The sequence below is a fragment of the Diospyros lotus genome, chromosome 15, assembly GCF_014633365.1.
Source record: "Diospyros lotus cultivar Yz01 chromosome 15, ASM1463336v1, whole genome shotgun sequence".
Lineage (NCBI taxonomy): Eukaryota > Viridiplantae > Streptophyta > Magnoliopsida > Ericales > Ebenaceae > Diospyros > Diospyros lotus.
In genome coordinates, this window is record NC_068352.1 from 6,170,111 (window position 1) to 6,242,199 (window position 72,089).

Genomic DNA, 72,089 nt, shown 5'->3' on the forward strand with positions numbered 1-72,089 from the left:
TTGCCATGAATCGTCGAGGGGTGAAAACTTGGGGGGGTTTTGAGTGACTCGAGAGGTTACTAGAGATTTGACTAGATGATTGGACAGATGCCGAGAAAGGTCACTTGTAGGTGCTCTTGGAGGAAGAGCATAAGGCATGGTACATGGCATAGTGAGGCACGCGACATGGCATGTAGGTGTGTTGGCTAAAAGGAGTGCAGAATGTGGTATGTAGCATGGCCGCATAGGCACAGAAGGCTAGACGTATAAGTGCAGCAGGTTGGCACAGATAGATGCATAAACACAACAGGCTGGCTGCAAAAGCTAGTGTCATATGGGCATTGGAGCTAGTGTCATATAGGCATTGGAGGTTGCTAAAGGCATGGCCGCTCATAAGAGCAAGAGAGTCATCCTCATGAAAGTGGCACGTGTTGGAGGCATGTGCGACAAGGCTGCAAGAAACTCTCTAGCAGGGGGCCCGCACCCACTGGCGCGCGACCGACTTTACTATAGGAACCACGCATGGCAGGCTTGATTGGGTGGTAAGAGGCATCAGGGTGAAGGGCTTACACCTCTTCATGCATCCAAAAAGCCCTCGAGCAAGGCTACCTCTCCTATTTATAAGGCTGGGCCTTGCTTGCTGATTGCAAAGCTTTTCCTATTTCTCTTTTTTCTTAATTTTTATTTTAATTTTGATTTGGTCTTGCTTTTGGCTTTGGAAGGCCTTGTAATGTTCGGGTCGAACACTTGTTCGACAACAAACATGTTCCTTGAGAATCATCTCGAGAACTTTTCTTATAGGAATTGCCCTAAAGGCTAGGCTACAACTATAATATATTTCGCATCTTATAATATTATATTATATTTATATTATGATATTACAGTATAAATATTTTGATTTACAATATTATGATTTTGACTATATTATAATTATTTTAAATTTTTTAAATTAAAATAATGCTAGATAGACAACTCCATTAGACAACTTCTTTGACAACTCATGTCAAAATTACACGTATACCCCCAAATTGTAATTACATCTACTATTCATGCCTTCTTTCTCATTCTGTCTATCATTCATACAAAATATAAAATTTTATGTATTTTGTAATTATCTTACGTATAAATAGTTATATATATTTTTATGTTATTATTTATTTATATTACTAAAATTAAAAAGTTAAAAATTATATATAATATTATACAAAATCATAATATCATATTTCACAAGAGTCAAAATTTATATGTAAAATTATAGAAAATCATAGTATTATATTTCAAAAATTATACGTAAAATTATACAAAATCATAATATCATATTTTACAAAAATAAAAAATTGTATGTAAAATTATACAAAATCATATTATTATATTTTTTTCAACACTAGTTCTCCTTACTCTTCCGTTGGCATTTGACAATATACTTTGCTACATATCAAACTTTATTCATCAGATACCTTAATCCCACTAAGCTATAAGCACTCTAGCTCATCACAAATTATACCCAACCAAAATAAATCACATAGAAAATGGAAAGATAAATCCCTAACATGGGTATTCTTTATCAATCTTGTGTAATTTGATTTTTATGTAATGTTTTCTGGTTCACATTCACCCACATGCCACTTAATAAGATTCAGATGTGGAACTACCAATACCCCAGTAAGGTATTTCTCACAAAGAAAACATAGGCCTCATATGCATTTAGATCTTTAAATCCAGTGTGCAACTTTTCATTGAAAAAAATTAAAAAATCAAGCATATGAAACATCAAAGCAACAAATCTTCTTTGCACACATTATACTTCAACTAAATGCCAAATATCGAGCAGAGAAAGGAGAGACAATCAGCGGTGGCGGGTGTAATGTAATTTCTGTGAGATCGGTGTTGACGGAGGCGACGACAGTGCGAGAGACGGTGGTGGGCAACGGCAGTGCGAGCAGCAGTGGGTGGCTGACTGCACTTTCACCCTGCAATTAAAACACAATAAAAACACATTAAAACTTTTATATTTTTTTCTTTATTTTGGTGAGAGGTTTATACTCATCAGTGTACGAGTGCAGTTGTAGTCCAAATTTAAATTTATATTTTCTGGATGAGTCCAGGTCGTCCACTGAGAGATTTATTTATGGCAAAAGAAAAAGAATATCACACACACGCACACGCATTTAGATGGATTGGTAACAAGATTGTTTTATGGTTTTTTTTTAAACAACAGATATTAGGAAATAAAGCAAGACAAAGGTAGAAATAAATACTGGACGTGAGAGTATAAAATTGGATAGCACTTGAGTTAAGACAATTTCAGTACCAACCCGTTGATTCTCAAATTTTAGCAGACAAGGTTAGTAACATTAATTTAATTTCAGATATGAGGGTTTATTACTAAATGCAATTAGAGATGATGATAGTTCTAGTTTAAACAATCCCCATACATGATATGTGATATTCTAATTTAAGCAACTACCATAAATCCAATTACAATTAATATACAAAACAACTAAATTAATCATCCGGATTTGGGTATGATAGCGTTTCCAGTTCTAGTAACTCTCATTCGTGACATGAAAGTTCTAAGTTAGGCTTACGCTCCAATCCAAATCTAGTGATTTTCCAATAATTAAAACACACTCATACTAAAATTTAAATTAATGTTACTCATTTAAAGCGCAATTTTCTTTGGTAATCATTGGCGTTGGACACTGTCCTTGCCTTAATCCAAGATTAGATTTAGCTACTCATTTCCATTTAAAAGTTAATTAACAAGAATTTAAATGGCGTAATTTAAATAACATAATTTAAATGACAAGAATTAAAATAGTATAAATTAACCGGCCATTTAGGCCGTGGATAATTAAAAGACAAGAATTAAAATTGCAGAAATTTAAAGGCAGAAATTAACCGACCATTTAGGCGGTGGATAATAAAGTAATAATAAATGACATAAGAATTTAAAAGAAGAAAGGAAGGAAGTAAGATTACGAGAGAAAACAAGAGAGAGAATAAGAACAATTCTCTAAGAGAAACTCTAAGAACAAAACTAAACTTTGATTCAAGTAATAACCATATTCTCACAAATGCACCCAAGTGAGCTATTTATAGCCCACAAGATGTAATACAAACCACACAATTATTCAACTAAACATAATTATATCTAATGGGCACTCACAAAATATTCACCTAACTAATGGAAGAAAATTAGGTAAAACATAAAAAATACCAAAGACTTTAGGTGGTGGACTACTCATAAGAATACAAAAGACTTTAGGTGGTAAATCACTTATAAAAAAAATACAAAACAAAGAAAAGTCTTCTACAAATTGGGCTTTGTTGGGCCTTTGGTTGGTCTTGGGCCTTTGGTTGGATTCCATTTGATAGTTGGGCCAAGTGTACTTGAAACATCTTCTAGACTCCATAATTGGCCTTTGAATTTGAGCAATAAAAAATGGGTAATCCAATGTCTTCGATTATGCCCTAATTAATTGTAGAAGCCAACTTCCTTGCTTCATCCTGAAATAATATGTAATACGAATAATTATTTACTTTAAGCATAAATATAAAGCCAAAATAGGGATATAATTTATTAGGATATATGAAATATTGACCCTTATCAGTGGCGGGGGGCTTGCGGGTAATGGCAATCAAATGAGGGGCGACTGTGGTGTGATGTAAGGGCCGACAACAATTTGTGGCCAGTGGTGGGTGCTATTAAGTCTAGGGGTAAGGTTTGCTCACGACAGTATGAGAGGCAACAGTGGTTTGTGGTCGATAGAGGGGGCAAAGTAGTAAGATGCTTGCAATGGTGGGGGGCAATAGCGGTGCTTGTGGCGATGGTGGGGTGAGGCGGCCGCGGCTGGTTTGAGAGAGAGTGCGTGTGGGAGAGATAGTGAAAAAATGAGAGAGAATAAAATAATTTGACTTTTTGGGTTTAATTTATCGTGATATTTTAATATCAAAATATCACAATAAATTATGTTATCAAATAAGTTGTTTAAGAGAATTGTTCATCTAGTATTGTCCATTAAATTATAAGTTATAGAATTTTGTATAATTTAAAGATATAAAATAATAAAAAATTTAACTATTAATGTGAGTGTGACAGCTAATAGTTAGATGAATATTATATTCCATGGTACCTAAAGTTACATAGAATTTTCCTAAACGTAAAAGACGAATCATACGGAAAGTGTTTGGACACGTGCCAGAAGGTGCAGGAGTGCACGAAGGGGCATGAAACAGCTCCACATATATTCATTTAATTACCCCTAATCCCCTTAACTATTACCTTTTTAATTTGACATCGTTTAACTTCTCAAAATATCATTTAATGGAAATATAAAAGGAATAAAAAATTAAAAAAATTACAAACAACTCTTATTATTTAGTAATTACAAACATCATTGCCAATTTGTGTTTTATAAGATATATATCTAGTTAATGCATTTCAAATAATCAGGTAAAGGCATGTAATTGACTCATCAATTAAATATATCTTAATTATATATCGAAACTTATTAATTGAAGTACATTTATACATAGAAAGCGTATAAGTTATAAATGTCCAATAAAATATGCGCATAAGTGGCTCTACAAATTGATACATATCTTTGAACTGTACAAAATCATTCGTTTAACGTGGTAGTTTTCTAACGTCTTTTCAACTCTTTTTCTCTCTCCAACAACATCTATTCAACTCAATCTCTCTCCACAACATTTTATCAATTATTTTTTTTGCCCCCTCTCTCTCCAACTACGTCTTATTCGACTACTTCTCTACTTCTTTTCTTCGATGACGTCTCATTAGCTTGCTTACTCTCTCTCTCCAACAGTGTCTTCTCAGCTCTCTTTATCTTTTTTTCTCTTCTTGACGGTGTCTTCTCAACTTCCTATCTCTATCCAATGAAGTTACATAGCTCTTAGTCACACAACTAGAATAACTAATAGTAGAAAAAAATAATTTGAAAAGGAAGATGACAAAGGAAAAGGTAAAGCCAAAGTGGTCGGACTCTATACATGGTTGATTATGAAGAATTATTTTTTTTTTCTCATCCTGAAAATCAAGCGACGATGAAAAGATAAAAGGAATTGAGGAGATGCTGTCGAATAGAGAGAGGGAGACCAGAGACATTGCCAAATTTAAGATGACACAATTGGAGAAAGAGAGCTGTGATGAAACATCAAAGAGAAATGAGTGACACAGCCATAGGAAACGCCTAAGAGAGAGAAGATGCAACCAGAAAGAAAAAGAGTTGATGAGAAGTCATAGAGATAGGGATAGTAAATGAGATGTCCCTGAAAATAGAGAAAGAATTGAGAAGATGCCAAATAAAGAGAAAATAAACTAAGAAGACGTTAAAAAATTGTCACGTTAGTATTTATGAGTATTATTTGTTAGGTAGATGTTTACTCGAGTAATTTTACAGAGTTTTAAGACACATTTAAAATTTCAAAAAAATTAAAATTCTACACAAAAAAAAAAAAATTATAAAAGTTTAAAGATAAAAAATCTGCTTTTTGCCAAATGAAAACAAAAGCAAAAAGGAATACAAAAGCCAAATTGCTGAATTGAATCTGCCTTTTTGGCCCATCTATGATCTAACCCTATTCCATCCAAATCATTGTCAGTCACGGACGTGTCTTGCTCGGTGCGATGCTGACCTGGCACGCCGGGAACATATTTTTCATCGATGTGTCTTAAATTAATTATATATTCTTACCTATTTATTATAAAATAAATTTTATAATGATTATTATGTATCCCTAATAAAGATAAATTTATAATTATTAAATTAATCTTTATTTTAAGACTAAATTGCACATAAATAAAAATAAAAAATGATATTTTTTAAAAATATAGAAAATAGAAACGTGAGAAAATACATAAATAAAAAATATAAGACATTTTTTTTGTAAATATATTTTTAATATAAAATATTATAAAAGCTAATTATTTAATTTAAAAATAAATATAAATTCTAGAATACATTCAAATAAAAATAAATACAAGTCTTAAAAATTTTGAGTAACTTCTTCATGGATGAAAAGATGTTTTCAAATAAAAAACAAGCTTGTGATATTTTTATAATATTATGAAATGATTTAAAATATTTTTAAAATTATAGAAATTAGCCAATATATATATATTTTTTTCAGAATCTTGGTACAAAAATATTTCAAAATGACACTTGAGACGTTTTTGTGCAACATAGTTTTAAAAGTATTGTAACATGTAATTAATTTAGGAAAGATTAATTATTTAAAAAATATTTAATTTTACTATAATTTTAATTATTTATACTAAATTTTAATTAGTTATTCATTATTAAATTAATTATATATTTTTAATGTACTAATCATGGTTAATTGAGCCATTCTAAGAAGTAAGAAGGATAGATTGTTTGAATAAGACCATTTCAAATATTATATATATATATTTTATAACTAAAATAAAAAAATCATACAATAATCATGGAAGAATATGTCTCAGGTAACAATATAAGATAAAAAAAAAAATTATCAACATGAAAAGACTATAACGACATTATGGTCGAAGCTAAGATATGTCTCGACTTATATAAAAAAAATAAATTCAAACATAAAACATCATAAATCTAATAATCAAAACGAAAAAGATCATTTTTCGTATCATACACAAAAAAAGGGTATTTATCAAATAAAGCTGTCAAAGGGCTTCAAAGACTTAAAATGTTATATTACTTTCCCAAAATCTCATATTTACTAAATACTATAGGTTGAATTATACATTTGAATAATATAATCAATGATTTTATATCTTATATAAGGCAAATATATATAATATTTAAAACTATTAGTTTTTAATGAATAATTTTAATAAATGATTGACCATAATATAAATTTAAAAATTTGATCTTATTAGTGAAAAATGAAAAACTTAATACATTATTAAAAACATAATAAATATTTTATCAATAATTAACCCATTTGGAAATTACCGACTCCGCAAGGCATAAAATACTATTTTTTTCCCACGCTCTGACCTCCTTTGCCACTCACACACACACACGTATATATATATATATATATGCATCTGTATATGGTCTTTCTCTGAACAGCTTTCAGATTTTCAAAACGGCCCGTCTCGCTCTCTCTCTCTCTCCTGGTGATCTTCTCGCCTTCTCGATTTTCACAGAAACCCGGCATAATTGTTGCTTTGATTTCTCCCGCAAAAGTTTATCGGGAAAATCATAGTTTTCTTACGGGTCAATCGAGTCGGGAACTGTACCAGAGCCTGGGCCTGTTTCTTGATGGTGTTCTGTGCTGGGTTTTAAGAGATTCGGAAGGCGGTGTTTTTGACTTCCGAAAGAGTATGAAGATCGGCGAGGAAGATCAAGAATTGTCAGTTCTGTCGACGAATTCATGCCTTTTGAGCGGCTCTTTTCGGGCTTTTTGAAATATGATGATGATTTCTAGGGTTTTTGAGTAAGCCATCATGAGCTCCGCACTTTTGTTTCTTTCCTGACTTTTTCAGTCTCTTTTGCTTTCTTTTCTCTTTCTCTGGTCCCTCTTCAAATGGGCGGTCACTTATATTTGGTTGCTTTCGACTTGTGCCCCCCCCCCCTCTCCCCCTCTTTTCCCTTTTTTTTTTTTTTCATTAGAATTATGCTGGTATCTGAAATAATAAACTACCTTAATTTTTTGATGTGATGAGAAATTAAGTTTTGCTTATTGGTTCAACTAAGGTAATGATCTGATTTTTTTTCATGTCAGTAGAATTGGAACTAGCATCTCTGAACTGGTATTTGAACTCTAGGAAGTGTAATTTTATTCAAATTTCGAAGGGAGGAATTCTCGGGGTTAATCAGGTATATACTGCCCTGTCTTGTTCTTTGATGAAAGTAATTAATGTTCATTAATGTTGAAACTTGTTCTAGAAGATACAGGGTATATAGTCTTTTTTCTGAGTTGCCAACAATGGAAAGAAATGAATTATCCAGCCATTTATATTTTTCTTCATCATTTTGCACAATAGATAGCTCACGCAAGTGCCTCATTCACATCATTCTGGAATAAAATCTTTTTCCTATTCCAAAACCGCATAAATATTGTCCAAGGTAGCTTGTAGCTGTTCAATTTTTCTTCTTGTTCGTATTATTGGTGTACCAGTGAAAGTTTATACATTGCTTTTTCATCTCCAGTTCATTGAAATGTATCTTGATTAGTTTGCTTTGGTCTTTTGGGAAAGGCCGTTATTGTTAAGCAACACAAACAGAGACATGGTCATGGCATGGGACATATGAATTAGGAAACTACGAGGATATGAATCATTGGATGCTGAAACGACTTATATACGACTTATATTCTCATCTTACATTTATGTTTGTTTGCACGGTATTCACAAAGCACACAAAGTCTTGAAAGGATAACACCAATTCTGCGTAAAATAGGGTTTGATTCATGATTTAGTCATAAAAAAGTTAATGCTATTTTGTCAGTGTGCATTTCGTTAGTTAATTGGGCATCCATAAAAAATTGAAGAAGTTACAAAACAATGATTATCATAGAGTAGATCATTACTATCTTAAAGTTAACCAATCGACTTCCAATTTCCATCATAAGATACAAAGTAGAGAGAGAGTTTGAATTTCCAACTTCTGCAAAAGAAAAAGATTTAGCAGTTCCTAACTTCCAACTTTCTAGTTTTTCCAAATTTCAGTTGACTTGTCATTGTTTGATACGTCATGTGGCTTCAATAGCACACTTTATGTGGGTGTGACATCCAACTTTCAATAGTATACACTTGGTGACCTATCCTCTACAACATTCTAGATGGGATTTAGAAATCTTTGTGTTGTATGTTTAGCATGGTACCCATTCTAAGTAGGTAGTTATTTTTCCATTAGAATATTAGGCATGCAATAAAATTCAGAAGATGGCAAAAAGAAAATGATGTGGAGGTTTTATGTTGTTGGAAATCTTGATATGTGTCTTTTGTCCAAAGAAATATAAAACATCCTTCATGTTTCTTTTTTGTGATATTGGTTTAATTTTGAGGTTGTGAAGTTAAGTGTGGTTCTTGTAAAGTAGTGACTTTTTGGGAATCAAATGATCAGCCACAAGGGAAAAATCTGGAGAAAAAAGTAAAGTTCTAGAAAATAAGGAAAAAGGTTTCGAAATAATTTTTGACTCTGTAAAATCAACTTGTAACTTAAAAAAATTTGAAATTGAGATTATAAAGTTGACAGTGCATCAGAACTTCACCCTTCCCAAAAGAATATTCTTTTGATTTTATTATGAGTTAAAATTCAACAAGGATGCTTTTCCATTGGGAGATAGAAAATCATTAAGTTCCCTAAAAGTATATCCAAAAGATTATTCTTCAATCAAAGCAAGTAGCTAGTATTAAATAAAAGAATTGTATAAGAAACTTTCTCAAATCAGTAGAACAAATCTTAATGACAATACAATTCTTATGTTTAAATCATCTACTTATTAATACTAGAATTCCTATGTTTAAACCATCTACATATTAAATGAAAGACAAACACTTGTAGTTAGACATGCGTATTAGAGACTTATGAATTTAAATTAGTAGATGAAGCAACAGAGGTTGACCTTTGGTAGCAATGGCAAGGTTTTTCATCTGTAACCATTAGATTATGGGTTCAAGTTATGGAAAGAGTCCCTTAGCCGAAAAAAAAGAGAGGGAAAAATCTGTGCGCAAATACAATCATTAGGGAGCCTTCTGCATTGGAAATGCCCTTGCAAAATTTTATATCTGAAATAAATATAGGGAAGTTGTTGAACAAGTTGAGATTCACTTAAAAGCAAATAATAGGAGTATGATCTTGATAACAATTTTCTAAACAAATAAACTAGTTGTTATGAACAATACAACTAGACCTTCAATCACCCAAATTTACAAGCGTAGTACTAAGTCCAAAACTGAATAGGATTATTTCTTTTCCTATATTGAGTTAGTTTCTTATTTCCTAATATTGTTGGGTCTTTTCTTATTTTGATTAGGAGATTTGTTTCCCTATTTTGAGTCAGTTTCTTATTTCCTAATATTGTTGGGTCTTTTTTTTATTTTGATTAGGAGATTATTTTCCTATTTCGAGTCTAATATTATTAGGTCTTTTTCCCATTTTGATTTGGAGATTTGCAATTCGTTTCCCATTAAGAGTCTCTAAGGTTATGTTATAAATATTCCATTGTAGTTGATTAGAAGGTGTCAACAGATATGTTCTAGATTTGGTGCCAATGATTGATTATGATTGATTCCTAAATCAATCAATGATTTCTTGATTTATTTCCTATTCTTGTTGTATATCTTTTATTGTCATTCTTTCCATAGTTGTTGTATCTTACATATTTGTATTCTTTCCTATTTGTATTCTTTCCTTATTCTAGGATTAGAATCTTGCTAGCATTTAGAAACTTCCTAATTAGTAGAGGAAGTTCTGTGTGTATATATTACTCCCACAAGGGAGAGTTAATCAAGTGATTCACATTTTCAATAGGGACTTTTTTGACATGGTATTAGAGCTAGCTACCTTTTGTTCTCTTCGTAGCTGAGTTTTTTCCTTCTCGCTATCTCCGGAAAGTTGTTGCTTCATTCACAACCTTTCTTTCCAATATGTCAATCACTCTGTATTCGACAGTAACCCTAGAGTTGACTGCTACTAGCAGCACAATAGATACTCCATTTGTTGGTTCTGGAATTATAGGATCAGGAGGAGAATTGCAAAATCTCCAAGCGGCCTATAGGTTGAATGGAAAAAATTACCTAAAATGGTCCCAACTCATCCGCACGTTTCTCAAGGGGAAAGGGAAACTTAGCCACTTGCTGGGAACTGGTCCGAAGGAAGGAGATCCTATGTTCTCGGCTTGGGATGAAGAAGACGCCTTGATTATGTCATGGTTGTGGAACTCCATGGTACCCAAAATAAGTGATACTGTGATGTTTCTACCCACAACCAAGGATATTTGGGAAGCTGTTAACCTCACTTATTCAAAGGTTAAGGATGTTGCCCAGATATACGAAATAAGGACCAAGGTGGCAGCAACTAAGCAAGGGGGGAAATCCATTACCGAGTATGCTAACATCTTGCAAACCTTATGGCAAGAGTTAGATCATTATCAAAGTCTCAAGATGAAATGCAGTGAAGATACTGCACTACAAAGAAGATTTGTAGAAAAGGAGAGGATATATGATTTTTTGGCTGGTCTCAACATGGAATTTGACCTGGTAAGAGTAGTTCAAATACTAGGAAAAGATGATTTATCTTCCCTTAGTGAGGTAATTTCTCTAATTCGTGCTAAAGAAGGAAGGAGAGTAGTAATGTTAGACATTCCTCAACTTGAAAATTCTGCCCTAATCTCTCTAAAGACTCCCAGTAAAGAGCCTGGAGATGACAGGAAGGTGGTAGACAGAAATACTCTATGGTGTACTTTTTGCAAAAAACCAAGGCACACCATAGACAAGTGTTGGAGATTGCATGGAAAACCAGCTACCAAGGGAGGACAACCGAGGGGCCAAGGACATGGTCAAGCCTATATGGCCAGTAGTTCTCAAGAAAGTGAGCAAAAGAAACCAGAACCAGAAGATGAACTTAATAAAGCTGAAATTGAAAGGCTAAAAGGTTTGTTGGAATCTCTTGACAAAAGGACTGAAAAAAGGTACTTGTTCCCTTGCACTTTCAGGTATTTCATCTCAATCTCTCTCTTTTCATGCTTCGGGAATTACTCAACCTAATAAATGGATCCTAGACTTCGGGGCAACTGATCATATGACTCCTTTTTCCAATCTGTTCATCACCTACAGCCCATGTCCAAGCTCAAAAAAGATAGCCATGGCAGATGGATCCTTGACCACTGTTGCTGGTCAAGGACATATCATTCTCAATGAAAATCTTATTCTTAAAGATGTTATCCATGTTCCAAAACTGTTCACTAACTTGATTTCTATCCAAAAGTTAATTTTGGACAGTAGTTGCAATGTTAACTTTTCTTCTAATATCTGTAAAATTTAGGGACAGGAGCCGAGGAGGATGATTGGGCTTGCTAGGGCAAAGGCTGGTTTATACTATCTAGATGGACCAAATGGGAAGGAGACAAAGGAGGAGGTTCACCGTATGTCATGTTTAGTTCTTTCCAATAAAGATAAGATTTTGTTCTACCACTCTCGATTTGGTCATCCTTCTTTTTCTACTATTCGAGTCATGTTTCCAGTTTTATTTAGGGATCTTGATATTAAAGATTTCCAATGTTCTGTTTGTGAATTCGCCAAACATAAAAGGGTACCTTATCCTTCATCAAATAAGAGGACTTCCCTTCCATTTTCTCTAATCTATAGCGATGTTTGGGGCCCTTGCAACTGTCCCCAATATTTCTGGGGCACGGTGGTTTATTGTGTTTGTGGATGATTGTACTCGAGTTGTTTGGCTTTTTCTCATGAAAAATAAATCTGAAGTTAGTACAATTTTTCTTTGCTTTTACAACATGATTAGTACTCAATTTGGAGTAGAAATCAAGAGATTGAGGTCTGATAATGCTAAAGATTACTTCAATCAATCCCTTATAGCTTTTTTTCAGCAAAAGGGAATCATTCATGAGTCCTCTTGTCCCTACACCCCCCAACAAAATGGGGTGGCAGAAAGGAAAAATGGGCACTTACTAGCTATCATAAGAGCACTTCTCTTCCATCACAATGTCCCTAAGCATTATTGAGGAGAAGCTGCCCTAACAGCTACATTTCTTATAAATCGGTTGCCTTCTAAAATTCTTGATTTCCATAGTCCAATTCAACTCTTGACAAGATTTTTTCCTGATCTTCATATTCTTAGGGGCTGGAAACCTAAAGTCTTTGGTTGTGTTGCATTTGTTCATATCCATGGTCCACATCGGAGTAAGTTAGATCCTCGAGCTCTAAAATGCATCTTTGTTGGGTATTCTTCTACTCAAAAAGGTTATAGATGTTATCATCCTCCTACTAACCCGTTGGGCCCTTATGGGTCGGGACCTTATGGGCTGAGCCCATGAAGCCCTTATGGGCCTGACCTGTTGGGACCTTTTATTATCCTCAATATTCCTTGCTCATTTATTTCTTTAACTATGTTATTTTTTATTAATTATTGATATTGAATGCTAAAAAATTTACATTTCGCAATATATATAAATAATAAATATTCTCCTTTTTATGTGCATTATTTTTCATATCAATTCACAAGAAAATTTACAAGGTATATAGAATTTTGAAATATAAAATGATGAAATAATATTTAAAACTTAAGATAGAAAATTGTTTAAAAAGAAAAAAAATTGATTTTTATATATGTATTATTTTGATATTTATATATGTATTACTTTTTTAAAAAAATTATTTAAAAAAAAAAAGGGTCGGGCTCGATGGGCCCGGCTTACCAAGGCCTGTGGGCTAGGCCCTATGGGCTAAGGCCCACGAGCCTAGCGGCCCGACCTGACCCCCTACAAGGGGGTCGTGGGCGGGCCCTACCCATAGCAAAAAGGGCCGGATTGGGCCCAGTCCTTTTAGTAAACAAGCCGGTCCAGCCCGTTTAAAAAGCTTGTGGGCCGACTTGGGCTGGGCCGGCCTGGCCTTTTGACATCTCTACTTGCACCTGCTGTCAATCCTCAATCTATTACAAATGATGACATTGCCAGCCCTTCTAACTCTAGATCAGGTAACTCTTATATTCCTGAGCTTATGGATTCTGTTTGTGAACCTCCAAATGACCTTGATTGGCCCATTGCCCTTAGGAAAGGCACAAGAGCATGTACCAAACACCCTTTACACTTGTTCTTGTCCTATTCCAAGTTATCTTTTCCACATAAAGCCTTTTTAACCAGCCTTCACAACATTCCCATTCCTAAACATTTTTTTGAAGCTTTGAAGGATGAGAATTGGAGAAATGCTATGGACGTTGAGATGGCAGCCCTAGAAAAGAGCAATACTTGGGACTTAGTTCCATTGCCCAAGGGTAAACACCCGGTTGGATGTAAGTGGGTTTACACCTTAAAGTACAAATCAGATGGATCTCTTGATCGGTACAAAGCACGCCTTGTGGCCAAGGGCTATACTTATGGGGTGGATTATCTAGATACATTTGCTCCGGTTGCTAAGCTCAATACTATAAGAGTGCTTCTGTCTGTACCTGCAAATTTAGGCCGGTCACTTCACCAATTTGATTAAAAAATGTTTTTTTTTGCATGGAGATCTAGAAGAAGAGGTGTACATGGATTTGCCACCAGGGTATAGTCCAAACACTCAGGGGAATATGGTATGCAAGTTGAACAAAGCTTTGTATGGCCTTAAACAGTCTCCTAGGGCTTTGTTTGGCCGGTTTGCACAAGTTATGTTAAATCTCGGATATAAACCAAGTCAAGGGGACCATACTCTTTTTATCCATCACTCGGCCATAGGGGGAGTGACGGTGCTAATTGTTTATGTTGATGACATTGTAGTCACGGGAAATGATGAGGAAGGAAGGAGAAAACTCAGAGAGTGCTTAATTCATGAATTTGACATCAAAGAGTTGGGGCGGTTAAAATACTTCTTAGGTATAGAAGTTGTCCATTCTAGGGCATGTATTTTTATTTCCCAACAAAAGTATATTGTGGATCTTCTAAAGGAGACGGGATTGTTAGGTTGCAAGGTAGCTGCAACTCCAATCGAGCCTAATCACAAGTTGGGTGAGTTCTTAGAGGAGAAGGCAGTTGACAAAGGGTCCTACCAACGACTAGTAGGTAAGTTGATTTATTTAGCCCATACTCGGCTAGATATTGCCTATGCAGTAGGAGTAGTAAGCCAGTTCATGCATGAGCCTAAAGAGACCCATCTAAGAGCTGTTTATAGAATATTACATTATTTGAAAAGAACACTGGGGAAGGGAATTATGTTTAAAAAGGTCAAGGTATGAGTATTGAGACCTATACAAATGCAGATTATGCTGGCTCAATGGTGGATCGGAGGTCTACTTCGAGTTATTGTACTTTCCTAGGAGGCAACCTTGTGACCTGGAGGAGCAAAAAACATGTTGTAGCTCGGTCTAGTGCAGAGGCGGAGTTTAGATCAATGGCTCTAGGTGTCTGTGAACTACTTTGGTTGAAAATTCTTTTAGATGATCTGAAAATTGAAGTGACATATCCTATGAGACTTTATTGTGACAATAAATCAACCATAAGTATTGCTCACAATTCAGTTCAACATGACAAAACTAAACATGTTGAAGTAGACAGGCACTTCATCAAGGAAAAGTTGGATAGCGGCTTAATTTGTACTCCGTATATACCTTCTTGTGATCAGCTAGCAGATATTCTCACCAAAGGACTACCTGCAACCGTATGCCAAAAAACTATCAGTAAGTTTGGAATGGATGATATCCACTCTCAAGCTTGAGGAGGAGTGTCAACAGATATGTTCTAGATTTGGTGCCAATGATTGATTCCTAAATCAATCAATGATTTTTTGATTTATTTCCTATTTTTGTTGTATATCTTTTATTGTCATTCTTTCCATAGTTGTTGTATCTTACAGATTTGTATTCTTTCCTATTTGTATTCTTTCCTTATTCTAGGATTAGAATCTTGCTAGCATTTAGAACTTCCTAATCAGTAGAGGAAGTTTTGTGTGTATATATTGCTCCCACAAGGGAGAATTAATCAAGTGATTCACATTTTCAGTAGAGACTTTTTTGACAAAAGGTAATAAGAATAATATTTTTCCTAACATACTCTTGTGTGCAAAAGATCGAAGGTTCTCTCGAATGAGCCCCAACTTTCAATATGAAGCAAGAGCTTCAAGGTGTAAACAGAAAGAAAATATGCAAGAAGAAAGAAGAAGAAGATCTCGATGAAAGAAATTTTACTGAATAAAATGAAATCATATAGAAATGAGGGTATAACTTAGCTATCCTAAATAACAAATAATTGCAACTTGCAACAACAAACTAACCGCTTAACTAATCCAACGCCTACTTATAACAATATAACATAAATCATAACAATTTACAGTTAATGCAGTTTATTGCAATCGTAACACAACATAAGGAAATACACAACAACTAATTGGAATTATTTTCTTCTACATTCCCCCTTAAATCAAACTTCGTGGCAGAGGAAGAAGACTTGAGCTTTAGGTTGTCTGGAGTGGTAATAGGACTATGATGCACAGGTGATAGCTTGAGACCAAGTTTGTCACATAAGAATAAAAACCTATCCCTTGGTAATCCCTTAGTGAAAATATCAACCACCTGATGAAGAATAGGGACATTATCTGATTTCAACCTCACCATTTTCTAACTTCTCTAGTACAAAATGCACATCAATCTCAATGTGCTTAGTGCGTGAATGAAATATAAGATTTTCACCTATGCTCTTGGCTGCTAGGTTATCACTCCATATAATTGGAGTCTTAACACATGGATAACCCAATTCAGAAAATAATGACTTCAGCCATAAAATCTTAGTAACATCCTGTGCAATAGCTTTATATCCAGCTTCTCCAGCTGATCTAATTACCACAGACTGTTTCCTTGAGCCCCAAACCAATAAATTCTTGCAAAGAAATACACACAATCTACTGATAGACCTTCTAGTGACTTTACAGCCAGCATGATTTGCATCCGTGTAAACTGTTAAGGACAAATCATTTGGAGAAGGAGCAAATAACAAGCCTAGACCAATTGTTCCCCTAAGATGCCGAAGTAATCTTTTACAAGCTAACCAATGCTGCATTTTTGGAGAAGACAAAAACTGACTCAACTTATTCACCCCAAAGGCAATGTCTGGTCTGGTGTATGTCAAATATTGGACAAAATCAATGATGGTTCTATAGAGAGATGGATTAGAAAATAGATCACCTTCATCAATTAAAGAAACTCCCAAATTTACAGGTGTAGCATAGGGCTTGCAAGCTTGCATTGCTGCCTTTTTCAACAGATCTAAGGTATACTTTGATTGGGTGAGATATATGCCACTGCTGTCTCTATAAGCCTCAAACCCTAGGAAATAATTTACTGATCCTATTGTTTTAAGAGCAAAGTGAGTATCCAAATCTCGAATACAAGACTGAAGAGCTGTAGAATTCGAGCTAGTAACAAGAATATCATCAACATACACTAGAATGGACAATACATATTGAGAGGTCTTTTTGATAAAAAGAGAAGCATCAGAAACGGCCCTTGTAAAGCCCCAATCCTGTAAGGCAGTTCTTAACTTTGTATACCAAGCTTGAGAAGCTTGTTTAAGACCATATAGAGACTTTTTTAGTCTACGAACATGAGAAGGAAACTTGAAGCTTAAAAAACCTTTCGGCTGTGATTTATAAACCACTTTAGTTAAATCCGCATTGAGAAAAACATTATTGACATCTACTTGCTGAATATCCCAACCAAAAGTAACAGCCAAAGAGAATAAAACCTAAATAGTAGGTGCCTTAATTAGAGTACTAAAAGTTTCAGCATAGTCAATCTCAGGAGTTTAAAGAAAACCTTTAGCCATTAATCGGGCTTTATATTTGAGAACATATCTATCAAGATTATATTTAACTCTAAACAGTCACTTGTAGCCAATAAGGTTCATATCAGGGGAGAAGGGAACAAGCTTCCATGTGTCATTATGCTGCAATGCAGAAAACTCCTCTTGTGTAGCTCTAATCCAATGAGAGTCTAAGAGAGCCTCATGAACTGAGGTAGGTTCTAAGGTACTCACTAAAGCATGAGGTGAGGTGACAATAAGCTGTTTGGACTTAGATCTTGTAACCATAGGATGAATAGAAGTAGCTGGATGAAGTTTAGGTAAAACATGCTAAATAGGTTGTTGAGCAGAAGAAGGAGCCATGTGAGAATTAGAGGAAGAAGTGTCAACAAAAATAGGAGTGGATAAGGTAGAGATAGAGGGCTATGCTACTTGAGAAGAAAAAGAACTAGAGGAGAATGAAGGAAAAGGCTAGAGAAACAAAGTAGAAGAACCACCAGAAGTTGACTTGAGTTGAGAAGAAGAGCAAGAAGAAGCTAAAGAAGCTGAAAACAAGATAGAATAGGGATACTCATTAGGATTAAATTGCACATGTTTAGAGACATAAATCCTGCCTGAAGGATGCAAACATTTGTATCCAGCATGAACATGACTATATCCAAAGAACACACACTTAGTGGAATGAAAGTCAAACTTGTGCTTGTTATAGAGTTTAAGATAAGGAAAACAAGCGCAACCAAAAGGTTGAAGCAACAAATGATTAGGCTGTTTGTGGTAAAGCAATTCAAAGGGAGAGTGAAAGTTGAGTGGAGAAGCTGGTAAGAGGTTTGTGATGTAGACAACCGTTTGAAATGCTTCTATCCAAAACTTCAAGGGCATGTGAGCATGGGCTAATAATGTAAGACCCATCTCAGCTATATATCTATGCTTTCTTTTAGTTACACCATTTTGTTGGTGTGGGTGTGGACATGTAAATCGAGGCTGAATGCCATGATCATGAAGGTAGGGCAAAAAGGCTTTAAACTCTCCACCATTATCAGTTTGGATAGCCTTAAGTTTGGACTGATATTGTAATTCAACAAACTTGTTTGAAAGGTTATAAAGGTGGTCAATGCATCAGATTTGAGTTTCAATGGATATAGCCATGTATATTTAGTGTAGAGCATCAACAAAAATGATATTGTGGAAAAGAGAGAAAAACAATGTTGAACAAGATAGAAAACCCTTTTTTGGAGTATAAATCTATGTTAGGTCTAGCCTACTTCCATTAAAATTTATAGTAAGCTGTACAATAATTAAGGCTAAAATTAAGGCCTAAATGATAGCTAATTACATCTAATCACATGCTAATTGATTGCTAATTACATGTTAGTTGACAACTAATTCAACGGTGGCAAATCTTATTTCCTTGATTTATTTCAAAATCTTCTTGATTTTTCTGCTTTGATTCACAACACTCATTCTCAAGCTGGTGGCTAGACATTGTCCATTCCCAACTTGACTATAATCTTGTGGAAGACAAGACTAGGGAGTCCCTTGGTTAGAACATCAATTAGTTGGGATTCACTTGGTATATAGAGAGTACAAATAAGCAATCTGTCCAGTTTCTCTTTAATAAAATGTCGGTCAACCTCAATGTGTTTTGTTCGGTCATGCTATATAGGATTGTGTGCAGTGCTGATAGCAGACTTATTATCACAGTAGAGTTTCATAGGGCTGTCCCACTTGAGTCTTAAGTCTTCAACAATAATTTTCAACCATAGCAACTCACATATACCTTGTGCCATTGCTCGGAATTTCGATTCTACACTCAACCTAGCCAAATAGTCTGTTTTTTACTTCTCCAAGTAACTAATTTTCCTCCTAAGAAAGTGCAATACCCTATGGTTGACCTCCTATTAACCATTGAACTTGCATAATTTACATCGGTATAGGCTTCTAGGGTAAGTTGAGCCCTTTTTTGAACAAAATTCCCTTTCTTAGGGTTCCTTTGAGGTAGAGCAAAATTCTATAGACTGTTTGCAGGTGAAGTTCTTTGGGTTTGTGCATAAACTAACTTACTATGCTCACTGGATAGGCTATGTCCAGCTTTGTGTGAGAGAGATAAATCAACCTACCAACTAATCTTTGATAGGCTTCTTTGTTGGTATCCTTATCTCTCTCTCCTTCTCCCAGTTTGTGATTAGGATCAATCGGGATGCTGGCTGGTTTGTAAGCCATTTTTCCTGTGTCCCTCAAAAGGTCAAGAACATATTTGTGTTAAGATATGAATATCCCATGCTTGGATTGTGCCACTTCAATACCTGGAAAATATTTTAAATTCCTTAGTTCCTTGATCTCAAACTTTTTAGCCAAACATTTTCCCAAGTTTTGCCTCTCCTCCTCATCATTTCTTATCATTATAATGTCATCAACATAAACAATAAGAGATGTGACAAAATCTGAACCCGAGTGTTTTATGAATAGAGTGTGGTCCCCTTGCTCGGTTTGTAATTCATGGCTTGCATTACTTTGGAAAATCTCCTGAACTAAGCTCGAGGTGACTGTTTTAGACCATATAGTGTCTTCTTGAATTTACAAACCTTAGTCCCAGGTCTGTTTTTGTTGAATGCTGAGGGTATGTCCATATAAATTTCCTCCTCAAGGTCTTTGTGCAAGAAAACATTATTCACATCAAACTGTAACAAAAGCCAATCAAAGTTAACTGTTAGGGATAAGAGAATTCTCATCGTGTTCATTTTGGCTACTGGGGCAAAAGTTTCTTTTTAGTCTATTCCATATGTTTGGGTATAACTCTTAGCTATCAACCTAGCCTTGTATCTTTCAAGCATGCCATCTGCTTTATACTTGATTGTGAAGACCCATTTGTACCCAATAGGTTTCTTTCCTTTTAGTAAATCCACAATTTCCCATATATTATTCCTCTCAAGAGCCTGCATTTCAACATTCATGGCATTTCTCCAATTTTCACAGTTTAAAGTCTCTAGTAATGTGGTAGGAATGGATGCTGTGTGTATGTTTGTAAGAAAACTTCTATGAGATAGAGAGTATCTTTTAAAGGATACAAAGTGAGAGAGTGGATATAAGGGATGTTGTGTGCACCCTCTAATTCCTTTAATTCCTTTCCTTAGTGCTTAGGAAGGTCAATATCAGCCATTAAATCAACTTTAAAAGATGAGTCAATAGATGTTACCTCATTTCCTAACATTGGAACTGATGATAGGTTTGGGTTATGGATTATTTATTCTTGAGTAATTATGGAGAAACCATTCTCCTCCACGACAGTTTGGAGAATAGGTTGGGGGGAGGATTTAGGTTCATGAGCTTGTGAGGTAAGAGTCAAATGCAGGTTTGGGTTCATTCATTGGGTTTATTTCTATACTTAGGGTGCGTTTGATTGCAAATATGGAATTTGGGTGGAAAAAAAATATTTTCTAGGCAATTGAATTGCATAAAATTAAATTCTAGGGAAAATGTCAATTAAAGGTGTTTGATTGGTTTAATTTTCTACCTAGAAATTATTATACTTTTTTAATTTTTGGTGTTTGATTACCATTATTTTTTATAGAAATAGTCACTTTTTTTATATATTACATATTATTTTTTATCTCCACGCTTGCCCAGCCATCTCCCAATTCTCTTTCACTCCAAAACCCCACCATTTTCATGACCCTCTGATTCCACACTGCTGCAACCTCCGCCATTGATGGATTCTCTGAAACCCACTTTGGCTCCAACCAAGAACAAGCTTTCCAAGAGGACCAAGACCTTCCACAAAGTCATCCACCGCAAAATCGCCACCAAAACCCTCTCCAACTCCGGCTTCTGCCTCTTCATTCCTCAGGAACACAAGCCAGCGAGGAATAGGGCTGGCCTTGGAAGCGTCACCGTCTTCGCCCCAAAGCGGCCTACGCCGAGCTACAGATGACCCAGTTCCTCTACAATGTCGACGCCATTCAGGCGGCTAACGAGGCTGTCGTGCGCGAGCTGAAGCTACTGTCGGAGCTGAAGCACAACTTCTTGAAGAAAAAGATCGATTCTTTGCCGCCCCACGTGACCATCTTGCTCGCTGAGCTTTAGGAGCAGCAATCTCTGATGAAGATGGCGACGAACAAGGGGAAGATCCGACGCCGATTTCAAGAGAAAGTCGAGGTTGAAGAAGCGTTGGTAGTGATGAGGGAGTCAGTGAATTGCCTAGAAAATGAATTCTCTCCTCTTCCCTGAGAATTGATTTTCCAGCAAAAGTGGGAAAAACCTATCACGTGATTAAGAGTTAGAACTTCTATTCCCTGGAAAATATTGCCAATCACAGACCTCAAAAACTAGAACTTACATGGAAAATGGCCATTTTCCATGGAAAATATGGCCAATCAAATAGGCCCTTAGAGATAGATTTATATATGTCTATCTTAATAGTGATCTCCATTTTTATTTATTTTATGAGAATAATCAATAAAGATACCAACTTTTAAATGATCCTTATTTTATTAGAGATAATAATTGCTAAAATATTGGTAGGCACAAGCTAAATTTAGTCGGAGAGAGACCCTTGTGGGGCTTGATCCCACAAAAATGGTGGCTCCGTTGATTGGTCAATTTTTTTGTCATTTTGAAGATTACGTCACTATGATATATGACATTTGGTTAGGCTAATTCTGTAGCACGGGGAGTCTCACAAGACACACGGTAAGATTTAATTTGTCAAAATTATGATATCCTCCTTAAAGGGTCTAGCTTCACGCGCACATGCCCTTAGAAATCCCGAAGTAGTGCTCAAGATACAAGAAGTTGATCTTGAATGAGGAACAGAACAAGAAGTTTTGAATTATTGGCATGTTGTTCAGACAGCTTGATATCTTGTTTGAATGTCTTCACTTGAACAACTTCTGGCGGCCCAAATTTCTGATATTTGGTCAAAAGCACCTCCCTGGACTTTCTCATTCCTTTTTTGTGCCATGAAAATCAACTCCATATCTTTTTCAATCTGTACAAAGCATATTTGCAATCAAATGTACACGTAAAAATGTTTTCATCTGCCTTATAATGATATGCTGAATTTGGCTACTCTCCAATTCACTTTCCACTGCTTATAGCATCCAGTATTCCTCATTCTATGCCCCTTCTTCATCGAAACATCTTTTAAATCCCTACAAGAAATGAGCGTGTTTTTCATTTATTGATGGATAAACAATAAGGACATTACCAAAGGAGAAGCAGACCTGATACAAAGGAAAGGAAATAAAGATGAAACAACTGAAGGAAAGAAAGGTCTGGAGAAGAAAAGGGATCTCCAAAAATCATGAAGTTAGGGACATGAGAATGTTTCCTCCGGTCTACAACTAAAATTCTCTAAAACTGTTAATGATTGCTAATTTTTTCCCTCTAAACATGCTACATAGCACTAAAAAGATTCAACCTGCAAGGTCCACAGAAAAGTTACCCTGGAATGCTAGAACTAGGATGCAATATTGCTAGTTACAACATTTACAAATATGTACTGCAAACTGACTCTTTGCTAAGATTTTAACCATTTTCAACCTCAGTGTTAAAAACAGTTTCTGAAACATGCATAAAAGGGGCTTGAACATTGTCTTCAAAAGTCTCATTTAGGATTCCGATCCCCTCAAAATTTTTCATTGAAACTTTTGATCTTCTGTAGCTACTATTTGTCACGACTTTAAATGCTATGATGTTTGCTGCTGCTTATTTTCCAAGTCACACAGTTGCCTTATGAATGATAGTTGTCTGGAGTTAAAGGATGGAAGCAGTTGTTAGTAAATGGGACAACTCTTGGAATAGGTAGACTTCGGGTCAACGCAGTGTGTCATGATTCTCAATTATGTTGACTGTAATCTATGTAGGAACATTGTTTCCCATTCTCTATTTATGTCGCTTTGTCTGTGTTTGTGCAAGTTACTAATTCCTATTTCTGCTATTTTCTCTCTTTAGTTTGTTTATTGTGTTGATTTCTTGTCCTATACAATGAGGAGATTGAAGCTTGATCATATTTGTTTGCATTATAAATGTTACTCTTGTTAGTGGTCACACCAGTCCTTTAAATTCAATTATCCTTCAGTCATCTTACTAGAGTGTCTCCATTTTGTTCTTGTTGGATCATTTTCTGATTAGGTTTCATTTATTTATGTTCTCAATCTTTATTTTGTGGGCAATTATTTGTTGCAATCTCTGTCTAGCTTCCCCAATTCATTCCATATGGGGTAATTCACAAACAAGTATTGCCTTTATGTTATCTACCTTGGGCTGTATTCTCCATGACAAAACATGGACATATGAGATTATCCACAGTTGGAGTTGACTGGTTGAAGATAAGATTTGTAAGCGCAATTTATTACATATGGGGTAATTCACAAACTAGTATTGCCTTTATGTTATCTACTTTAGGCTATATTCTCCATGGCAAAACATGGACATGTGAGATTATCCACGGTTGGAGCAGACTGGTTGAAGATAAGATTTGTAAGTTCAATTAAGATGGTTTGGATGTGTGAAAAGATAAATGACACTTGTGAAGCAAGTATATGGATGGAAGAATTAGGGCTTATGATATTGTTCTTATTAACCACTTAACATGTAAGTGAATTTTCTCTATGTGGTCTTGTTAGAGAGGACAATGATGTTATCTGCTAATTCTACAGAGCTAAAATGATCTGATAATTACTCTGTCCGTCCTTTCAATTTATTTATTTTTTCCTCCACTTTTGCTTTGGTTTTCTTTTCTGTTTTTTATTTTTGGGGGGCCGTCAGGGGGGCAGGGCGGGGCGCTTAGAATCTGAATTTGTAATGTTGAGATGCATAATCTCTAAGATATTGAACAAATTCAAATGATTTCATTTTGAGTAGCTTTGTTGAGTTTTAGACCCGGAAGACAGCAGACAGAAGTAACAAGGGACTACTCCGTTAAAAGACGAACAATGAGCACTGATGAAAATTTCAGCTCTTTGAAAACCATTCATCTATGCTGAAGCATATGGCTTATGCATTGCAATTCCTCAAGTATTTCTCTAATTGTTGTTGAGCTTGATTTCATTTGCTATATGGGTATATTTGCTTGCTTGTTTGAAACTTGAAATCCTTTTGATGAAAAAAAATTCAATGCAAGTGATGATTAATGAAATGTTTAGAACAATAAATGAAATAAAAAGCATAAGCAAGAAATGAATATAAGGATTTATAGTGGTTCGATTTAAACCAAGCCTAATCCACTACCTTAACTCCTCAATTTTAAACCAATTCACGAAAATCTCTTACTTGATCCCAAATAGGCTCTCTAGTCCAAGATTAGAAAATTGCAAACGTCCTACACTTAAAGGTAGGCTCTCTAGCACACTTGTTAGGAAATCAACCTCCTACTTACAGAAGTAGGCCCTCTAGCTTACAAGCTAGGAAATACAAGAATTGAATAATAAGAGAGAATCTAAGAGATGAATCTCTTAGTTACAAGGTCTCTCAAAATACAAACAAGGCTTGAATGAATTGATACAAATTAAAATCAAAGCTTTGAAGAGAGAAAAATGAAGCACAATCAATATAAATACAAATGAGTATAAGATGTAAGCTCAAATCATTTCATTTCCATCCATTAGCCTTCTCATGATCATCCTTGATTTGTATTTATAGACATTCCAAGAGCTTCATAAGAAATATAGTCGTTGAAATTTGAAAAACTAACCGTTGGAAGCTTTCTATGAATCAAACTATCGATAGATGAAAAAGGTTAGTTGACAGATGCATTGCAATCGGTTGACAGATGACATTGGGATTTTAGCAACCATTCTATTAGTTGACAAATCCAAATATGTTAGTCGACAAATCAAGGTTATATTTGAAATTTTCATTCTGTTAGTTGACATATTCTAATACTTTGTCGACAGATCAAAACTAACAATTTGTTAGTCGACATATAGCTTAGTATTAGTCGACAGATCAAATGAAAAAGCAGGACCTAGTCGACAGAATGAGACCATCTGTCGACAGAGACCATCTGTCGACAGACCTGTTTCATTGAATCTGTTAGTCGACAGAGCCTAAGGTTAAGTTGACAGAATCAAGCAAAAGATGAGCACTTAATTGATAGCCTTTAAGAAATGTTTGCTTCTCAAAAAACCGCGTGGTGCGGTTTGATGTTGGCGGTTTCCGCAGTTTACTGATTTTTTTGCCCCCCCTACTATAAATAAGGGGCAAGGGGTAGACGCTTGGGCATTCTATTCTTACTGTGAGTACATTCTATGCAGTAGAGAGAAAAAGGTAGACTGTAAATTCTGTTGTAGTCTTTGTAATCTCAGGTGAGGCAAAAGATTGTACATGGGGTAAGGCTGTACTGAGCTGATCATTCTCAGTAAGAAAAACTGCTCTCAGTGGGAGGTCTTGAGGCTGGATGTAGGATCGTTCCAAGAACGATCTGAATCAAGATAAAATCTGGTGTTCTTGTTGGTTTGGGTTTCTATTTTTATCTCTATTTCAATTCAATATTCTATTGTTTAATGTTTATGTTTTGTTTCAATCAATCTGTGAGTGTGTGCGGTTGAGAGAGGTTCTAATTCCATCTAAGTAATCAGTTTCCAGTCTCTCTAAGTTTACAACTTGGTATCAGAGCCGGTTATTAGGATCAAGAAAATCAAAGAAACTCATTAGGATCAAACCCAGTCATTAAGTTGTCTTAAAATATGTCAGCTGCTAGGTATGATATAGAAAAGTCTAATGGACAGAATGACTTTGGGTTGTGGAAAATGAAAATGAGGGCTTTGTTAGGGAACTTAGGACTAGAAGATGCCTTAGAAAGGGAATCGAAAATGCCTAAAACTTATACAGATGATCAGAAGAAAGAAATCGTCAAGAAAGCTTATAATACATTGATCTTGAGTCTAGTGGATAAGGTGCTGTGGGAGTTGTCTAAAATGACAACCGCAGCTGAACTTTGGCTTAGATTAGAAAGCCTTTACATGACCAAGACCCTATCTGCCTGATTGTATTTAAAGGCTAAGTTCTTTACCTTCAAAATGAATGAAGGTCAAAGGTTACGGGAACACATTGATAGTTTTAATAAACTGTGTTTAGATGTAAAGTATGATGACGAGGATAAAGCATTAGTCTTGTTACATTCTCTACCAAAATTGTATGAGACCTTTGTAGATATTTTGAAACATGGCAAGGATACCCTAACCCTAGATGATGTAATGGGAGCTTTGAATTCAAAAGAGTTGCAGCATAGGGTATAGGGAAACACTTCGGCTGGGGATATGCTTTCAGTTAGGTTTAGAGCTGATAAGAGGGACCTTAGGCAAAGGGGAAGATCTAGGTCCAAATCCAAGAATGGTAGAAGAGTTATAAAATGCTATAACTGTCATGAAGAAGGACATATTAAGAGAAACTCTCCTAAGAAAAAGAAGGATTTCCTGGATAGGCCTAAGTCTGAAATTTCCTCATCTATTTGTGAATATGACTATGATAGTGCCGATGCCCTTGTAGTATCTGAAAATGCTGATAAAGATGTATGGATACTAGATTCAGGGCGCTCTTTCCACATGTCACCCCATAGGCAATGGTTTTTGAATCTCAAAGAAATAGAAGGGGGTAAGGTGTTGTTAGGAAATAATCATGAATGTAGGATTAAAGGCATAAGAGATATAAAGATCAAACTGCATGATGGGTCCATTAAAACATTAAATTCTGTAAGATATGTTCCTGGTTTGAAAAGAAATTTAATTTCCCTTGGAGAATTGGATAGAAATGGCTACTCTTATAGAGGAGAGGGTGGAGTACTAAGGGCGTCTAGAGGCTCACTAATTGGTATGAAAGCCATCCTAAACAATGGAATCTATGTGCTGCAAGCCTCCAGAGTGTGTGGAGAAGCTGCAGCCACTGAGGAAAAAGCCTGTGCTAAGACAAGGCTTTGGCATTTTAGGATAGCTCACATTAGTGAACAAGGCCTTAGGGAATTGTCTAGACAAGGGATATTAGGAGAAGGAAAACTTTTAGATTTAGACAAATGTGAGTCATGTATATTTCGGAAATCAACTAAAGTAAATTTTTCTAAAACTGCCATACATTCATCTAAAGCACCTTTAGACTATATACACTCTGATTTGTGGGGTCCTGCCCAAACATTAACTCATGGTGGAGCTAGGTATTTTTAATCTATAAAGATAACTTTTCTAGGATGGTTTGGGTGTATGTTCTTAAGTCAAAATATCATACTTTTGAAGCCTTTAAAAGCTGGAAAACCATGATAGAAAACCAAAAAGGAAGCAAAATTAAAATCATTAGAACAAATAATGGTTTAGAATTCTATAATGAGGAATTCTCTCAATTATGTAAAGAAAATGGGATCGTAAGACACCGAATAGCCCCTGGAAATCCGAAGCAAAATGGGCTTGCTGAAAGGATGAATAAGACCTTGCTAGAAAGGATAAGATGCATGATTTTTCATGCTAAGTTACCCAAAACATTTTAGGGAGAAGCTGAAAATACAGCAGCCTATATTATAAATCTATCTCCCTCGGTTGCTATAGGATTTAAGACCCCATATGAGATGTGGACAGAACATAAGCCTAGTTTGGATCACTTAAGAGTGTTTGGATGCTTGGCTTATGTCCATGTCAAGCAAGGGAAGCTTGAACCGAGGGCCAAAAAGTGTTTGTTTATAGTGTATCCTTCTGGTGTAAAAGGGTATAAATTGTGGAGTCTAGAATCAGGGTTACCTAGGACTATAAAATTTAGGGATGTGACATTTGATGAAAACTCTGCTATAAAAGACATTAACCTAGATGAGTCTAAGGGAAATGAAGGGAATATAAAAGCTGTGGAAATTGAACAGAAACCAGGACCTTCAGAAAATGTCTTAGATAGCCCTATAAACCTAAATCCAGAAGAAGATCTGTCAGAAAATCTTTTAGACAGTCCTATAGGTTAGGATTCAGACTATAGCAGAGAGAGTGAAGAGCCATCTAGCTTAGAAAGTGAGCAAGACCATGAGAGATATAATGTTGCAAGAGATGTGCAAAGAAGAGCTTTGAGACCTCCAGTTAGGTATGGGTATTCAGATTTGGTTTCCCATGCACTTTCAAGTGCAATAGAAGAAGCTGGTGAGGAGCCTCTTACATTTGAAGAGGCATTGCACTCTAAAGACTCCAAGAAATGGAAAGCTGCCATGCAGTCTGAAATGGAGTCCCTTAAAAAAAATGAGACTGTCATGTTCCTAAGGTTTAGCCTAGGGTTTGGATGGGAAATCGGAAGAATCTGAGGGGTTCAGGATCAATAGCAGAATGATTGGAGGGGAAATTGGATAGAAATGAGGGAGATAAAGATAGAAATGAGGGTGAGTGCAGATTGGAATTTGGAACAGAGAAGGGGGAGAATAGATTGAGAGAGAAGAGGGAAACAAAAGGGAGATTTAGAGAAAATTTAGAGAGGAAAATTAGAGAGTTTCATTCATTAATTCAAACATACCTACCCTCCTACAGCAATGGCTTATTTATAGCCTTCACAGCCCTTGCACCCATGTGCAATACAACTGTTTAGCCTCAGCCCATACATCCATGTGCAGTACAACTGTAATCCTAACAGCAATGGCTTATTTATAGCCTCACAGCCCTTGCACCCATGTGCAATACAACTGTTTATCCAGCACACCTTGCACCCATGTGTACTACAATTGTAATCCCAACAAATTGTAAAATATCTTTTAACAACTATTATATCCCTATTACAATATTGCCCCTCTATTGCTTCTATGATCATGATAGAGATTGGTTGCAGTTCTCCCGACAGTTGAAGCATCATGGGTGTCGGTGTTTCCCTTGCATCGTGGGGACTAGCTTCATCAGTGGTGGCTGACATCTCGGATTAATGGGAAGGGCCAAGGGAAGAATGGGAAATAATGTATTAAGTGCAACAATGAAGGCTGCTTGTGATGGCTATAGTAGTTGGTAAGTCTAGGCAACAATGAAGGTTGCTGGTGATAGGTTGTTGGTGGCTGCAGAAGAATAGTTGGCGATGAAGGATCGGAAATAAGTCCTAGGGTTTCTTAGGCTTTGATACCATGTGGAAAAATATGGCTTACATTCTCATTGAACTGGAAAATACATATATACATATAGAATGTCTACTTAACTATGGAAACAAATCTCCTAATTGAATAATCTTCTATTTACAGTATTATAGTTTTGATTATATCCTAATTACAACTTTTAAATTTACAGAATATTTGACCAATCACACACACAATCACAGCCTTGATTCACGACAATATTCATTCACGTCTTAATTTTTGTAGGGAACCCACTAATTCTTTTGTACAAGATTGCCCCTTGAGGTGCCTTGAGGCCATCTTTTGTATAGGGGTTGCCTCGTTAATGGTTTCTATATATTCATTGATTTATCCATTAAGAAAGGGGAAAAAAGTCACTAAGCATGAGTGTTGTGCTTTAAGTGCAAAGTGTGGCATGCTTACGGTTTTTTGTGTGTGAAGCTCAACAATTTAGCTAAGTGCGATTAAAGCATGCTTCATAAATATGATTGACTTTTTTCTTTTTTTTTTTGGGGGGGGGGGGGGGGTTAAACAACATGAATGGTTGGATTTGTTTAAATTTTTGCAATGATGTGGCTGCTTGAATGAAAACTTTTTCAGAAAAGCTGTTAAGATATGATAAAATCATATATACATTTAAACAAAAAAGAAAGAAGACTATTTTTATCGAGCACAAAATATTGGTGGAAATGCGTAATAGGTAAATTAGGGATTACTGATATACTCTTGATTGCTGTAAATTAAGGACTGATGATTGATTCCTGATTGCTGTAAATTATAATTTGTTGATTGATTGTAAATTAGGGATTGATTGCTTGGGGATTACTACAAATTAGGAGTTGATTGATTGGAGATAGATGTAAATTAGGGTTGATTATTTTTCCTTACTCTTTTTTTTTTTATGATTGTATGAACTTAAACAAGTATAAAGTTGTTGATATTAGAACTATCAAAACAGGATCAAACCGAAGAGAACTCCCACTCGAATCCTTACACACTCATGGAATTAGAAATCAATCAAGTAATTAGACAGAAAACAGAATAAAAAATGAAAAGTACGAAAAGATAAATCAAACTAGAAAGAGACGAGATTTATCTTGGTTCGGAATGCCCTTTGGCAAACCTACATCCAATAGTCAACACCCACACAGAGCAACCTTTTATTTAGATAAAATCGATTAGTACATCAGCTTCTAACCCTCATCTATATCTTCGAGTACATAAAACTCATTCTCTCAAGAATACACAAGATTAAACAGTCAGCCTTTCTTTCTCAAGAACGAAATCAATACTCGATTTTAGATGAAATAGAAACTCTGCTTGGATTGCCTCTGGACTGCCTCCCATGCCCTCTCATTTATAGAAAGGGCGGACACCCCAATATAACTAACTATTATTAGGATATTACAATTAGACCACTTGGTATATTAAACCTAATTGATCTAATCTTCCAGCCGATGCAACTCCAATATATTACCGATTTTCTATTGCATAAACTCTAGGAAAACATAACAAAAATATAAATGAAAAATGGTATCTCATCATTTGTTAAATTTGCAGCCCTCATTCTTATCTAGTTTTCTTAAATGATTTTTTAATAGTTTATATTTTTTATGCTTATATAAGTTTATATTCTTTATTTCATTATATGCGCCTCGCTTTGCTTTTGCACTTAAGCTTTGTAGGCCTTCTGTGCTCAAGTGCGCTTTGCTCTTTTGAAAACACTGTTATGAGTTGCTTCTATCTGCACTAACCAGTTCAATGTGGATTCACATTTTATAAACTATAACAATTCTTTATTTGATAATGCTTTTCTTGACTGTCTTGAAATTTAAATGTTTCCGATTGTTCTCAACAGATAGCCCATAGAGAAATAATAAATCACTATGGTAGCAAAAGACCGCCAAAAGACTACTGGATCTCCTAAAGTGGAGGTTGGGGAGATAGACACCAGGGCACCATTTCAGTCTGTCAAGGATGCTGTCAGTTTATTTGGTGAAGGTGCCTTTTCAGGATCAGGAGAAAAACCTGCCATCAAGAAACCAAGAGAACATTCTGCAGAGGTATTTCTACTTACGTGGAATATCATGGACTGTTATTTTTCCTTGTTATGGAGTAATACCATTACATTTGGCAAGCCACAATTTTTGAGAAGCTTGGGTGCATTAAAATTTAAACTGAGGGTGGCCATGTGTACCTTAGAATATATTAAAAAAAAAATGAAGGATGACATTTGTGCTTTTCTTTCTTTGAAGTAATCAAAAATTTTGTATAGAAATATGCCTGAAGGGGATGCAATCCATATACTGCAATAGGAAAAACAAATGTCACGGAAACCCGTGAGTTCATTTATACAAAAGGTTGACTGGATGATGCTCAATGAAAAATGTTCTTATCCACCCCTTGAGTTGTAAGATGATTTCTCTCCATCCAAATAATCCCCATAAAGCCCAAGAGAGCTGCCTTCTGCGCAATCTAGCTTTTCTTCCCCTCTTTGACACCCCTCCAGCAAGACCAAAAATCCTCCACCAAACACAAATACAACTAAATAAAAGATTTTACATCTTTACGAACCCTCAATGGACATGATACCCTAGTGATTTGCACTTTCACCCATCCAACACCAAATTCATGCTAATGTGGTTCCTAGAAAGTTTTACTTATTTAGTTATGCCATGGATATTGCCTATTTATAAAAAAATTAACATGGTGTAAATAATATCTTAGTGCCCAAACAATGCAATAACAACATGCAAGACCTTTATACCACTATGTGAGGTCAGTTGTATGAATTCTAACTTTCCATTCATTTCTGTCTATGGCCTCATTTTCTGTACTGCCCATATAATTAATATTCAAACTTGGGTGTCTCAACCCATAGAGATAGCTATTGAAACTAAAGAATTGGGAGAAAAAAATGAACCAATGTGCAATTTGATCAAACAAGAACTAAAGAAACTTGTTTACCAAGTTGGACTAATGACCTATTTTCAGTTGTTAGAACCCCCAATTATAAGTAGAAACCCTCTAGGTTCTTATTTCTGGTGATGCTTTGAAATCTATCCTTGTTGGACACTATTACAAATTTACTGAAACTTGCAAGACAAAATCAATTAATCTACCCGAGTGTTCTAAAAGGCGGCCTAGGCAGCCGCCTAGGCGGCGAAGAGGCGCTAGGCGGCCCCTGGCCGCCACGAGTTCCTCCAAATCGGCCCCTTAGGCGCTGGCCCAATTAATCGGGCTCGGGCGGCTCTTAGGTGGTCGATGCTGCCAAGGTGTTGCCTTGGCTGCACAGACGTGGTTTGGGCTCGAGACCTCTCACCCAACTTCATCAGTGATGATCGTTGCGCCGCCGCATCGGTCTGGATTGCTCGACTCCGTTGTCGCCATCGCTGCCGCATCGGCCTGGGTCGCCCGACTTCGTCGTCGTCGTTGCCGCCGCCACCATTGGACAAGGACTGGAACAACCTTCGGATTTACCTGTGGTAACACAGCGACGGTCCGATTGGCATTGGCGGGGGGCAACGATGTGATCGAAGGAGGCAGACGGTTCAATTGGCAATGGCGGGGGCAGCGATGTGCTCAGAGGAGGCAGGTTTGAGAGAGAAAGAGAGAGCGGTGTGGAATTTTTGGGTGGGGGGGAGTGAGAACACGCTGAAATTTGAGGGGGTTGGGTGGGGGAAAGAAAGAATATATTAAGAAAAAAATTTTAAAAATATTAAATTTTCTAGGTGGCGCCTTGGCGGTAGCTTGCTGCCCGACTTGCGCCTAGCGTCTTTTAGAACACTGATCTACCCCTTTGTTGTTGGAAACAAAACTTTAAAACTTGAATGCGGAACTTGTAAATATTCACTCTATATCTGTGTTCAAAGATTTGGAAATCTTGAAAATCATCTTTATGCACCTTCTTTAATTAATGATGTCTTTTGGCCATACGTTCAGAATTGAAGTGTAGATCCCTTGAACTTCAAAAACAATCCATTTCTAAGCAAAATAGAAAATTTCAAATTAATTTCACATTGGTTGAATTCCATCAGCATATTAGCACAAAATTTAAATTTATTTTTGATCCTTGGATGTCGAATGAAAGAGTTATGGCCAGTTATGCAGAATACAGAAAATATGTAAACATTGAATTTTTTGTTATTTATTTATTTATTTTTTTAAGGTGCTTTCATGTTATACACAGAGATTTTGCAGTATCAACTATGTGATGAAACACAACTATATCAATTATTTTTCACCGTCTCACGGAACTTTTTCATATCAAGATGGTGGTGGAACTTTATCCCATCATTCCCTCGCTTGAGGGTTGTGTTAGGAAGGGAATTCAGCATAAAATATTGTCTATTGCCACATTGTTCTTTTGTATGGATTTGTATTGTTAATATAATTTTTAGAAATCAATTGATATTATGAATGCCATGCCACCGATCTTATCTTGGTTAATCAGTTGATGATGTTTTTAAGTGCTCCAAACTTGATTTTGTTTGCCTTTGATATTTTTGAAGAATTATACTATTTCAATTGTCTGTTCCAAGTTTCAACATATTTCATACCCTTTATTAGTTACTAGATTTTAACAACCTCAAATTAAATTTTTGTTCATGGATTTTATAGGTACAAAAATCTGAACGTATGCCAAGAATGAGGTTATACATTGCCTAAGGATTTTGCTCCCCCCCCCCCCCCCAAAAAAAAAAAAAAATAAAAATAAAAATAATAATAGATAAAAGAAGTTCTAATTTGGGTTTCTAGATCTCCACACTTCTCTCAGAGGAAGACAATAATCTAACCGCACTTTTTGTTAGGTGTCTGTGCAGCCCACCTAGGTTGGCTCTGTTATGGACGTAAATTTGAAAGAAGCATGTGCTGGCCATTTACTGACTAGCGCTTCTGTTTGAATACCTATTCTTGAAACCCTATCCCTGTAGATTCAACTTGTCTTCATAAATGTTTGCATGAATTATTCAAGCTAAATGATGTGTACTCTCTTGTTTTGGTTCATTTGGGAATTCACTCCTAAAATTTGTAGTGAAGTTATATTTATGACAGGTCAATGTGTTTCAAAGTGTTAGGGACGTGTTTGTACCAGTGCTTGTGCATGAGAACATGCCTACAATTGCAAAGGTTTATTTTCTTTGATATTTTTATTCACAAGAAGTCACAACCACTTCTGATGGACAAAGTTGAAGTTTGAAATTAGTGGCATTAGTGAGAGAGTTAAGTGAAAGTGTGATTGCCTTTATTTTCTAGGGTAAATTACATTGACTGCCCTTGAGGTCTGTTGAAACTACATAAAATACTCTTCACATTTTTAAACTACAATCTCCTTCCTAGTGTGTGTTAGGTAACGGGGTTAACATGTATAATAAATTGACTGTTCTCTACTCATCTTTTGAACTGTCATTTTAGTTGTAACTACTTTTCATATTCATAGAAATTTAAGTCTTTTCAATAAAAAGTTCTTAATATTAACTTTGTAATAAACAAGAATGTTTTTTTATGAATAATTTAAATGATGATATCTTACTTTTTAATGTATAATATTGACTCATCATATATCAAATAGCAATTAACAATCATAATTGTAGTTCACCATATTCACGTTTTTTTTTTTTTTTCGGTTAACAAGTATCTTCTTTTTAAAGTATTTACCCTTTGTTTAAAAGTTAATTCTTTTGGTTAGAAAAAAATTATATATATAGTACTATTAATTTTGTGGTACTTAAAAATATCCACTTTTTAGATATGTTCCTTTTTGTTTAAAATGCATTTGATTTCTTTAGTCATTTCTATTTGTGGCTTTATCTTCAACAAGGATCTTATAACTAATATCATGTAGAGTGTCTCCCATCAAGTTTTTCTTAGTCTTCCTCTCTCTCTCTCTCTCTCTTGCTAAAATACTTGTCCTATTCCATCTACTCTCCTCACAAGAGTTTTTATTGTCTCTCATGGATTTTATCTTGGAGAGGAACCACTTTGACCTTGTCATTCATAATCTCATTTCTAATTTTATATTTTCTTATAAGATTGCACATTTAGTTTAGCATTCTCATCACCCTAAAGCAAGATGATCTTATAACTGTTTCATAAAATTTTCCTTTTATCATTATTAGAATCCTACTATCTCAAATGCCAGATACACATTTTCAATTTAACCTGTTAGAATTATTAGTATAATTACATATATTGTAATTATTGTATGTGTGTTTTATTTGTAATTAGATTAAGTCCATAGGTTAAGGTCGTAGGTGTTTAAGGTCCGTTATGCCTATTATAAATAACAAGCTAAGAGAGACTAATCTCTTAAGTTTTTTTTTTTCAAAATTATTTTCTCACATGGTATTAGAGCCACCGGTGAGAAAAACCCTAGCCATCGCTATGTATATTTTTCCAGGGACTTTCAAACCCTAGCCATCATCTCACTGCCCATGTCAGAACACCACTGTCCGGCCGGCCACCACTTGTTGACATCGCCACCACCCTAGGGTTCGCCGCCATCAGATCGGCTGACCAGTGAAGACCCGTTGCCGACGGATCACCCACGCTCCCCTATGCGCTACCTCCACGCACTGCCTCTACCTCCACGTGTCGGTGTGTGACAGCGCGTTCGTTGGTAACTTCTCTCTGGCTTCTCTAGATCTAATCTTCAACAACCCCTCAAGCTGTTTCCTGTGTCAAAGTCCTCGCCATGTCTGATCTCAGTGACGTGGTTTCTGCCGGTGCTACTCCCGCTCCAGCATCTGTTGCCCCTCCTACTTCTCAATCCTTTACTGTCTCCAATCTTGGGACAACCAATATTGCCATTATCAAGTTGATAAGGTCTGCCAATTATCTCTCATGAGTAGCCTCTGTCAAAATGAGGTTCAAAGGGCAATGCCAAGCGGATCATCTTACCACAAAGGCTGAAAGTGTGCCAGAAGCTAATCGAGCTAGATGAGAACAAGTTAATGCCTAGTTATGTAGCCTCCTATGGCAGTCTATTGATCCGTCCATCATGTAGCTCTTTCGCCCCTTTGAAACTTGTGTTCATGTGTAAAAGGAAGCTGAAGAGTGTTATACAAATGACATCAAACGTTTGTACACTGTGGTCTCTAATATCAAGAATCTCAAGTAGGAGTCGTCCATGAAATCTTATCTGGGACAGGTTCGGGCTTTCATGCAAGAATTTGATGCTCTTCTTCCTCTTACTACGACCCGCATTGAACAGATTGCTCAACGAGAGAAGTTTTTTATGGTTATTGCTCTCTCCGACCTGAAACCAGAGTTCTGACGCCATCAGGCATCAAATCTTGACTAGCTCCGCTAGTCTTACCATGAAGGACTCTTTTAAAAGGTTGTCGAATATGACAAGTGCGCATGATATGCCCTCTTCTTCTCATGTTGTTCCTCTAGCTGAATCTTCAGCTCTTGTGTCTCAGGCTTCCACCTTAAGAGGAAATAAAGGACGCAATAATAGTCGCCCACGTCCACAGTGTACCTTTTGTAAGAAATTGAGTCATCTTGAGGACAAATGCTAGAAGAAACATGGTTAGCCAACTGCTCCACCTGCATCATCTGCCAATGCAAGTATGCAACTCATGTCCTAGTTCTGCTCAATCTCCACCAGGTTCGCAAGTGGTACCTATGTTTGCAATTGAGTATGATGCCTTCCTGAAGTTTCAGGTCACCCAACAATCTCATCCTGGGAATCTCGTTGCTTGTGTTGCTCAAGGCTCATCTGTTGGTCTTTGGATTATAGATTCTGGTGCCACTGACCATATGTGTAGTAATGAACTTCTTTTTTCCTCACTTACCTATTCTAATACCTTACCTACTATTACCCTGGCTGATGGTACCAAAATTGTAGTTAAAGGGATCAACCAAATCACACCCATCTCATCTTTCTCATTAAATTTTGTTTTATATGTTCCTAATAGTTTTTTTAATTTGATTTTAGTTAGCCAACTCACCAAAACCCTTAATTGTTCTGTTATCTTTACTCCTACCTCTGTTTGTATTCAGGATTAGGGTATGAAGCGAACGATTGGCGTCGGACATGAGTCATAGGGTCACTATCATCTTGTTGTGCATAGTTCGCTGGTAGCTTGCACCAGTGCCGCTTCCCCAGATCTTCTCTAGTATTGTCTCGGTCATCCCAGCCTCTCCAAATTGAAGAAATTAGTTCTTAGTTTGTCGTCATTGTCCATGTTTACTTGTGAGTCGTGTTAGCGTGGTAAACACGCTCATAATTCTTTTTCTCGTCGGGTCAATAATAGGGTTGAGGCTCCATTTTCCCTTGTGCATTCTGATGTATGGGGGCCCAGTCGCGTCAATTCTACTCTTGGTTTTTCATATTTCGTTACTTTTATTGATGACTTTTCTCGTTGCACTTGGTTGTTTCTTATGAAGAGTCGGTCCGAGTTGTTTTCTACCTTTTAGACGTTTACTACTGAAATAAAAATATAGTTTGAAGTTTCTATACGTGCCTTACGTAGTGATAATGCCCCTAAGTATTTTTCTTCTCAATTTACTACCTTTATGACTTCTAATGGCATCCTGCATCAATCCTCTTGTCCTTACATGCCTCAACACAATGGTGTTGTTAAGCGTAAAAATCATCTTATTGAGACTGCATGGACGCTCATTTTACACGCTAATCTTCTCACCAAATTTTGGGGAGATTTTGTTCTAACTGCATGTTATCTAATCAATCGCATGCCATCTTCAGCGTTACATGACCAAATTCCTCATTCCGTTTTGTTCCTTACACAATCGCTTTATTTTGTTCCTCTTCGTGTTTTTGGATGTATCTATTTTGTGAATTATTTTTCACTTGGATGGGATAAGTTTGCCGCAAAATCTCTCAAGTGTATCTTCCTCGCCTATTCCCGGTTGTAGAAAGGCTATAAATGTTACTCTCCTGAGCTAAACCGCTATGTTATTCAAGTTTTTCATTGAGTAGCTGGACATTCTAGAAGAACTCGGGCATAATAGTTTAAATACTCAGCAGTGGCAAATTAGGAATAAAAGGCTAATTGAATGTATTTAAATGGGGTAAATTAGGGTATTGTATTCCGAGTATTTCCTCTCTTGTAACTAACGCCTCTTATGTCTATAAATAAGAGGTGATAGGCAATCTATAGAGCCCCAGAAAACTGATCGATCTCATTGAGTCTTGAGTGTTGTACTATTAGAGAAAAGTGTGTGAGAAAGCTTTGTAATCTGCAGTGAGGGTACTCGAGTGTATCAACGAGGGTTGTAGGGATGTGCGAGTGATTGATTGTATTGTTCTTCATCAAGATTATAGTGGATTGCTCTTTTTGTGAAGCCTAGATGTAGGATTGGTTTTAATCAGTTCGAACCAGGATAAATCTCAGTGTATTGTGTGGTTTGATTGCTCTAACTTTAATCTTGTCAATTCTTTAAATTTTTGTTTATGTTGTATTCATTAAATTGGTGAGAGAGTAAAAGAGTGAACATATTTGTTGGTTCATTGGGTGATTTCTTGGACTATCAGTGCTCCTAGTTAACACCCCAATGGATTCGAATGTTTTGAGTCTTGCTGGGATATGGGGAGCTTTATTCAGATCTTGGAAGGTATAGGAGACTGATAGGCAAGTTGAACTATTTCACAGTCACTCGTCTCGACATTGCTTTTGTTGTGAGTGTAGTTAGTCAGTTCTTCAGTTCTCCATGTGATTCTCACTAGGATGCTGTTATCTAGATTTTGAGATATATCAAAAGAGCGTCAGGTAAATGGCTACTCTATGAGGATAAGTGACACATATATTTGTTGTTATGCATATACAGATTGGGCATGATCTCTTTCTGATTGTCGGTCAACCTCTGGGTATTGTGTTCTTGTGGGAGGAAATATGATTTCTTGGAAAAGTAAGAAACATAATGTAGTAGCTAGATTTAGAGCAGAGGCAGAGTATCGGGTTATGGCTAATGCAACTTGTGAGCTCATCTGACTTAAACTCCTACAAGAACTTAAGTTTTGTGAAGTGTCTCCTATGAAGATTGTTAGTGATAATCAGACTACCTTATACATTGCTTCTAATCCAGTGTTTCATGAGCAGACTAAGCATATTGAAATTGACTATCACTTTATTAGAGAAAAGTTGGTTGAAGGTGTTATTGTTACAGAGTTTGTTAACTCCAATGATTAACTTGCAGATGTCTTCACCAAGTCTCTAAGGGGTCCTCGAGTGGAATATATTTGTAACAAGTTTGGTGCATATAATATCTATGCTCCAGCTTGAGGGAGAGTGTTAGAATTATTAGTATAATTGTATATATTGTAATTATTGTATGTTTGTATTTTATTTGTAATTAGATTAAGCTCATAAGTTAAAGCATGTAGGTGTTTAAGACCCGTTATGCCTATTATAAATAACAAGTTAAGAGAGACTAATCTCTTTAAGTTTTTCTCTCATAATTATTTTCTCACACAACCTTCATGCCTTAATTCTATAGATAACATCCTCATCAATCTTCCCATGTGAGATGATTAATCCAAGATATCTGAACTAATCTTTTCTTGGTATGACTTGATCTTCCAGTTTTATTGTAATATCATCCACACTTATGTTTCTTCAACTAAACAACTTACATTTCATATATTCGGTTTTCACTCTACTTTGACTTAATATCTCACCTGCCAATTCAATGCCTATGCAAATAGAATACACTAAGGCTCCTCCACCTAGATATTTGTAGTGGGTTCATCCATTTAGGGGAAATAAGCAAGGGTTTAATGTAGATCCTTCATGTAATCACATTGTAATTGGAAAAGCCCCAGTATCTCTCCACATGTTTTGAGCACATGTTTATGCTCCATGATATGTGTGTTTAATTTTAATTTAACCTGTATATAAACAATTCAGACTCATTTTTTCTCTAAAATCTACTGTAAGACTTCTTTAGGAATTTTGTCATAAGCTTTTTCTAGATTTATATACACCATATGTAAATCATTTTATTTATTTCTGTGTCTTTTCATTAGGTGCCTCAACAAATAGATAGCATCCATCGTTGACCTACCTATCTGAAACCAAACTTTTTTCCGACACCTTGGTTTCTTGTCATAATTTTTGCTCGATCACTCTTTGCCAGAGTTTCATAATGTGGTTCATTCTAAAAGTTTGAACATCTCTTTTATTTTTGTAGATAGGCACTAAAGTGCTATTCCTCCACTCTTTTGACACTCCTTTTTATTGAAGGATCACACAAATAATTTGGTTAACCAAAAATGTCTTCTTGTGCCAAGCATTTCCATACTTTATCAGTGTGTCCAACTGCTTTGCCATTCTTTGTCTTTTTCAATGCTTGGTTTATTTCATTTGTATAAAACTAGTTTTGAATAATTATAGTTGTTCAGGTCAACATAAGTTATATAGATTATATTGATACAGGGTGTTTAGTAATTTTGTGACTTCCTTCAAGTTTAGTGTAGTCACTTAAGTAGAAAAAGGGTATTTGGGTAATGAATGTATTTCTAGCTCAGATGAGCATCTCTCGTGTTAACTTTGTTGGTTATATGTTTTCTAAAGTTAGTTTCAGAAGCATGAGGAATTATTTTGTGCTGTTTTACTAAACCAAAGAGGCGTTCAGTCTAATTTATCCTATTTTCTACCTTGGTAGTTTTAAAGCAACTTTATAATGAATCTTTGAATCAAGAAAACTTTTCTGTTCAACTTCATCATTTTTCCCATATCTGGAGTTTTTATTGATATAACTTATTTCTGCTTATTAAAAGTAAAATGAAATGCTAAAACTTTAGTTTTTTGTTTTCTATGTTATATGTATTTTATGATAGCATATTTTTAAAGTTCTGATGTGCAACCCATTGTGAGGATATCTAGTTGACCCCAACAAAAGCTTGCAACGAGTTTTCATCCACAATGAGCCATGGTGTTTGGAATATATGACAAACTTTCATCCACAATGAGCCATGGTGTTTGGAATATATGACAAACGTCAACAATAATTTCTATTGACGTGACTGGAAATTATTCTACGATTTCATTTTGCTAACATTCTAGTCATATATCCACTTGTAGGATATCGGAAAACATTCCTAAAGATATAATTGACTGCATTATTTGGATTTGTAGATCAACTATTTACCTACACACATAAAAATTGAAAAAACTGGAGAACTCAGAGGGAATTTAGAAAATTTACCATATAGTCCTTAAGTTTTAGCAGATTTATCTCATGTTCCTTAAAAGATGTGGTATTTTCCACATCTTTAAAAAGTTGGGCAGAAGGGGCTAATTTTACTGGTAGAACTGTTACAGTTGGAGCAGTTTTAATTTATATTCAACTGTTGAATATGAAATCCGTATGAAGCTTTGCTTAGGAAGTGAAAAGAAAAACTATAAATTCATAAAGATTTTGCTGAAACAGCATTTTTAATAAGCAAGAGTTGGTGATGCTTCCGGTGATGTCATTATTTATCTTGTGTTTATATTTGGAAGGAGGAGATATATGTTTTCATGCAAGGACTATGATGTGTTGGATTGATTTATTCATGTATATTTCCAAGTTCATCATATATGGGAAAAGGCCAAAATTTACAAAAATACAGTTATGTTTTCTAGCAATTCTGTTACTATCGTCAGTCTTAATGCCATCAAGTGGTATGGCTGACGGGATAAGGGTTGGCTGTTCTGGCTGCCTTCTACTATTGACCTGAATTAAATGAATGAATAAGGATCCACAAATTTTACAGTGAAGGTTAATGGAGTTTTGCTTAGTTCGACCTTTACAAAGGGCAAGTGATTTGATGAGACATTGATTTTTGATTATTACCTTTTACTGCAGAGGGTATTAGTAAAAGAATCACAGCTTCACTTGGCCCAGAAAGAGTTAAATAAGCTCAAGGAACAGTTGAAGAATGCTGAAACCACAAAAGCTCAAGCACTTGTTGAACTCGAAAAGGCTAAAAGGACTGTTGAGGATCTAGCACAGAAGCTCAATACTGTGACTGAATCAAAGGAATCAGCGACAAAGGCAAGTGAGGCTGCCAAGAGTCGAGTGCTACAACTTGAAGAAGCAAATGGTGGCAGTCCTGCAGTAACTAATGGAGCCCAGAAAGAGGACTTGGAAACTGGACGAGCACAGTATGTGACTGTGATTACTGAACTTGATGCTGCAAAACAATTGCTACGTCAAATCCGGCAGGATCGGGATGCTACTCTGGAAGCAAAAGTTGCTGCCTCCAAGCAGGCAGAAGAGGCTGAGCACGCAGCAAAAGCAAACTTGCAGAAAGCTGGCGAGCTTTCTAAGGAAATCACCGATGTACAGGAATCAATTGGGCTAGTGAAGCTTGCAATGATGCAAGCCCAGCAGGAACAAGCAAAGATATTTGCCGAGAAGGATGTCCAAAAGCAGTCATATAAGGCTACCCTGGAAGAGTCAGCAAAGAAATTGCTTGCTTTAAAGAAAGAGTTCGATCCTGAGCTCACCAAAAATCTTGAGGCCCAGCTGGCTGAAACGGTAACTGAGATCGAAGCCTTGCAAAAACAGATGGAAAATGCAAAAGCTTCAGATCTTGATTGTGTGAGAACAGTCACTTCAGAACTGGATGATGCTAAGGGATCTCTTCACAAAGCTGCCGAAGAGGAAGTCTCCCTCCGAAGCATGGTGGAGTCCCTTAAGCAAGAGCTGGAGAAGGTTAAGAAAGAGCATTCTGAACTGAAGGAGAAGGAAGCAGGAACAGAATCCATTGCAGGGAATTTGCATGTCAAACTCCGAAAAAGTAAATCTGAACTTGAAGCGGCCCTTGCAGAGGAGGCCAAAGTAAGTGGTGCCTCTGAAGAAATGATCTCAACACTCCACCAGCTATCATCAGAAACCGAGAATGCAAGACGGGAAGCAGAAGAGATGATGAAGAAAGCTGAAGAGTTGAAGAAAGAAGCGGAGGCCACCAGAGTTGCTCTGGAAGAAGCAGAGCAGCAGCTCAAAGTTGCATTGGAGGAAGCTGAAGAAGCAAAAGCAGCTGAGGCGAGGGCTCTGAATGAGATTAAAATGTTATCTGAGGAGACTAATGCAGCGCGTGCCTCAACTTCCGAGTCTGGTGCACAGATCACAATCTCAAGAGAAGAATTTGAGGCATTGAGTCGGAAAGTTGAGGAATCTGACAAACTAGCAGAAATGAAAGTGGCTGCTGCAGTGGCTCAGGTAGAAGCTGTCAAAGCTAGTGAAAATGAGGCTCTCAAGAGGTTAGAGGTAACTCAGAAGGAGATTGATGATATTAAAACTGCAACTCAGGCGGCACTGAAGAAGGCAGAGATGGCAGAAGCAGCCAAGAAGGCAGTGGAAGGAGAGCTTCGCAGGTGGCGCGAAAGGGAGCAAAAGAAGGCGGCTGAAACTGCATCCCGGATTCTGGCAGAGGCGCAAATGTCATCAGAATCGCCCACCCGGCACTACATCCCAGAGAAAGTTGTACCCCAGAAGAAAGGAACAGAATCGTCCCCCCGGCACCATACCATCATCCCGGAGGAAGTGAAGAAACAAACGGCTAAAACATCATCTCTATCAAAGAAGGTGCTTTTACCCACTATCAGTGGCATCTTCAGAAAGAAGAATCAAATAGAGGGTGGTGGCTCACCGTCTTATTCTTCCTGGTGACTTTGCAGAAGAAAGTCTTGTTTTTTGGTCGTGCATTGCAAGTGAGAATGGCTGAGGAGAGAAAACTGTTTATGATTTGGTTTGTATATTTGGGACAAATGGAAGAATTTAAATTTATGCTGTCTTCTTTTTAATGTTCTGGTAGGGATATGATGAAATGGTAGGTGGTAGGAGTGACTCTCTCTCTCTCTCTCTCTGTATTTTCCTCTAGCTGGAGGCTTGCTCGAAGATTTCAGTAAATTAAAAATTATTTCTTGTGTTCTTTCTTTCTTTGCAGTTGGGAAGTCAAAAAGTTAGATTTTCTTGAGCAAATCATGCTTTATATATATATATATATGCTACAATATGTAAATGCGTAGGGAATAATAAATAAATACAGCATGTGGTGGGGGTCAACAATACCCCGACTGTCAGCGTAGGACATTTGGAAACGCCTTATTAGAATTCATTAATTGCCACGCCACCTGTAATAATATATTATATTTGTTCTCAATGGACAGGATTAGGACGACAGCTACGATCAATTAAGACATTTATCCTTTCCAAATGTCTTCCTTGTACACCATGGCGAGTAATGCTATTCGGTCATTCTCAAAGTCACAAGATATCACGATATATCACATTTTATTGATTTCAAAATATCGTGATATGGATCGTGGCAAAAAGGTTAATTATTTCAAAATTTTGTCTCTCTCTCACTCGCATTGAAACGAGTTTCTCCCTCTTCCTTTTTGGCCGTCGTTCTATCTCCCTTTCGATCGTCGCTTTATCTCCCTTTCGAGGTCCTTTCGCCTCCAACGGGCATTTCTCTAGCCCTTGGCTGGTCCGATCTGATCGTCTCTCTCTCCATTTTCGATCGTCTTTCTCTTTCTCCTGCTCATGCGACCGATCATTCTCCATTGCACTAGCTTGCTCACCTCCTCCATTGCAGTAGCTTGCTCACCTCCTCCATTGCAGCATCTTTCATTGTTTCTCAAGAACTCTGTAAAACATTATTTTTGTAAAATCCAACTATCTGATCTTCGATCTAAGTATTTTTTTCACTGTGAAAGTGGTCCTGATCTATAAGAAGGTAAGTTTTTTAGTTTCATCGGAAATGATTTTCAGCATACATCCATGATATATATGTATATACGTGCAATTTGGATTTGACCGAAAGTTTAAAATATGATTTATGGAGATTCGATCGTTGGATGCTGGTGGTTTTTGGGTATGTAGGTCGATAGGGATAAAGGTGTCAGGTGATTGCCTTGGATTGCCTAAAACCACTAGCCATGGTGGCCAGTGGTGATTGACAGTCCGTTTACGCGGGTGTTGTGTTTGGCCGATTGGGTTTTGGGTATGTGGGTGTTGGGTTTGGCCGACTGGTAGTTCGTTGACATGATGTCATGATTAAAAATAAAGTATTAGCAAGAGTAGTGGTTGGTCAAATTTGAATGTCACTTGATATTAGAAGACTTTACAATACTAAGCACGACTTTTTAGTTATAGTGAGTTATTTACTAAATTATTAGACCCATTATCACAAAGCTAATTGTGAGCTATTACCATAAATATTAGGTTAAAAAATGGATGGGCAAAGTATATGGTTGCTAGTCCTGAGTTTTCATGTCTAAGAGGACCTAATTGATTGGTTGAACCATGGGGACTTAAATTGGCTAGTTTATAGGTCTAGACAGCGCTGGATTCTGCACATGATAGACCATTTATTCTTAATTGTCTTAGGCATCGTGCAAATAGATAGTTGTATTGCAGGCTCAATGATTTAATTTATAGCTTATAAATTTTTAGGTTAAGAATATAGATGCTTCTTGTGGAGCAGCATATCAAGGTCTAATGTTACAAGTCTTGATTTTTTTTTGTAATTGAAGTTCTGTGACATTTTTGCAATAATGTCTTTCCAAAGATGTAGTGAGCAATGAATGGGGTTTATAATATGTTCGATTTACGAATAGCCCATACTTATGTACTTTTTGTGTTAACTTTCTTCTTCTTTCTTTAAGAAGCAAGAAAGGGGTAGGGGAATGGCAACAGTCAGATCAAATCACTAATTTCATTTTTCAAATTTGTTTCTTTCTGTGATTAGAAATCAATAGAAGAAGACGCGTATTCTTCATTCACTTGCATGCAAAGTTGGTGAACTGTTGATTATTGTAGCTTAATAATGCTTTGATGAATCCTAGCCTATTAGGGAGCTAAATACTTGTTTTGTAATATTTGTATGATATCAGTTGGCATATCCTATTTTATGTATTTTATGGTTTGAACATTTTTGGATGGGTTTAGTGTAACATGATTCTGAATGAATTTTAGGTATTAGCCAGAATCATGTTAGCAAAGGAATATTTTTTGTTTTAAGTATTAGGCAGAACCATGTTAGCAAAGGTATATTTTTTGTTTTAGGTATCAGACAGATACATGTTAGTAAAGGTATATTTTTGAGTCATGGGAATATTTTTGCATGGATTTTTGGAATTTGTTTAGATATAGTTGGTAATGGTAATTGACTATAAATTTTATCTAGAATGATATGACTCATTAATGTGCAAGCCTTAGAAGGAAACAATTAGTCAAATTGATTCAAAATTATAAAATTATTACTAATTCATAATTATCAAATTTATTTAGTCTCACTTTATGAAGTTGACATCATAGAATTGTTACATGTGTTTGTTTATCTGCGAGTATAAGCTTGAGCACATATTTCTTCATCATCTTGTATTTCCCTATATTATTTAAAAAAAATAGAAAATATTTTTGGATATAGCAAATCATCAGACAAAAAAAATTTCCTTCATCATCTACAATTATTGAATTAAATAAAATTTTACTATCTCAGGAATTATGACTTCCAATTTAAAAATGGGTGAAGTTTCAATTAACTTCTCTAGTTTGCCTCAGACAATCGTGTGTAAGCATGGTGTATCTATTTGGTGCTACACGTCATAGACTAAGAGTAATCTTAGAAGGAAATTCTTGAGATGTCAATTCTGGAAGGTAATTTATTCTCTTATAAATGTATAAGCTGTTAATGTGAATGGAATTAATTGTTGAATGATTTAATGGACATGATGATGATTGCAGATGGTTTCAATGGATTGATAATGAACGCACAGTTCGTGAGAAAATATTATGTGAAATATTATGTGGAGTCTTGTTGGATAAGTTGAATGGAACCAAATGTAACATGATGGAAATAGTTGAAAATGAGAGAGTACTATAAGAACAAGCCAGAGTTTTTGAAGAAAAAACTTTAAGGAGAAAAGAAAAGTTATTAAAGCTTTAGAAAGAACATAGTTGTATTATGAAAAAAATATAAAATTAAAAATGAAGCTCCAAGAGTATAGGACAAAAGAAAATAAGTTTGCTAAGGGTATGATAGTATTAGGATTTGGTTTTTTTTTTTTTTTCCAGTTTATGGGTGATGGAAAATAAAGGAAGTAGATTAGGTATTTAGCTTTGGTGTAATTATGTATATGTAATTTATTGTTATCTTAGTTATTAGTATGATAATGAAAAAATGAAATGTAATTTCATATCCGAAGGCTTTCATTCCATAGTGATTATTCTTTTTATTTTAATTATTTATTTAAATACAAAAAATCTGCATCTCATTCTTTATAATAAACAAATAAATACGCAAAGGCCTCAAAAAATCACTTTTAACTATGAACATATGAAAATCGTATCATTAATATATATATATATATAGGGATACACAATTGTTACAAAAAAGATGTATTAAGTGTTCCCATATGATTTGCCACAGCTCGATTGGTATTTTCTATCCGGATCACATTGTGGACTCATTGTATGGTTTGATAAAATCATTAACAAACTATTCTAAAGTTACTTTCGTATGAGTTCTATATTTCAATATACAATCATTCATAAACTATGTCAATTTTGTATAAAGATTTTATAATACATTTTGTAATAGTTTAGGGATTTTACAATCGCGTGTTGAAATAGCATTTTCAATCATGCATCTTAGAAGAGAAATGACAAAATTTACAACTACAAATGCTACACTTGATTGAATGGTATGGTGATCGTGGACGATGGTGCATGGGTCAGAAATTGACAGTCGATAGTGCTCCATATTTCATCTCGTCTTCTTCATTATGTAACACTCTTTATCTGTACGTCTGTTCGTTTGAGGTTCTTTTTTATTTCATGGTAGCTTGGTAGAAATTTCATATCAAACCCAACTTTGTTTCAGATGCTTAATTAGCCGGCACTCATGATATGGTTGAGAATGAGACTCGTTTTGACAAAGTATGGCTAAAGAAAACGTTGAAAAATAAGAAACTTTCAACACATACCAGATTCCAATGCAAGGTGATGTGCTAATATTTTCTACATATTTTCTATACCATTTTTACTTGATTTTATGCTTAATTCTTATGCTTATATATGTTTTCTATATTAATTTTAGGTAATTTGTCACGTTGACAGGATTTGAAAGAAAAGTGAGAAAGAAAAACAAAAGTTATGAATGTTTTCTACTCAAGGGTTCGATTAAAAATAAAATTTGTACCAATTGAAATGTCAAAAAATTTTGAAAAAAATATATGTGAGAGATCTATATGTCTACTTTTCTAGACTTCAAACGGTGTGTAAATCTGAATTTTCTACAGAAAGTTTGGGCTGTTGGAGTGACAGAAGATCAAAGTTGTTAAAAATTCAGTATTATCTACGAATTTTTCATTCCATTTTCTACAAGTTGGGCTGATTTGTAGATGGATTAAGAGGCCTTTTAAGGGTTATTTGGGATGCATATTTCATGAAGAATTAGGCCCAATTGGACCTAAGAAGGCTAGCCCAAAAGTCTAATCAAATTAAGTCCATATCTTACAAAAATTCCTAAATTGTAATTCTTGATATTTTGAGGGATTATTTTGTATTGAATATGGGATCTAAACTTTTGAGTGGACATGGGTGGCATGAAACATGGAGGAGGAAATTATGGAGGTAGGGTATCCCATGTTTTATGGAGAATAAGGAAAAAAAGAAATCGAGGAGTATAAATTGAGAAGGAGAATTGAAAAAATTGAGAAATTGGAGGTGAGAGAGCTTGAAAGATTGGAGAATTGGAGAATTGGAGTATTCTTGGTGGAAGATTTCTTCAAGAATTGGTGATAACATCTTTGAAGAAGGAAATCCTACACATCAAAAGAGTTTTATTCTCTTCTTCTATTTTTTTTTAAATTCTATATTTATGTTCATTTGTTTTGTTATGAATTATATCATTTGTAATATGAAGTAAACTCTATAAGTGGGTGTTTTGATGTAATCTAATTATGATAATTTGATTTTTATGGATTGATTTTCTTTATTTATGCAAATGTTTATTATTATACTTAATGCTATCAAATACTTGACTAATATTTGATTGATATGTTAATATAGATTTAGACCGGAAGGAAAAATCTATAACTTGATTTAGATAATAAACACCACAAGAATAAAATTGGAACGGAAGTAAAAATTTGACTTGTGTGGTTAATTATCACTGCATGAATAATTAAATTTGAATTATCAACCATTTAAATTAAATTAGATTAATTAGGTGAAATCAAAATACCCTAATGCTCTCCAAATCTTGAAACTCTCCACATTTACTTTATGTGTTATTATTTTCTTTTCTTAAATTAATTCCCCTTAATCAATTGTCTGAATAACATTTGTGTTAATATAATTTTGATAATTATCACTCGATCCTCGTGGGAATGAGATTCTACTCACTACTTTATTACTTGTGCGATCCGTACACTTGCGAAAAATTGCCATCACAAGGTTAATTAATAGGGCTGGCCCTGAAAGGGGGCAATCAGTGCGATTGCCCCGGGCCCATTATTTAGGGGGGCCCATAATTCAGGGCCGAAGGATTTGAAGTCCACGTGCTGGACTTCAGGTCCTAAGAAGACGGACTTGAAGTCTGTTTTTTTTCAGCAGACTTGGACTTCAAGTCCGTTTCAGCGGACTTCAAGTTCGCTTCAGTGAATCAGCGGACTTGAAGTCCGCCCGCTTCAACTTTTCAAGTCCTCTTTTGAAATTGAAGAAGTCCGCTTCCACTTTTTTCAACGAACTTCAGGCCCGCTTTTGAAATTGAAGAAGTGCGCTTCCACTTTTTTCAGTCATCCGCTTTTGATTTAAAGTCTGTCTGAAGAGTCTTCCGCGCGCTGATTTGTGATTTTAAGTCTGCTTTTGAAGTTTGTTTTTGTGATTTTAAGTCTGCTTTTAAAGTTCAAAGAGTGTTGGGCGCGCTATGGAGTTTCTCAAATTCCAGGTTATATTGTTCCTTATTTATTTTTTGAAGTATTAAAATTGTATTGACTTTTTTTGTATTGTTTCTATTTTCAAGTAATAATGCTTAGTAAGAAATGCTCATCTGGAAGTTAAAAAAGAAAAAGACAGAGAGAAGAATTAACTCAATCTCAAAAAGGAGCTCTGGATAAATTTTTTCAAAACAAAACAAATAGTTCACTTGATAACTCAACTGAAGATTTAGTCAATGAGCAGCAAAATCATGTTGAAGAATTTGTAGGAATTGATAATGATTTAGTCAATGAATCTGAATAACAAAATCATGTGGAAGAATTGGTAGGAACTGAGAATGATTTTAATGCACATGTAGGTGACTTAGGTGAAGATGAACATGTTGAGAATGAAGATTTTGATCATCTTTGTAATAATGAAGAAACTGAACTTGAGGGTATAGAACCAAGTTTTCCTTTAGACATTTTTAATCCAAGAATTTGGGATAATCTAGATGAAAAAATGAGAGCTTTACTTGTGGAAAAAGGTCCCGCAAGAGATAATAATATCAAATTTCCTATGGATGAAAACTTTAGACATTTTTCCTTGACTTATTACATGAGAAAGTTACCAAATGGAGAGACTCATGACAAAAAATGACTAGTATACTCAAATGAATTGGATAAGGTATTTTGTTTTGCTGTAAGTTGTTTAAGAAAATGTGTTGTAGAAGCCAATTAGCAAACGAAGGACTTAGAGATTGGAAACGTCTTAGTGAGAGACTTAAACAACATGAAAACAGCATTGAACACATAATTAACATTAGTTCTTGGATTGAATTACATAACAAATTGAAAAAAAATGAAACAATTGATAAAGGCTTACAAGAACAAATTAGGAGAGAGAAGGAACACTAGAAACATGTTTTGGTAAGAATAATTTCTGTTGTTAAATGTCTTGCTAAAAATAAAATTGCATTTCATGGAACAAAAGAGAGAATTTATGAAGAAAATAATGGTAATTTTTTAGGTATATTGGAAATGGTTGTAGAATTTGATCCAATAATGCGAGAACATTTTTGACGAATTCAAAGTAATGAGATTCACTATCACTATCTTAGCCATAAGATTCAAAATGAGCTAATAGTTTTGCTGGCTTCAAAAGTCAGAAGTGCAATAATTGAAAAAATTAAACAAGCAAAATATTTTTCAGTGATACTTGATTGCACTCCTGATTCAAGTCACAAGGAACAAATGACTTTGATAATACGGTGTGTGGATGTGTCAAGGAGTCCAGTAAAAATAGAATAATACTTTTTAGAGTTTTTAATTGTGAAAGATACATCAGGATTATGACTTTTTAATGAATTGCAATTTGTCCTAGAGTCCTTTCATCTTAAAATTGATGATGTTAGAGGATAGGGTTATGATAATGGCTCTAATATGAAAGGAAAACATCAAGGTGTACAAAGAAGATTACTTGAAATAAATCCTAGAGCTTTGTTCATGCCATGTGGTTGTCATTCTCTTAATTTAACACTATGTGATATGGCAAACTGTTGTGTGAAAGCGAAATCCTTTTTTGGGGTGGTTCAATGCATTTATTGTGTTTTTGCTAATTCTACAAAGCGTTGGAAGATTTTACAAGGTCATGTAGATGGTTTAACTCTCAAAACATTATCAACTACATGTTGGGAAAGTCGTGTAGAGAGTGTTAAAGCAATAAGAACCCAAGTTGCTCAAATAAAAGAAGCTTTATTTAAAGTAGCAGAAACTAATGAAGATGCTAAAACAAAAAGTGAAGCTGAAAGTTTAGCAACACATGAACTGGAAAATTTTGAGTTTTTATTAGGCATGGTTATTTGGCATGATATTTTATTAAAAATTAACTTAGTCAGCAAAAAGTTACAATCTAAAGATATGTGCATTGATGCTGCTTTAAAAAATTTGGAAGGGCTCATTTCTTTTTTTGAGAATTATAGAGAAAATGGATTTGCATTTGCTATGATTGAAGCTAAAACTATTGCTTGTGATATGGGGATTGAACCTGAATTTCCTAGAAAACATCAAAGTCATAGAAAGAAACAATTTAATGAGAATGCTAATGATGAGACAATACAATCGATTGAAGAATCATTTAGAGTCAATTATTTTATCTGTATAGTGGATATGACTCTTTTTTCATTAAGGAGTAGATTTGAACAAATGCAAACATATGATGCTATTTTTGGGTTCTTGTTTAATTCAAAGAAGTTAACTTCATTGGGTGATGAGGAATTGAAAAATTGTTGTGTGAAGTTTGAAACTACTTTAAGAAATGGTGAGTCTTTTGATATTGATGCAAGTGATTTGTTTTTAGAGTTACAGGTGCTTAAATATCTTTTATCATCAACAGTAAACACAACACTTGAAATTGTAGAGTTTGTAAAAGATATGGACTGTTTTCCAAATGTTTTGATTGCCTCTAGAATATTATTGACTGTACCTATGACTGTAGCATCTGTAGAAAGAAACTTTTTTAAATTAAAATTATTGAAATCTTACTTGAGGTCTACCATGTCACAAGAAAGGTTAAATGGGCTAGCAAATATTATCCACTGAAAAAGAGATGTTAGAAAAACTTGAATTTGAAAGCATTATCGAGAATTTTGCTTCTCAAAATGCAAGAAGAAAATCATTTAAATAATGTTTTTTGAGTTGTGATTTTGTTATTTTTCACCTTATCTTGCAAGTGGTGATGATATTTTGCTGGTTGCTGAGGATGCAAAGAGATTCAAGTAGGCTGCTGTAGTTTGTTTTGGCTATTAAAGATGTAAAGATATTTTTGTTTTGCTGATTGCTAACGCTAAAGATACAAAGAGATTTCAAATAGATTGATGTTGTTTTGCTTTAACTATTTAGTATGTAGAGAATTTTTTTTTTTTTGCTAGATGAAAAAGAATTTATTTTGCTGGATAAAAAAGAACTTATTGAATTGTTATAAGTATTTATCTTGTTTATATATTGTATCTTTTTATTCTAAATTTGAATACATTAAAGTTTGAATCAATACAATTTATTTGACTTGAATGTTAAATTTTTAGTTAATTTGGACATATTAGATCTTGATTGAAAAATAAGAATGAGTTTATCATTATGTTTAAATATATATATGGGGGCCCAATTTTTACTTTTGCCCCGGGCCTAAAAGATTCAAGACCGGCCCCGTTAATGAAGTCAAGAAGAAATTGAAAGTAACAAGTGAAAATTGCTCTCAATAATAGTTATATATTTCACGGAGGTCTCATATGAATGTAAAATAATTTGCCTGACTTTTTCATAATGGACATATATCGAGATAGTCAACAATGGATCACAAGTCATTTTTACAACCATTGACAAATTGAATATTAAAACAAAAGCAACAGACAAGTATAAAATTGAGTAATAAAATAAAAGTCCAAAATAAGAAAATATATTGATCAAAGACAATATCTAATGCTGTTACATCTTCAACACGTCAAAAAACTCCAAAATTTGGGCTGTGACTTGATGGGATTGTGATGTGATCAATCTTGTGGCGATGCAAATCGGTCAGCTACCAATTACACACATACACACAGAAAGAGATAGATAGATAGATAGATAGATAGAGAGGGAGAGAGAGAGAGAGAGAGAGAGAGAGAGAGAGAGAGAGAGAGAGCGCAATTAACAAAGCTACTGAGGTATAAAGTATTATCCCAAATCTGAAAACATACTAATGAACAAAGGTATAAAATATCATGCAATCAATCTGGAAGTGTCATTCAACTTGAACATATCATAAGGAAATAAATAAATAATAAATAGAATCTTCCTTCATCCATATGAAAAATTGTTAATTTTCATAAAACTAAGTCTTAAAATGAAAATAATAAAGCAAGAAAGAGTGGACAGCAATCTACTTCAAGTGAACATATGTTCTACAAGCTAATTGACGGAGCATTATATATTACAAACCCCTCCATGAAGGCTGCATTGTTCATCACAGATTGTTGCACATTATGTCAAAGTAAAATATTATGCAAAGGAAGCAGAGAGTCGTGTACGTGAGATCTAACATCTAGCACATTATGTCAAAGATTTGATTTTGAAGGAGCTGACCTTCCTGGTCTATCAATTCCATAAGATAATGGTTGAAGACCTTGCAAATCAGGTTTGGGGACATATCCAAAAGGCCGTTTTGATTCATCCATTCTCTTGAAAGTAATTGATATCCTATAAGAGCATTGGATGGGAAGAAATAGAAATCAAAATCACCAGATAAGGCAAACATGAGATAGTGATTAGTGTTCGCTAACATGACTAAAGAAGAATGGCAGTATCATACCAATTTTTTGTACCTTTCAGAAGGAACTGCTGGCACACAATGCTTAGCTACATCAACATCATTTCCATTTAAAACAAGGACAGATCTACATGAAAATGATAAAGATGAATCCACATCTGAAGAAAAATGATTTCATAGAAATAATTATCTACCAATAGCATGTGCCAGCATGCATGACCAACCATTGGCTGAAAGTGACATACGCTGCTGAATTTAAGAAAAGGGAATTCATAAAAGTTAAACACATACTTACCCAACAGGCAAGGGAATTGCAATAGGGCCACTGAATTCGCCAAGACCCACAACTGTCAAATTTGATCCAAACACTATATTGCATTCACTAAGAAAAGAAACAGTACAAAAAGGTCTAACAAAGTAGGCCAAACACTATATGACCATGGAACCCTAGAAAGCTGTGACACCTTCCATCAATGCAGTCTCCATTGAAGTTACACCAACTGGGGCATTCCATAAATGCAAGAGATGGATTTGTGCTACATAGTTCATGATAAGCTGGGCAAATTAGCTCATTTCTAGTCCAGAGCATTACAAAAAGAAAATAAAATAAACAGATAACATGAGACCAAGGAAACATTTGAATAAATACCTATTAATAACTAGAGCTAATATGAAAAAACATGCATGTAAAAATAAAGCTACCATTGAATCCAAGAAATTGCATTGGTCCACTAGATTCAGGGCACACTTTCCTAATACTATCAACAACCTGAAAATAACACATAAAATGGTTATATGTACTTTGGAAGGAATATTGCATTAGACATGGACATGCATTTAGTCCAAAGAAAGGCACATGTAGCAAGACCTAATCATACATCAAACCAGAAAGAAAATAAGCATTAAAAGTCCAACTATACCTCCAGAGAGTTATTAAAGGACTTGTGCTGATAACAACCATTTCCCTGGGTCATAGAACCCCTAACAAATCCTGTTTGTACTAGTGATGAGGCCACACACCTATGTCAAGAAAAAAGAAAATTATGCACTTGTAATGCTGTAATTTTGTGAATATAGAGGTGTGGTTAGGAAATCTGACCTTGAGTTACAATATGATGACTTTACTTAACTCTATTTTTACAATAAATAAATGCAAGAATGAAACAGAAAATAAGAAGAAAAAGAAAACTAGAACTTGGAATCAAAAGTCTCTTAATTGCGTTAGTCAAATGAGTAGAACTTTGAATGAATGCCTCAAACCTCTGATGGGTTGTCATCGGGCCGTGGATGGGGCGCGTACATTGGCATGAAGGGCCGAGTTGTGCCAAAAGTAGGCACCATATGCACTCCATGAGCAACATTCCAATTTTGATAGTGAGCAGCCTACAAAAGAAAAAGAAAGCACTAGGATATAACCTAAATGAAATTGCAAAAAATTGAAAACGACAACTTAGATTATTACCCTAATCTCATCCAAGAACTTACCATTAATAATTATGAGTAGGAGATTAGTGTCAGAGCATGATACTGTGCTTCTTGTGAAAAACCTTCATTGAATGCTTGAGCGTCTTAAACAATGTTTTGCCTCGGGGCCTTACCTTGGTTTACTTTCGAGGATCCCACCTAGACATCAAATGAAAGTAATAGTCGTTACAATCAGGAACTTAAGCACTACATTATCAGGTAAATAAAAAATAGATTAAAACATACCTTTGCTTTCTTGGAACTCGTTTCTAATGGGCCTTTCTTGCTAAGCTTCCTAGAGGTTCCCTTTGTCTGCAAGCATCTTGGATCCAAAATTTGCCTGTTTGAAGCTGTAATTGCCTCTCCAGAATCAAGAACTTGTTCTTGCACATTGTCTTCAACATATATATTACTACCAAAAATTGGCTTCGCATTAGATTTTCTCAATGCATTCAATTGAGATTCCATCCACTCCATAGTTCCCGGTATGATCTTCGTCATTTGCAACCAAGTTTGCAACCTTCGCAAGCACACTACACATCTTATCGTATCTTAATTGGCTAGGAGTACTAATCCAACCGTTGTAATTGGTCTTGACTCTCGTGTAAGATCTACTGACATCCCTCCTCCATTGCCTTATATACCTGTCAGGAAGTAATTTGATACCATTTCGAATCAATATTATGATAACATGTCTACAAATTATTCCCCTAAACTCGAACATGTGACAACCACAAACAATATCGCATTTCTCTTTGTCACTAACAATTGAATTTTTTTTCCTTGAATCTTTCGTTAAATATAATATCTTCTCGTATCTCGTACCCAGCGATCCCTTTTCGATAGACACAACTTCGCTATACATTTTTCCTATGAACTCATCCTGAAGCTTCTCGAATTTTGAGATTGTGTACACTTCTTGAAATTGTTTCTCCATGGGATACCTCAATGCACATGGCACCAACTAAGAAAATGACTTAACGGCGACCTAAAACTCATTTTCAACTTTATACCTCATTACCCGCTCATATTGTTCAACAAATTGTTTCAGTGAAGTTTTTGAGTGTATATAACCATCAAAAAATGCATTCATACTCTCACTCTGCTGCGTTGTTGACATCCCTACCCAAAAACTAGTTTTTAAGAAACATGGGACCCAACAGGCTCTTTGTGTGTATGGTCTAGACAACTAATCGTTGTTGTGCAGTACATATTTCTCAAATCATTGAACTCTAACCTTACTCGAATACTTCAGGACTATGTGATTCGTACACCATGTCATGTACGACCGAAAGAATTGAAGCCTTGCAACTATGGTTCCCAAACTTTCCACGCAACTTCTTTAGTATATGCCACAAACACTACATGTGTTTCGTGTCAGGGAAAACTATCTCAATTGCGTTTTGCATAACCCTATCCTAGTAAGTGATTATTCCAGTGGGAGCCTAATCCTCCATGCACTAAAGCCATGTCCTAAACCACCATACAAAACTAGACCACATCCAAATAGTATCAACTGTCCGTGACGATTTACACCAACAAACGGAGCAAATGACATGTCGTACCTATTGGTTAGGTATGTGGTGTAGAATGTGACAACATCGTCAAATTCCTTATATACTTGTTTACACCTATTATTAGCCAGAAATACATTCCTCAATCAACACCCTCTTCATCCAAATTGACACTGAAGTTCCTTATACGCTTGTTTACACCTATTATCCGCCCAAAATACATTCCTTAATCGACCCTCTTCGTCCAAATTGACACTGAAGTAAGAACTCGGACACAGGGCTTGCATTTTTGAAAAATATGCTTGAATAGCAGCATCATCCCCTTTCTCAAGTCTTAACTTCTCACCTTATCAATGTAATTTCTATAATCCTTTTCCACAAATGTCAAGTTCTCATACCTACTAGCCTAAAAAACAACTGAGATATAACTTTTTTGTAGCAAAATTCCAGCTATATCATTAACTTCAAGCTATTGCTTCACAACTTCGCTCAACTGTCTATTGCATCTATACAACCTATATTTGCTTAAACTTGTTTCATGGTTATACTCAAGATGGATCATGCTTATTTGCCATGTTCCTAAAACAACCAATATGACTATGATCTTAGCTTTACACCCTACTCAAATAGTTGGTTAAGGCTTGAGAGAGGTGCTAGCTTGACTAGTTCTTTTGCCTTCTTGGCTACATGCATAGGCCACATATCTTACCACCCCATCCTCACCCTCCTTCGAATTCTTTTTTTTTTTTATTAGAAAACCCACATGGTAAGCATATCTTTTTTAAAAATCATAAATTTCATTATTGTCATTAAACTTCATTCCAACCTTAGGGACAAGATCATTGTGTTCTCTTGCTAGTTTGTTAATTAACGGAGGATCCTCATTATCTTAAAAATTTTCCTCATTATTTTCAAATGATTCCAGACTCACACTATGATTTACTAGATCAAAACAAGGTATAATCTTAAGATAATACAATGTTACCTATATAATTTGCATTGTCCACAGACATTTTGTTTTTCTTGTTTTATATCACTAATTTTTTCATAAATAAGGCCTTACCACATTTGAATAATTTACATTTTTACTCTAATTCTATGTGATAAACTTACCATTTAGAGATACAAATATATTAGCTTATCAATCTATTTATACTCACTTATGGCATATATCTAAGGAAGTTGTGCCATATTTAGGTAAAAATCATACTTACCTATGTTACTCATTTAGGCTTTCCTTCATCTTCTAAAATAGAATTGATTGTCTACAATAAAATTTAGAAAATGATAGAAAGTCAATACTTTAGTAGAAGTATAATATGAATATATAAAGAGAAACATAAATAGTGGAGACCAACAAAGAAGAACGGGTCCAACAAATTAGGTTTGGGTTTTTGGACCGAACCAAGGGTACCACAACTGGGCCAGCCCCAGCTCTAAACACAATGGGCTAGCCCATGAACCAACTTTGCCACAAAAATAGCCTAAATTAGCCATAATCGCTACTACCAGCAGCCACCAGTGACCATTGTCAGCCTGAGATTTTCACAATCAGACCCTACTATTACAAACACCAAGTTAAGGGGGTTAACATACACAAAAGTGGGCCACATTTAACAATTGAATTTTCTTAGATCTAAATTTTAATTTTCGACCAGAACTAAAAAATGGATTGCCAATCGCCACCGACCACTGTGGCCGATGGTTTCCGACGATCCGAGGCAACCACCCGACACCTTTATCCCCATCAACTAATATACCCAAAAAATAGCCAGATCCAAAAGCTCCATAAATCCAAGTTTAAACTTTCGAGAAAACTCAAATTGCGCGTATATACGTATATATGATGGATGTGCGCCAAAAATCATTATGGATAGGTTTAAAAGACTTATCTCCTTGTAGATCAGGGCCTATGTAGACGTGCGACGGACGAGAGATGAATGGGAGAGACAAAGAGATAGGGTTAGAGCGAGATGAAGGGTTGTATGGGCATGCAGTTGCACAAGCGGGAGATTGAGAGAGAGACAACCAAACTCCGGAGGCTCGATCGCATGGGTGAGAGACGACGAGCTTGACGGTTGGAACGAGATGAAGTGTCGCTTAGTCGAAATGATAGAGAGATAAAGAGACATGGATGGAACAACAGAGAGAGAGAGAGAGAGAGTCGGAACTAGAGGAAAGGTCGTATGGGAGAGAATAAGAGAGAGGGAGAAGAGAGTGAGAGATTGAGAGGAAAGCTCGTGCGAGCTTCTGGTGTGACAGAGAGAGGAAGTCCCACTCAACTTTTTGGCTGAGGTTATTTTCATAATTGCACACTATGGGTAGATTGGTAATTTACTCATGGGTGGCTTTGAGGGTGGCCGAATAGCATTACTCAGTCACTTACACCTCTGCAACAATTACAAGTTTACCCTATTTTATTTGGCCACTCTCATGGCCACCAAAAGCAACAAAATTCAAATTTTGCAACTAACCCCCATTTTCTCTCTCCCGGGCTGAAAATCAACTCGTTCGATTGTCTCTCTGTCTCTTTGTGTGTGTCTTTCTCTCTCTCTCTCTTTCCCGTGCGACTTTTGTATCCACCATCCCTTTTTCCTCTTTCGTCTTCCTCTCTCTCTCTCTCGAGCGCGCATGCGCGCACGTGTGCGGGGGCGCGCATGCAATCAAGCCTTCGACGTCCCTTTGCCTTTAACAGCCGTCTCTGTCTCTTTCTTTTATTCTCTCTCAAGAACTTTATAAATCACTAATTTGGTAAAATCCAATCGGGTGATCTTCGATCCGAGCATATTTTCACTGTGAAAGTAACCCCAATCTATAAGGAGGTAAGTCTTTTAGTTTTATCAGTAATGATTTTCAGCACACATCCATGATATATATGTATATACGTGAGATTTGGGTTTGACCGAAAGTTTAAACTTAGATTTATGGAGATTCAGCCGTTGGATGTTGTTGGTTTTTGGATATGTGGGTCAATGGGGATAAGGGTGTTGGGTGGTTTCCTTTGATCACCGGAAAGCACCAACAACGGTGGTTGGTGGTGACTAATAGTGTGTTTACCCGGGTGTTAGGTTTGGCTAAAAGTTTAAACTTAGATCTATGGAGATTCGGCTGTTGGATCTTGCTGGGTTTGGGTATGTGGGTTGATGGGGATAAGGGTGTCAGGTGGTTGCCTTTGATCTCCAAAAACCACCAACCACGGTGGCCGATGGTGATTGACAGTGCGTTTATTTAATTCTGATGTAATTTGGGTTAACTTGTTCGACCCTAACAGTTGATTTTCTGCTTAATGTTCAATATATTTGTAATTTTTTAGATTCAATCAACTGATCACTGTCTAAATTTAGTTTTTATGTTGATTTTGTGCTTTAGTTTTTCTATTTAATGTTTAATGTTTTTTTTACATACTTTATAGTGTATAAATTTGTAATATTTAGTAATGTATTTACATATTGTATGTAACGACCCATTAGTGGGTCTGGGTGATATATTTTAGAATGAGATATTCATTTTATTAGAGTAATAATTTGGTGAATCATATGTGATATTTTTAGGTGATAGGCAATGGAAGTGGAAAAGTCAAGGACGTGACTTGAGTGGTAATGGGATCCGAAATAAATTGAGGTATGTATTGAAATATTATTTAGTGTTTAATTGGTGTCCAATCTAGCCTTGGAATAATTTCCATTTAGAGGATTATCTGATAAGGGAAATTCACTCGAGTTGGGGGCCTTTAAGTAATTTTGTGGGAGTGTATGTATATATATATAAAGGAAAGACTTATTTTGCATGAGAGAAGAGGATTAAGAAGGCAAAGGAAGAGAAGGGGATGAGAACCGATCGAGAGAGAAAAAGAGAAAACAGGTAAGGGTTTTCTTCTTCTCATTCTTTTTGATTGATGGTGTGCCAAAGGGGTAGAGAAGCTAAGGGTTTCTTCTTCTTGTTCTTCTTCTTCTCTTTTTCTCCTTCTTGCAAGTTTTCTTGTTAGAGGTGTGAAGTAAAGGATTTTGGAATAGCATCACCTCAAGCAAGATCATGAAGAAAGGCTTTGAAGGTAAGTTCTACTCCTTTCTTCTTCTTTTTGATCATTTGGCTTTGGTGTTTTTCAAGAAAAGCTTTGTTTGGAAGCTATGTATAAATTTTTGTAAATCTCCGAAACCTGTTGCTTGATCTTGTGGATGAGCTAGAGATTGGGTCGTATGGCGCTATGATTTGGGACATAATACATACAGATATATCCTAGTGATGTGTGAATACTTACCTTGAGAGTTGCTTGTGGATTACGAAAGTGGATGTGTAAATATACACCATGGGTGTAATTATAGTTCTAGAAAGAGATATGAGGTACTGTATGAATTCATGTGCATGTGTAGTCCATGGGGGTGATCATGATTTTCGGAGAATAAGAGTTGTGATTATATTGATTGACCTCCCTTCCAGACTAAAGCACCGCAATGATGAGGCCACTGCACACTTGGCGTGTGGTATCGTAGGCGTTTGCCAATTTGATGGGAGTGAGTTGGGAGTAGATCGAGAGTGTTTCTATGATGAGGCCACTGCATACTTGGCATGTGGTATCATAGGCATGTGCTAATGCCATAGAGTTGAGAGCAGACTGAGGGCACTATTATGGTGAGGCCATTGCATATTTGGCACGTGGTACCGTAGATGTGTGCTAGCATTGCAAAATAGACCCGATTTATGGGCCCAAAGTGTGTTGCCTTGTGACATGAATCTTATGTATTGAAAGATAATGATTTATGGTCCCAAAGTGTTTAGAGCATTATATGGGTTCCAGAGACTATATGGTAGTAAGGTTACCGGATTATGCCTTATCCATGCTATGGTAGGAGCTTGTTATTTGTCTGCATTATACTAATCTCAATTATGATTCTATCCGTGATGTTTCATGTTACAATTCTACCTGTGTTACTCTATGCTACAATCCTACCATATATTCTCTGTTATTGGTTATTGAGTCTCCATTATGATATATCTCTTACTCCATTTCATTGTATTATACTTGTTGGGCCTTGCGGCTCATTCTTTATCTTTACATCATTCCATGTACAGGTAAAGAGAAGGATGAGAGGGGTCCTAGCGGGGCATGATCTATTAGGTTAGATGTGTACAGAGCTCACCTGAATAAAAGGTCTTGGGGGTGCTTGTTGGTTTATGCCATGCTAATGGCTATATTTTTTATTATTTGGACTTCTTGTGTTCCCATTTGGGATAGCCTAATGAAATCTAAATGATAATGTTTATTTTGTTCTGTATGAAAAAAAATAGGAGAATCATTGTTAATTATTGTTGATGGTATGCATGATCTTGATTGAGTTTTACTTTGTTTCCATCTTGAGAGGATTTTCCCTCGAAATTCCTATGCTAGCGAGACTTTGTGAGGTGGGCCCTCACAGTTTGGGTAACAGAGCCTTTATATTGAATTTTTGAGTCATTACATTGTATAGCATATAAATTGAAAGATATTGACAATGTTGGGACCTTTTAGTTATAATCATTTAACTAAATCAAATTTTACTATCTTAGGAATTATGACTTCCAATTTAGAAATGGGTGAAGTTTCAATCAACTCCTCTAGTTCACATCAAACAATTGTTTGTAACTATGGTGTATCTGTTTGGTGCTACACATCATGGACTAAGACAAATCCTAGAAGGAAATTTTTGAGGTGTTGATTTTGGAAGGTAATTTATTATCTTATAAATGTAAAAGCCCTTAATGTGAATGGAATTAATTGTTGGATGGTTTGGTGAATAGGATGATGATTGCAGATGGTTTCAATAGATTGATGATGAATACATAACTCGTGAGAAAATATTATGTGGAGTCTTGTTGGATAAGTTGAATGGAATTAAATGTAACATGATGGAAATGGTTAAAAATGAGAGAGTATTACAAGATCAAGTGAGGATTTTTGAAGAAAAAGCCTTAAAGGAGAAAAGAAAAACTACTAAAGCTTTAGAAAGAGCATAATTGTATAATAGAAAAAAATATAAAATATAAAATAAAGTTTCAAGAGTATAGGACAAAAGAAACTAAGTTTGTGTCTCTCTTTAGTTTATGGGTGATGAAAAATGAAAGAAGTAGATTCGAATATTTAGCTTTACTGTAATCAGTGTAAAAACAGTTGTAAGAAAATTTAGTATGTTTATTGTTTGTTAATTATTTATTTGTAATTTATTGTTATCTTAGTTATTAGTATGATAATAAAAAAATGAAACGTAATTTCATATCTGGGGGCTTCCGTTCCATAGTGATTAACAAGTGAAAATAACTAAGCAGAGCAAGGAAATAAAGCAACTCGTGAGCCCATTCAATGGTTAATGTGATTGTTCAGCATCCATAATGGGCTAATGTAGTTCATCTATATATTTCTAAGAATAAATTTGTGCTATAAAGAGCAAAAGAACTTAGATCGTAGTTCTACCTTAAATGTCAAAAGATATGAACAATAACAAGAATAGAAAATCCAACCACAAGTCATAGTCATTCTGATGACAGTAAAATACAAGGAGTTTAAGCAACTTAATTGTTGGTATTTTTATGGAGAAAGAATAAAAAAAAAAGCATATGTGCAACAGAGAACAGATTGGAGAAGGAATAATTTTATTATATAAAATCTGATCAACATCGTTACTGTTTTATAGCAAAAAAAACATAAAAAATTAGCCAAATCTGCTGCACGTGCATAACAGAAAAATTCCTAAAAATGCTGAAGACTAAATCAAAAACCTAATCTTATCATGTACTTTGATTTCTTCAAACCACATCATCAAAACAGATATGTTGACTTCTTCAAAGCAGCTTCTAAGTCATATTTTCAACACTCCTCCTTGACTTTGATGCTGCAACTAAATTTAATTTTGGCATAGGCATGAATATGGTTTTGAGGGGGCATAAGCATGAATATGATTTTGAGGGAGTTAAAATAACTCCTCCTCCTCCGGTTGGCTAGTAACAGCTCTAGCTTCTCCTTCTTGTTGTTGTGATCTGCACACAATTGTGATGTGACCTAATTGACCACATTTGTTACACTTTACATCGGGCCTCCACCAACACCTGTTTTGTGGATGATTTGTTTTTTTGCAGTATGAGCAAGGTGGATAATTTCCACTATTGTTGTTTTCAGCATTTGTGAGCTTCTTGTTGTGATCCTTAACTTTTTTTCCACCGATGGGCCTTACTTGTGCCTGTAAAGCTCCTTCGACGACTCCTCCTTCCCTCATAAGCCTTCTTTGTTCTTGAGCCTGTAAAGCATTAACTAACTCTGCCAAGGAAATGCTTGACAAATCTTTAGCGTTTTCTAGAGAAGAGATGGTGGCTTCATACCTCTCTGGAAGTGTAACAAGTATTTTTTCAATTATTCTTTGATCAAGAAAATCTTTACCTAACAATCTCACTTTGTTAGCAAGGCTAAGCAACATGTCAGTGTACTCCTTCACAGTTTCTGACTCCTTCATTCTTTGCATTTCAAACTCCCTGATCAAGTTTAACACTTGCATATTCTTTGCTCGTTCATTGCCTTGATATTCTTCCTTGAGATGATCCCAAATGGCTTTTGCTGAAGACAGGTTCATGATTTTTGTGAAAATATTAGGAGACACTGCAGCATACAAGTGGGCCATGGCTTTAGCCTTTCTTGTCTTCCTCTCCTTGTGAATCTTTATTTGATTCATTGTTGGATTGGCTGGCAAATCAGCAACTTCGTAATTTTCCTCAACTGCTTCCCAAAGATCTTGTGCCTGGAGATGAACTTTCATTTTAATAACCCATACCTGATAGTTGTCGCCATCAAATATCGATGCTGCCGGCATTCCGTGACTTGATTCTGCTTCCATCTTTGCAGATTGTTGGCTTGAATTTGAGTGTTTGTGATTTTTTTTTTTTCAACTCACAGGTCCCTCAAGAAATACGCTCTGATACCATTTTGTTGGTATTTTTATGGAGAAAGAATAAAAAAAAAAGCATATGTGCAACAGAGAACAGATTGGAGAAGGAATAATTTTATTATATAAAATCTGATCAACATCGTTACTGTTTTATAGCAAAAAAAAACATAAAAAATTAGCCAAATCTGCTGCACGTGCATAACAGAAAAATTCCTAAAAATGCTGAAGACTAAATCAAAAACCTAATCTTATCATGTACTTTGATTTCTTCAAACCACATCATCAAAACAGATATGTTGACTTCTTCAAAGCAGCTTCTAAGTCATATTTTCAACATTAATGTACATCTTAGCAACAGAATATTCGATATTGGTTCGAATACAGTCTACATGACATTGAAATTATTAGTTTATCAAGATAGAATAGAAGTTTAAAAGTTCAAGAATATCATTCATCTTTTACAGAATTGGTTTGTACTTTGCTAACAAAATGCTCTCCATAAATAGCTCTTTCAAATTTCTTAGATCCACCAGTTCTCTTTACACAAGCATCCAAGGTTCTTGGTATACAACACTGCACAGACTTGTCTGGTTCGCATACTCCATCAGGAATCTCATTGCTACAAGCAGAGGCAGCTCTAGATACAAAAGGTGTGCCATCTGCAAATCTTGGAAGGAGGCCAATTATGGTCGTCTTAGCTTCCACCATTACATTCGCTCCATTCTGGTCAGCATCTTGGTCACCCTTTAAGGCCTCTATCAACTCGTGGAGACCCTGCAGTAGAGCTCGTGGACTGGAGTGCTACCACAAGATGGGGTAAAATTTGCATTGAGACCCGTTGAGTGAAAGTAAAATTGAGCATTATGACAACAAAAGATTGATGTTGCCAGCATAATGAGTTTCCAAGAATGTTTTGGGCCTTTGGTGGGTTGGTGGAAGAACAAAGATTTGTGAATGACATGCAGTTTTCATCCCTAGAATTCTATGAGATACAGGTGAAGAAAATTAGGTAATGCCAGGACAATTGCACGTTAATATATACTAGTCAATCAAAGAACCACTTCACTTTTAGGCCTTGCTTATATTCTTAAGATCAAAATTAGCACCCCTTCGTACTGTAGCTTAATTACCATGGATTAGTCTAGTATCCAAAACAAACAATCCTAGAGCACCTACTGTGACAAAGAACTGACTACTAAACAGCATGCAGTCAACTATAACTCAATCGGAGAAAGAATAAGAACAAAAACCTGCAGAAACAGTAAGCGTTATACGGGAACAATTATGCCAGAAGACAGTAAGCATTTTACGGGATTTTTACCACCCTTCACACTGAAGAAATCATCTTCACAATCTGACTCTAGCTAGGGTTGGGAATCAAAAAAAGTCTCCTCTTTTCCACATGCCAACGAAACAAGAGGATAGGCCCTCATACATCGATACTCAGTAGCATTGTCATTCATTCAATTTTGTACTGCCATTTTGCAACATTATGTTTCTATTCAACAAGAAACAATAGTGGAGAAGCATAAGTAAATAGTTATGGAAGCAAATGCAGGAGTGAGTGTGAAAGTGCCATTTTTTGAAATACATACAATTGTGAAAGCTTAAAAGTGCCTATATTATGCAACTTTTATATGCTATATTTTCTAGATAAATTTCGAGTCATTTTAACACCAAATATTGTGGTATTTTAACAGTTCTATAGTAGTAAGTACGTGCACTAGAGACGCCATAAATAGTGCAAATTCATATCCTAATAGTGATGCTGACCATCATGATCTATTCCTATAAGCTGATTCTCAGAATTCTAACAATACTAACAAATTGATTAGAATTCTTTTGTAAAACCTCTTTGTCAGTAACCTCGTCTTCAAAGCAAATATGCATCTTGCTAGAAGCAGCGCATACCAATTATGGGAAAAAATAAAAACAAATCCAAGAAAAGGTGTTGAAGGAAGAAAGAGACCTCATAAAAGTTGGCCACACAGACCCACAGCAAGAGTTTTACAACATCAGGCTTTTAGGAACTGACCGTAAGCTGCAACAAAAAAGTGAATTAGTACAAGTATTAAGTTGAGAAGCAGGATATCACAAGATCCAGACATGCCTGTGACAAACTTCTCAAGGCGTGTGGCTTGGTACAGATCATAATAAATTAAGTTCATTTTGAACCCTTCAACCTGTTAAAAAAGCACGACAAAAACATTCAGCTCAAAATATGCGCAGTAAAATTTATTTTCAAGCCAAATGAAAAATGATGGCAGCCATCCGTGTCCATCATATAGGCCCGCCCGCCCTCATGAACTAATCTGCTTCAACAATTCTTCTTCCCAAGGCAGCTCATGGCCTAATGGACATTTCATCGAGCAGGACAAGCACAAGAATTAGAACCCACCACAAAATCCATTATTTTTCAGATATTATTTTATATTGTTCACAATCAATTAAAAAAATAGTAACTGTAAGTGTAGGAATAAGTGGGGTTCCCATTTTTCCCTTATTAGGTGGGCCCCACCTTGTCTTGAAAGCCTGGAGAGTGGTGGGGAAGACTTGGTTTTGCCTTTCCAGAAGCCTACAAGTGGGCGCATGTAGGTGTGTGCAATTGGTTATAATCGAATCAAACTGATCAAAAAATACTAACCGAATCGAACCGACCAATCCCACTAATTGAACCAACCAAAACCGAATTAACCGAACCGATAACTGATTATGCAAAATCAGTATAGAAACAAACCGATTTGTAGAAATGAAATACAAGAACAACATATGCAAAACCATTTAGAAATTGAGAAAATACAAATTAATTTTTGCAAAAGAAGGAAATACAAATGAAAGGAGCAAATATCAAGAAACTATCTCACTAAAACTAACCCCACTGAAATATCAAGAAACTAACCCATAACAAGGAGACGAAGGGGATGACCGATCATCACTGAAAGTCAAAAAAATTGAAAAATTAAAACCCTAAGCTAACGTCAATACTAATCGTGCCAGAGCGTCGAAGACGATGAAAGGGAGGGGGCGATGGTGCCGCCGTGCTAGAGCGTTGAAGACGATGGAAGGGAGAGGCCGGAGCCAAAGCGAACGAAAGGCGTGCGCGGTTCGGTCCTTCTGCCTTGGTCTTCTCTCCTCTGTGTCTTTGTTTGTCACTTGATATTTTCACTTTGCGTCTTCAAAGCGCACGCCGTCGTCGCTGATTTCCCCTCTGCCACTTCGGCAGCCGCCGCCATGGCCCAGATCTAGGAATAGCCCTCATCGATCATCCAAGCATAAGGAAAAAGAAGAAATGAAGGTGAGGGAGGGTGGGGTGAGGGTTAGGGGTTTGATTTGGTCGAGTGTGGGTTCCGTGTTTTGGGGCCGTCGGAATCGATCAGTCTTGCCTATGAGAAGGTGGGTGGGGGGAGAGAGAGAGAGAGAGAAAGAAGGGGGGTGCGGTGGTTTCAGCAGCAGTCGCAGGCGAGGGTGGGGAGGAGATAGAGAGAGAGAGAGAGAGCTCAGAGAGGGGGGGAGTGTGTGTCGCAGGTCGAGTGAGTTCCGTGTTTTTTAATCAAATAACCGAAAATTGAAAATATTATTAACTGAACCAAACTGTTTCATAAAAAAACTGAACCGAATTAACCGAACTAAATTATTTTATCAAAAAAATCGAACCGAACTGACCAAATTGGTCGGTTCGATTAGTTCGGTTTATCCGAACTTCTGCTTACCCCTAGGCGCATGTGTTTGCAGATCTACCTGTAATATTAAAACTTAATTATATCTTAATCTTGTAATATATTCAATATTATATATAAAACTTAATTACAAGTTCTATATATACCTGTCATATTGTAATGTAAAATTAAGACCACAAAATTCATTGCTTATAACTACCACCCACCACTCATTGTTAAGATTAGAAGACAGTAAGCATTTAAACTAGAATTATCTATGTTCAAGAATTATCTATGTTCATCCAAAGCAACACAAAATTCATTGTTTTTGAAGAGAATTACCAGTAGAACAATACATGTAAAAATAAAATTTTTATCGTATATCAAATATATATGGCAGAATATAATATATACACCATACATAATTTGACTATTTAAGTAACACGTATATTCATAAAAAAATAAATAAATGCATACCTGTTGCTTGATATAAGGGTGAAGTACAAAAACAGTTCTTACACTGAAATTGAATCCATTATAAGATGTGGTAGTCCTAATCAGTCCACACCTAATATGTTGAATGGTACCATTATGGTCACCTCTTCTTGTGATAGATAAAGAGAATTTATGTATCACTGATACCCATGTCTCAAAATTTTACGTATAACAATTATATGTAAAATATTTCTGGTAGCAGTAAAATACAAAGAAAGCAGCGAAAGAAAAAGACAGACAGATTGAAAATTAAATTGAAGCAAGCATGACACCCCTTGCTTTTATTAATTTTATTTATCTCCCTCCTCAATGATTCTTCCTCCACTTTCTCTTTTAAAAATAATCTATTTTCTTTCTCCAATTTAAACTTCATTTACATCCATGCAACCCACTTTTTTTAATAATGCACTTTATTATATACTATACACTACAGTTCAACTATGCACTATTTGCAGGGACAAGGGTTAACTTTTAACTTATCACTTCTAGAGATATTTTTTGGCATACGATGTCGATACCAAATGCAACACTATATGATGTGTAACTTTCTAGGTTCACTATTCGCTAGCAATCAGATAATATCGAAACCTCTTTTAGTATTGGTCAACCCTTTGACCCATCACCGGAACTTCTCTAAATCTCGATGATATTCCAAGAGTTCCTGAATAGTACTTACCAGTGGTTCAAGACAGTATAGGTGACAGTGAAGTCTCATTTCAAGTGAACCTATTATAGTTGACGATTACCGTGTGTTATAATTCTTTCGTCACCTAACGTCCCGACTAAGTGAGAGTCATGGAGTGACAAACTCACAAACTCAGTAACTAGGTGTCAAACCTCATTAATGTGACTAGATGACACTAGTGTTCGAAAATTTGGCCTAGGCAGCTGCCTAGGCGTTGGGCGGCCACTGGTCGCGGCGATTTAGGGCTGGTCAGCACCCCTAGGCGTCGGCCTGACTCTCGGGCCACGGCGGCCGCCTGGGCCGCCTAGGTCATGCGCATCCTGGGTCGACCTTATTTCCCCCTTCCCTTTCTCTATTTCCCCTTTCCCTTTCTCTCTCTGGTCGTTCATCGCGGGTCCTCTCTTTCTCTCTCTAGCCTTCGACCTCCTCTTGGTTGTTCGCCACCGCCATCGATCTCTTCTCTTGGTCCTGCTCTCTCATCGCCGCCGACCTCACCTGTTGGTCGTTCTCTCTTGTCGCCGCCAATCTCATCTGTTGGCTATCATCTCTCGTCGCCGATCTCGTCTTCCTCTAGTTTGTATCCATCTTCCTCCGCCTCCGGTTATTTAGTAAAAAACATTGAAGAAGCTGCAACAACAAAGTTGCTGCAGTTGCTCGCTGCTTGCTGCAACAGGGAGAATATTAAGAAAAAAATAAAACAATAAAAAATATTAAATTTTTTAGGCGCCGTCTAGTCCCTGCCTAGGCGGCGCCTAGGCCTAGCATCTTTTAGAACACTGGATGACACATCAGGAAACACCTTTCCTGACTTTCAATCTGTCCTGATCAGATACTGTCCCTCACATCAATAGTAAATCACATAGGATGTTCACCCCATCAAATACCGATAAGGGCGACAAATCCTATTCCTAACACTTGTCTCTATATACTAGCAATACGGAACCACATAGATGAACATTCTTACCTAGCAATTGGATGGTTTGACTCATTAACAAATCTTGCACACCAATACATAAAACGACCATACTGGTTCAAGTCTAAGGATCAATACACCATCGCAACTTGATGACTCAACCATTATTCACAATGCCATGTGATCAGTTACTAATGTCACATTTATCTGATTATTCCCTAACAACCACCTACAAGTCTACTAGTGACATCTCATCTCATATGGCAAGTGACACACAATCCTCCCATTGATATCCCGATACTGAATGAGGTAGTAATCCCTATGATAGTCCATACTCGATTAATCGGAATCCCTATCCAAATAATCTAAGGATTAGGAATAGTTTAAGAAGTTTCTGATACCAAATAATCCTATCATATAGTCTCAACACCTTGAGAATAAGATTCTCACATAGAAAATTTAGGGACTCATTCATATAATTGATTGAAAAAAATATGAATGAAGAAAACCTCGTCTTTTATAGATTTATACAAAAATACAATTAATGCATTAAAAACAAGTCCGCTAGATGTCATCCAAATCTAATATTAGGACACACAACACTAACAGTTTTGAGTCCCATGCTTCATTAAACAAACACAAAGTCAAATAAAGCGAGTATTGGCCTACCGGATTGATGCCAACAGCAACACCATGCTTGGTGGCGGCATTGACATCCACATTGTTGTATCCAATGACCACGTTACTAACATCCACATTGTAGT

At 35.9% G+C, this 72,089-nt stretch overlaps 1 protein-coding gene and 1 pseudogene across 2 annotated transcripts; one reads left to right on the plus strand and one right to left on the minus strand.

The window, feature by feature from the left end:
- The first annotated feature begins 7,060 nt into the window (after nt 1–7,060).
- On the plus strand, nt 7,061–44,387 carry LOC127791889 (WEB family protein At5g55860-like). Of its 2 annotated transcripts, none has more exons than XM_052322054.1 (4): nt 7,061–7,440; nt 7,729–7,823; nt 31,359–31,563; nt 42,317–44,387. In XM_052322054.1, exons 3-4 carry the CDS (start codon nt 31,387–31,389, stop codon nt 44,123–44,125), a joined length of 1,986 nt encoding a protein of 661 aa, XP_052178014.1. In that variant the 5' UTR covers nt 7,061–7,440; nt 7,729–7,823; nt 31,359–31,386; the 3' UTR covers nt 44,126–44,387. The 2 variants fall into 2 exon arrangements, with proteins under 2 accessions (XP_052178014.1, XP_052178013.1); XM_052322053.1 differs by having other exon boundaries at nt 7,732–7,823.
- A 19,767-nt stretch (nt 44,388–64,154) lies between these two features.
- LOC127792354 (uncharacterized) lies at nt 64,155–67,614 on the minus strand (annotated as a pseudogene).
- Nucleotides 67,615–72,089: the final 4,475 nt, after the last annotated feature.

Coding starts and splice junctions, on each gene's coding strand:
- LOC127791889 (XM_052322054.1), top strand. CDS start 31,387: ATGGTAGCAAAAGACCGCCAAAAGACTACTGGATCTCCTAAAGTGGAG. Junction 31,564..42,316: donor CAAGAGAACATTCTGCAGAG/GTATTTCTACTT, acceptor CTTTTACTGCAG/AGGGTATTAGTAAAAGAATC.